At 34.6% G+C, this 72089-nt stretch overlaps 1 protein-coding gene across 1 annotated transcript; it reads right to left on the bottom strand.

Moving 5' to 3' along the window:
* Nucleotides 1–1836: 1836 nt before the first annotated feature.
* Nucleotides 1837–52566, bottom strand: LOC145678466 (beta-hexosaminidase subunit beta-like). The gene is made up of 8 exons (XM_081748632.1): nt 52383–52566; nt 47138–47345; nt 34431–34558; nt 25547–25752; nt 22408–22523; nt 15095–15299; nt 12257–12473; nt 1837–2294 (listed from the first exon to the last, which is right to left on the bottom strand). The coding sequence occupies exons 1-8, from the start codon at nt 52563–52565 to the stop codon at nt 1926–1928; spliced, it is 1632 nt and encodes a 543-aa protein (XP_081604758.1). The 5' UTR covers nt 52566; the 3' UTR covers nt 1837–1925.
* Between the last annotated feature and the right edge of the window lie 19523 nt (nt 52567–72089).

The raw sequence follows: 72089 nt of genomic DNA on the forward strand, positions 1-72089 counted from the left end.
AGGTAATATATTCCAAAATTAATTTCAATTGGCTCAGTTATTTTTCCATAATTTGATCTCGCAGTAGGCATATTTATTCTTTATATATATGATATGAAAATTTTTATGAATATTTTTATATATTATATATCGTTTTAGAACATTTATAAAAAGAACATTCTCAAGATTAAACTACGCCTTGTATATTATGTCAGGGAAAGTGACATACTCCATGTTATAGAGTTTAATGAAATGCTTATGTATGAAATAAGAACAAAATCACCTGTAAAATTTGGCCTCGGTATGTTAAACGGAATGGGACCTGGGCTAGTGTAGATATTTACATCAGGAAGAACGAACGGACGAACAGCTATCCAAAAGTCCCTATTTCGGCATGTAGGGTCCATGAACCACGTAAATTTCTTGAAAACTCGAATTCGATTTTTTTTTTTTTTTACGATCATCATACTTATTTTCTTTTACTACATTTTTTAAAAAATATATCATAGTTTGTTCTCGTCTCTTGAAAGTAAAAATACTGCTATGTTTACGTCACGATGTGTAGGAGTATAACATCCTGAAAGACGTATCTTCGAACTGGAGAATGTTATTGATCACACAGAATGGAGGAACCTGGAACATTCTTAAGAAAAGAAGTGGTAGCCAAAAATATACTAGGTATCAGAAACTGGTAGACATGTTACTAACAGCCAAAACACAGATTATCTCAACTTAATTTCTTGACTTCATATCAGTTCATTTCATGTTGTTTATTTATTGGTAAGTTTGTTTCTGCACTTGACGAAATATTGATTTTTCATCAGTTCATTACACAGTTTCTTCGTCTACGCAGGCAATTAAAAAAACTGGCGTGTTAAAATCTGGGTAAAGATGGTATTGGAAAGGATTTAACCCCTTTTGCACTGCTTTTCCGCATAATTGGGAAAAGCACGCATCAAACTACTTAACTTTTAATACATCTCCGAAGCTTCAAATCTCTTCATTTTGTCTAGTCTGTGTTCAGGTAGTTCATTTTTTTTCTATATACAGTTTCGAGAAGATTCTCATTACCTAAACCGTTTCTCAGCAGAAATAAAACTACAGATTTTCACGCTTGACCTCTTAAACTCGAGGTAAACATTTTTGGGATTCGTTTTCCGATTTTGAAACCAAAAATTGCTTCTTATTTTCAGGTCAAAGAAAACTATTCCTGCTAGAAGATTATCTTGATTAACAAATATAAAATTTGTATTTACTCAGAATGCGTTTCTTGATGTTAATTTTTTAAAGTAATGCTTTCATTTTCAGATCAACAAGATTTCGAGATGTTTGACTTTCGAGACCAATTCATTCAATTTTTGGCGGTAAAGTTTTAATGATCAAGCCACCAGTAAAAAGTGTCCATATGTGGATAAATTTTTAAATGTACTGTCGCATTAATTTGAGGATGCTGAATTCAATAAAGCTATTTTTAAACTTATTCGTGCATGAGATCACAAGAAAAATAACCTTAAAGTTAGAGTTTTTCAGATACTGCACTTAGCAATTTATCCACACATGGACACTTTTTACTAGTGGCAGGATTATCAGTTGTTTAAATTTAACTTCCATCAAGGGTCTATGCGACTCCACTACTACTCTTACTTACATATTTAATATTGTTTTTCAAGGAGACTATAAAATAGCTCTACTTTGGTTCTAGGTGAAGGAAACTGCGTTATATTTTGAAATAACTTTTCCTCTACTACTACTCTTACCTACGTATTTAATATTGTTTTTCAAGGAGGCAATAAAATAGCTCTACTTTGGTTCTAGGTGAAGGAAACTGTGTTATATTTTGAAATAACTTTTCCTCTGTTGTCATGATTCAAGATAGTTATTTATTAACATAGTTTCTATCGTTTCCATTACGTCATCAATTTGCAATTACATACAACATACTGACTTTAATAAAGTAATCCTGGACAGTATCCAGGTCCAGTTGGTGGCTGTGCAGGGATTCCTCGTCTCACCATTCTGCAACGATGTTCTTCGAGGCGAGTGGTAGCTTCATTGACATCGGTAACATCTTGAGCTGACCACAATCTTTCAGCAGCTGCACTAGCACGGGGCCAAACACGCTGGTGGATATTGGTGGCATCCACCACTTCCGCCCACATACAAGCCTCTCCTCCCATTACCAGTTTCTTCTGTTCGTCCGTACCATCGAAGTTATAAGGTTCACATTGATAATATTTGATCCAGTCACCACCTGACTGCAAATAATCTAAGTACCAACAGGAAGATAACAAAGTGCGAAAACCTGCTGCAGTGACCTGTAATATAAGTCAGAAGAACTATGAAATACTCAGAGAAATAAACAATTATATATATATATTAAATGGAAGGGGAGAGAAAGCAACCCTACGTGAATAATATTAGAAAGGTTTCTACTTTTTCTACTATATCAATTACTAATGTTATTATGTTAATTGCAGTATCATAATAATCGTTAAGAATTTCTAATCTAACTTTAAGATGGCAATACATAAACCGTACAAAATAACTTCTGGAGTAATATTTTTGACGAGTGTGAACTTAGCAGGACCACTTTTGAAAATTATCAATGTTTGCACACCATATGTTTGTACTGCGTTTGTACCGGTTTGTACCGTAAAAATTTTCGTTTGTACCGGTCTCAAATTCGAAAAAATCGAAAAATAAAGTGGTCCTGCTAAGTTCAGGTGAACTTAGCAGGACCACTGATAAATTTCTACAAATTTGATGATTTTTCTGTACGATTCGTTTGTACTACGTTTGTACCGGATTGTACTGTAAAAATTTTCGTTTGTACCGGTCTCAAATTCGAAAAAATCGAAAACTAAAGTGGTCCTGCTAAGTTCACGTGAACATAGCAGGACCAGAATACAAATTTCTGCAATTCTTAAGATTTCTCTGTTTGAATCGTTTGTTCTACGTTTGTACCGGATTGTACCGTAAAAATTTTCGTTTGTACCGGTCCCAAATTTGAAAAAATCGAAAAATAAAGTGGTCCTGCTAAGTTCACGTAAACTTAGCAGGACCACTGATAAATTTCTACAAATTTGATTATTTTTCTGTACGATTCGTTTGTACTGCGTTTGTACCGGATTGTACCGTAAAAATTTTCGTTTGTACCGGTCCCAAATTCGAAAAAATCGAAAAATAAAGTGGTCTTGCTAAGTTCACGTGAACTTAGCAGGACCACTAATAAATTTCTACAAATTTGATGATTTTTCTGTACGATTCGTTTGTACTGCGTTTGTACCGGATTGTACCGTCAAAATTTTCGTTTGCACCGGTCTCAAATTCGAAAAAATCGAAAAACAAAGTGGTCCTGCTAAGTTCACGTGAACATAGCAGGACCAGAATACAAACTTCTGTAAATCTTAAGATTTCTCTGTTTGAATCGTTTGTTCTACGTTTGTACCGGATTGTACCGTAAAAATTTTCGTTTGTACCGGTCCCAAATTCGAAAAAATCCAAAAATAAAGTGGTCTTCCTAAGTTCATGTGAAATTAGCAGGACCACTGCTAAATTTCTACAAATTTGATGATTTTTCTGTACGATTCGTTTGTACTGCGTTTGTACCGGATTGTACCGTAAAAATGTTCGTTTGTACCGGTCTCAAATTCGAAAAATTCGAAAAATAAAGTGGTCCTGCTAAGTTCACGTGAACATAGCAGGACCAGAATACAAATTTCTGCAATTCTTAAGATTTCTCTGTTTGAATCGTTTGTTCTACGTTTGTACCGGATTGTACCGTCAAAATTTTCGTTTGTACCGGTCCCAAATTCGAAAAAATCGAAAAATAAAGTGGTCCTGCTACGTTCACGTGAACATAGCAGGACCACTGATAAATTTCTACAAATTTGATTATTTTTCTGTACGATTCGTTTGTACTGAGCTTGTACCGGATTGTACCGTAAAAATTTTCATTTGTACCGGTCCCAAATTCGAAAAATCGAAAAATAAAGTAGTCTTGCTAAGTTCACGTGAACTTAGCAGGACCACTAATAAATTTCTACAAATTTGATGATCTTTCTGTACGATTCGTTTGTACTGCGTTTGTACCGGATTCTACCGTAAACATTTTCGTTTGTACCGGTCTCAAATTCGAAAAAATCGAAAAACAAAGTGGTCCTGCTAAGTTCACGTGAACTTAGCAGGACCAGAATACAAATTTCTGCAATTCTTAAGATTTCTCTGTTTGAATCGTTTGTTCTACGTTTGTACCGGATTGTACCTAAAAATTTTCGTTTGTACGGGTCCCAAATTCAAAAAAATCGAAAAATAAAGTGGTCCTGCTAAGTTCACGTGACCACGTGACCACTGATAAATTTCGACAAAGGACCCTGTGTAAGTTCTCGTCAAAAATAAAATTTCTATTTGCCTCGGTTTTTTGCTGTATTCCTATAGATATAAAGGCAACTCCTCAGGTAAAAAATATTTCGACGAAACTGATAACGATTTCAAGAAAGTAGGGCCAAAATACCGCAAATGTTTATAATGGAGTATATGGAAAACTACATGTTATATTCGGATTTTTGTAGGTACCGTCCACAACTCTGAGATCAATGATTTGCACATATGATGTGCATCAGAGTACGGGACAAATAATAGGTAGAAACGAAAGTGGTGTTATGTTTCCTTTGGCTGATACAGGGTGTTGAAATTGGGCACCATTTGGTAGTTTAATAGACTGTATGGGAGAGTATTTGATGGCTGGAAATTGTATTAAGTACCATCGGCGCCTCCGAAATGCAGATCAAGATGATGTGGTGTTTCTCCCGAAGGCAGGGCTGTGACCCGAAGGTCCCTGGGCAAGGTGAACCCACAATGGTGTGCCATTGCCTGCCATGAGATGATGACGTTCGAAGGATGAAACCTACAGTTGAACAAGGGATCCGGACTTCCTCTGTCCCCACCGGGAATCGAAACTGTAATCCCTTGATAACAAGGGGAACAGCTTATCCATTTAGGGACATATGCTGACAAATACAACCATTGTCATATGATGATGTACAGCAGGGTAAGGGACAAATAATAGTTGAAAACTTCAGTGGTATTATGTTCTGTTTGACCGATCCGGACGTTTAAGGTTGTGTGTATGCAAACATTCGCTTCAAATTCGCTATCTGTCTGTTGCGAGGCTGCCTCTATTCTACTAGGGAAGTACAGTAGAAGCGTCATTGTGGAGGTGTTGATTTCTGTAGTAGCTTACTCGCCTTTTCTGACTGCAAGTAGGTGGTGATTGATTCGTGTGTTGTGCCTACATCATTGTGCCTGCAAGAAGTTGCAATTCCTGCATGCTTTTGTCCAGTGACTTTTGTTGTTGTGTTTCTCGCGACATTTATGCGAACTTTGTTGTTGTGTACTATTTAGTGTTATTTTCTGGTAGGTTTCGCCAGTGTGGAAATCTATGATGGAAAAGCCATATTATTCATTTCAAAACAATTCGGTGACGTGTGTGACAAATAGCTTCCGGTGGAAGGACGGATAAACATCGGCAATGTTCCGTGTGAGAACTATGGTTTGGAGGGCAAAGAAAACGCCCGATGTGTGCAAGTAAATTCTTACAAGCGGTTAGTTACATGCGTTGGAGCAAAGGTAAGTCATTCCAGTGCTTCGGTTTGTCAACAGTACTATGTACGACATGCTACATAAAGGCAAGTTCTTATGTGAGAAGTGTGCAGAAACAACCAGAAATGGGTAGTCAGGGATCGGATCTCAACGTTGAAGATACGTCAACTGTGACTGTGCATATAAAGTAAACCTCGCAGAAATTCCTAAAGAACAGTTAGTAGTGTTCACGGAATTGGACAATGAACAGTTGACTGTGCTGTGCAGCTTCTGTGACACATAACAGTAGTATTACAAGCGTTGAAACCAGACTAGGCATGTTGTTAATGAAACTCGGGCATGATCTTTGTAATGACTTTCTGGGAGCAATATTTGGATATCCATGCCACTGAAGTGTGTCAAATGCATTGAAATCAGTCATACCGGCTTTGATGAGGCAGTTTGTACCGTCCGTATTGGGTTCAAAGCATTTATCTCGTTCGTTTCTTCTGAGCAAGGTTCCAGCTTGGGCCAGCAAACTTTATGGGGTAGGGGATATCAAGCTGGTTTTAGTCTTTGACGGAACATACATTTACACCGAAAATTCGACGAACTACACTCTGCAAAGGCATGTGCATAGTGTGCAAAAAGGACGTCCGTTAGTGAAACCCATGATGATCATTACACCCAGCGGGTACATTGTCGACATTGTTGGTCCATTTGTTGTTGTAAATAATGATTCTAGTATTACAAACTCTATGTTCGCCGACACAGCAAATGGTTTAAACCAGCTCTTACAACCAGGGGACTGCGTTTTGGTTGATAGGGGATTCCGAGATTCCATGACGGTGTTGGAGGAGACGGGGATCATTGCGAAAATGCCATGTCTTTTAGAAAAGGGAAAGAAGCAGCATGACTGCCTGGCTGCAAAATAAACCCCTATTGTCACAAAGGACAGGTGATGTGTAGAAGCGAAAAATCGCCATCACAAAATTAAGTACAAAATGTTTAGGGATAGGGTTCCAATTGCGGCTCTTCCCGACTTACGCGAGTATTTACTCATTCCAGGGTGCCTTAGAGAATCAGTTTGCGCTTCCATTGACCAACGATGCACCAGAAAAGTCTGACGAAAGTATTAAAATCTTATCACGTTCTCGTTTAATAAACGAACTACAAAAGAAACTACAGACATCCGGTGATATTCACAAACGCTCAGCAAAGATTTGGGAACAGTGTGACGGATCGTCAATTACTGATATCCCTCGATTGACAGAAGAAGACACATTCAAAATCACGCTTGGAATTTATCAAATCCAAAATGCTCACGCATATGCAGCAGAGCACATGAAATCTGATGGTAGTTTTTCACTGTTCCATTTGCATATCACTCCACACATCCTGAGGTTTAAAATTCAATCTCGACATGTACAGAGTTTTCAGTACACACTTTTCATTGAATATGATCCAGAAAAATCAGGAGCCGACGCTATTCTTGTATGGTACTGCAAATGCCCAAGTGGAGCTCGTGTTCTCGGATGTTGCTCCCATGTGGCTTCCGTTCTTTGGTATCTTAGTGTTGCTCGTTATGAAACTATTCATTTTCCAGCTTCGCACCTAAGTGGTATTTTTCTCGACACTAAGGACATACACGGTAATGAAGATCCAGGCATGACTTAACTTTGGTTATAAGGAGATCTGCTGCACATTTTGACCACTAATCGTGGTGTTGTCATTCACATCTACTGACAATATTGTCCATTCCCATAGAATCTAACACTTGGTTATCTTTATGTTTAAGATGCCTTATTTCTTTGTCTGTTTATGTGTGTGTAGGTGTGTGTGTGTATGCGTGTATGAAACAGACCTAAACACTTTCTTTTCTGCCTATTTCGTAATATTAAATATCATAATATGACAATGATCTTATTTGTAAGATTGTGTCCCCGGTGGATGAATGGATAAGCTCTTCGCCTTGTAATCAAGGGATTACAGTTTCGATTCCCGGTGGGAACAGAGGAAGTCCGGATCCCTTGTTCAACTGTAGGTTTCATCCTTCGGACGTCATCATCTCATGGCAGGCAATGGCACACCATTGTGGGTTCACCTTGCCCAGGGACCTTCGGGTCATAGCCCTGCCTTCGGGAGAAACACCACATCATCTTGATCTGCATTGCGGAGGCGCCGATGGTACTTAATACAATTTCCAGCCACCAAATACTCTCCCATACAGTCTATTGAACTACCAAATGGTGCCCAATTTCAACACCCTGTATCAGCCAAAGGAAACATAACACCACTTTCGTTTCTACCTATTATTTGTCCCGTACTCTGATGCACATCATATGTGCAAATCATTGATCTCAGAGTTGTGGACGATACCTACAAAAATCCGAATATAACATGTAGTTTTCCATATACTCCATTATAAACATTTGCGGTATTTTGGCCCTACTTTCTTGAAATCGTTATCAGTTTCGTCGAAATATTTTTTTAGTTGCCTTTATATCTATAGGAATACAGCAAAAAACCGAGGCAAATAGAAATTTTATTTTTGACGAGAACTTACACAGGGTCCTTTGATGATTTTTCTGTACGATTCGTTTGTACTGCGTTTGTACCGGATTCTACCGTCAACATTTTCGTTTGCACCGGTCTCAAATTCGAAAAAATCGAAAAACAAAGTGGTCCTGCTAAGTTCACGTGAACATAGCAGGACCAGAATACAAACTTCTGTAAATCTTAAGATTTCTCTGTTTGAATCGTTTGTTCTACGTTTGTACCGGATTGTACCGTAAAAATTTTCGTTTGTACCGGTCCCAAATTCGAAAAAATCGAAAAATAAAGTGGTCTTCCTAAGTTCATGTGAACTTAGCAGGACCACTGATAAATTTCTACAAATTTGATGATTTTTCTGTACGATTCGTTTGTACTGCGTTTGTACCGGATTGTACCGTAAAAATTTTCGTTTGTACCGGTCTCAAATTCGAAAAATTCGAAAAACAAAGTGGTCCTGCTAATTTCACGTGAACATAGCAGGACCAGAATACAAATTTCTTCAATTCTTAAGATTTCTCTGTTTGAATCGTTTGTTCTACGTTTGTACCGGATTGTACCGTCAAAATTTTCGTTTGTACCGGTCCCAAATTCGAAAAAATCGAAAAATAAAGTGGTCCTGCTACGTTGACGTGAACATAGCAGGACCACTGATAAATTTCTACAAATTTGATGATTTTTCTGTACGATTCGTTTGTACTGCTTTTGTACCGGATTGTACCGTCAAAATTTTCGTTTGTACCGGTCTCAAATTCGAAAAAATCGAAAAACAAAGTGGTCCTGCTAAGTTCACGTGAACATAGCAGGACCAGAATACACATTTCTGCAAATCTTAAGATTTGTCTGTTTGAATCGTTTGTTCTACGTTTTTACCGGATTGTACCGTATAAATTTTCGTTTGTACCGGTCTCAAATTCGAAAAAATCGAAAAATAAAGTGCTCCTGCTTAGTTCACGTGAACTTAGCAGGACCACTGATAAATTTCTACAAATTTGATGATTTTTCTGTACGATTCGTTTGTACTGCGTTTGTACCGGATTGTACCATAAAAATTTTCGTTTGTACCGGTCTCAAATTCGACAAAATCGAAAAATTAATGATCCTTCTAAATTCACGTGAACACTGATAAATTTCTACGAATTTGAAGATTTTCCTTAACAAATCGTTGGTACTGAGTTTGTACCGGATTGTACCTTAAAAATTTTCATTTGTTCCGGTCTGAAATTCGAAAAAATCGAAAAACAATGTGGTCCTGCTACGTTCACGTAAACGTATCAGGAAAAGAATACAAATTTCTAGAAATCTGAGGATTTTTTCTTAACAAATCGTTTGGAGTGCGTTTGTACCGAATTGTACCGTAAAAAGTTTCGTTTGTATCGGCGTGAAATTCAAAAACTCAGAAAGGAAAGTGTTCTGCTAAAACAAAATGAGACATTCGTGTAATAGTTTTTGAAACAATTTTTATTATATTCTATTGCATTATCTGTTGCTAAAACGCTAGGTATCAAACTATGGTACGAATTTAAAGATTAATTAATAATGTGTCGCTCGCGATTGAGCCGAATCTTTTGACTACTTTTTTGGATGAGTGAGTTTGTCGTCTCTGACTAGGAATGATCGACTGTACTTTATGAGTCGTGTTTCTTCGTGATTCGTGTATTTTCAGGAGTCGTAGTTTCTAAGGAGACGTGGTTCTTCTAGGGTTATGGTCTTTGGCAGTTAGGTTTCTTTAGGAGTACGGGTTTTGAGGAAGACACGGTAGTTTGGGATTGACAATATTTGTAGCATATAAATCTTGTACAGTCAGTAACAATATTAAGTATAGATTGGAGCTTTTTTTCTTTATACTGGTCCCTCCAAACTATACCTTAAATTTTTCTAACTGAATGTTGCTAATTCGCGAATCGCCTCTTGCTTCTCGATCTTCGTGGTCCAATCAGTTGCTTTTTTTTTTTTTTTTTGGAAAGGTGGTTTCAATGATTCGTGTACCTTCTCAGCAGTGTAGGCAGATTGGGCTACAAGAAGCGGATTGGGCAATTTTTGATCCAAAAGTTCCTACCAAAATTTCAAATTGGGCGACCCATTACGTTCTCGGCTACTTGCAATTATCTGCCAGTTTAACTCAAAAAAATACTCTACTTTCTTATTTTTATATTTGGAATCACAAATTTATATATACAATAAAAATTTTGTTTGTTTAGTATCCTATTCACAATGAACAATAGTTTTACTAAAACTGAAACGTTTGATACTAGCTCAATTCCTGTTTTAGTAGATTTTAACCTCAAGATCTTACAAGACCAGTGTTTTGTTGACTTTGGGCTGTAGAAGTATCACTGACCGTGTTTCTGTCTCAGTTAATGCTCAACCTAATCCCCAACCTCACGTGAACTTAGCAGGATCACTTTATTTTTCGATTTCTTCGAATTTGAGACCGGTACAAACGAAAATTTTTACGGTACAATCCGGTACAAAAGCAGTACAAACGAATCGTACAGAAAAATCATCAAATTTGTAAAAATTTATCAGTGGTCCTGCTAAGTTCACGTGAACTTAGCAAGACCACTTTATTTTTCGATTTTTTCGAATTTGGGACTGGTACAAACGAAACTTTTTACGGTACAATCCGCTACAAACATAGAACAAACGATTCAAACAGAGAAATCTTAAGAATTGCAGAAATTTGTATTCTGGTCCTGCTATGTTCACGTGAACTTAGCAGGAGCACTTTATTTTTCAATTCTTTCGAATTTGAGACCGGTACAAACGAAAATTTTTACGGTACAATCCGGTACAAACGCAGTACAAACGAATCGTACAGAAAAATCATCAAATTTGTAGAAATTTATCAGTGGTCCTGCTAAGTTCACGTGAACTTAGCAGGACCACTTTATTTTTCGATTTTTTCGAATTTGACACCGGTACAAACGAAAATTTTTACGGTATAATCCGGTACAAACGCAGTACAAACGAATCGTACAGAAAAATCATCAAATTTGTCGAAATTTATCAGTGGTCCTGCTAAGTTCACGTGAACTTAGCAGAACCACTTTATTTTTCGATTTTTTCGAATTTGGGACCGGTACAAACGAAAATTTTTACGGTACAATCCGGTACAAACGTAGAACAAACGATTCAAACAGAGAAATCTTAAGAATTGCAGAAATTTGTATTCTGGTCCTGCTCTGTTCACGTGAACTTAGCAGGACCACTTTATTTTTCAATTTTTTCGAATTTGAGACCGGTACAAACGAAAATTTTTACGGTACAATCCGGTACAAACGCAGTACAAACGAATCGTACAGAAAAATCATCAAATTTGTAGAAATTTATCAGTGGTCCTGCTAAGTTTACGTGAACTTAACAAGACCACTTTATTTTTCGATTTTTTCGAATTTGGGACCGGTACAAACGAAAATTTTTACGGTACAAACGCAGTACAAACGAATCGTACAGAAAAATCATCAAATTTGTAGAAATTTATCAGTGGTCCTGCTAAGTTCACGTGAACTTAACAAGACCACTTTATTTTTCGATTTTTTCGAATTTGGGACCGGTACAAACGAAAATTTTTACGGTACAAACCGGTACAAACGCAGTACAAACGTATGGTGTGCAAACATTTATAATTTTCAAAAGTGGTCCTGCTAAGTTCACACTCGTATATTTTTGGACGAACTATCGATTATGGAGCGTACGAGTATGTCTCCTTCAAAGGATAATTACTGAGATACATTTCAATTTATGTTGTTAAAACTAAAAATATATGAAGATTTTTAAAAATATCATCATGATTAATGATATTGAAGGTTTTGTAGTGATTTTAATATAGGCAGATCATCTATGTTTAAAGTCAATTAGCTACATAGCTACAGACCATAAACATAAAAGTAGAGAAACATGAAACATTTCCTTTCCATTTCTTTTTCTTAATGGCAACTTTTGCTAAGATTGCGAGATATAAAGGTCGAAATATCATTATAAAGTAAGAGAAAATATTTTAAACAAATTATAAACTTTCGGTTAAATTTGGCATAAAATAAATACTACAAATTTCAGTCGTACTGATTGTCATGTGAATACGAAAATAATATATTGACTTACTTTGGAGAAATCATTTTGCTTGATTTTAAAGCCAACTTACATTTGCCAATTCAGTGTCTTGTGGACCTTTCCATATATGGACTACAGTATCTTCTTGCAACACAACATTGTTGTCAAATACTTCTTGCCACACCACGTAACTAGAATTAAGTCCACTAACAATCTGCAATAAATTCTCGATGTAGTAATCTTCCAATTGTGCGAGATCTGTCATGTTCCTTTCTTCCATGAAAGCGTTGATATCAGGATTACTAGACCTGTAGAAGGAAAACATAAATTTGGTTTTCCATTACGAAGGTGGTTTTGATAAGCAGCTAAAAAATGACATAAATAATGCTGAGAAACTGCCAATGAAAAATGCAAACTCAGTTGCATCAACAAGGTGTTTTGCTTCAAAACTATCACACTAGATTATGGTCATAAATCTATTCGACGGTGCAATGCTGGTTAGTCCACGGCAAGTTTGGAATCACTAGAAAACATTAAAATTTCTGATAGTTTTCTTAGCTGAAAGAGACCAAAACACTTCAAAAATAAAAGTAGGATTTGACTAGAAATACGAGAAGAGAGCAACACAATAGAGATAGAGAGAAAAAGAAATATTTGACAAGTGTCTGAGTTCGAATGAAGTCCCTTGACAAATGAGACTGCATATCCTGTCGCGCCGCGCGATGCCGACGATCCCTGTAAAATAAGTCAACAGTAACAAACAGTTTGGTAGTTACAAATTTTCTTATAGCTGAAGAAAATATACTGCGCAATATACTATGGTAATAGTATAGTATATTGTATAGTGTAGTATACTCACTGACAGCCTGACCGTAATACTAAATTGTAGCCTGGCTAAGTGTTGAAGGCACTTGCCAACGTGTTGCTAGTAGAATAATGAATACAGTGTAAACTTTACGAGGGATAATTTAATCGTGGCTCTAAGAAATGAAAAACGTATTAATTATCATAATTCAAATCAACAAACCAATTCATAAAGCATTCCTAACATTATAAGGCAAATATTATATTATCCACAAATAAACAAAACGAATAACATGGATTATGTCAGTGTAGGATATATACACAGGGAAAAATACCCGGTTTTTACACCAACTTTCTTAAGAATAAAACATTAACGCAACTTTTAGAAAAAAGAAATAAGAAAAGAGTTTGATGGATCATCTACAATTTACTAATTTTGTATATCGATTTTTAAAAAATCAGGAAATATTAAGTAATACGCATAGGTATAACTAATGCAGAGAAAAAGGGTAAACAACTTGCGTTGATATTTGTTTATCCTCCTTACGGATATGGCATCAAATGATGCCACATATTTATCGGGAAAATACTCCGAACATTTTTTCACGAAGAAGAGTGCGAACTGAAAGTAAGTGAAAAGAAGAGCTTCAAAATATTATTTTTACTTACAGTACCTTTAATTTGCACTGTTCTTCGTTAAAAAATCGGATTATTTTCCCGATAAATATGTGGCATCATTTGATGCCATATCCGTGAAGAGGTTATAATGTATGACTGAACACACACTATGACAAATTAGGCAGAATTGTGCCTCCTTGCATTTGGCTTTCTATATACAGGTACATACATACTACAATAAGATTAAATGCAAGGAAAATACGGGTTCGAACTAACGATCCGAGGCTAGCTTCGTTTATACATATTATTCATGGCATCCAACCAAGTTCTCGGTATTAAATACAGGTACAATTATTAAGCAAATCGCAAATAACCACATACGCATCCACACTAAATTTCACACGCACAAGCATCGACTATCTACACAAACACTCGCACACAGGAAACAAGTTTTCAGGAATATTAAAGAAAAGATTTAATTATATTTCTTTACAAACCATCAACGTTTATAAAAGTTATGAAATTGAATCGAAGGTGGCAATGGATGGGAAAAGTGTAAGTCGTTATAAAATCATACATTAAACCGTACCAAAACTAATTCGTAAGAGCAATTTACTCCAAATCACCATGAAGGTATTACTTTGCTCATCTTTAGTCTGCGAGGCAGATTAGCAATTTGTGAAGAAAATTTCTATATGAGCAATAGTTTGACATTGTATTCTCCTGTGGGCAAGTACAATGGTGGGAAACCATAATGACTGCTGATGACGTTCATTATTAGAATTGAATGGAGATGTCAGCAGTAAGGCTATTTTTGTTCTACGTCACGATATACACGACAACTCACGCACTGCCTTCTTAAGTCGACATCAAAGTCCAACAGATTTGGAAAATTCTAGGTAAAGATTGTTCAAGGTAGAAAAGAGAGGATCTCTCGAAAGAAGAGGGGACAATGTCCCTCTGAATTCACGAAACAGATGCATTTTAATAAATTGTATACTAATATGTACTATAGTAATATACCAATATACTAAACAATTTGCTGATTGTAAATAGCGAAGGAACTGTTTTTATAAAACCTTACAATTAATAAAAATTGAAAGACAAATATTTTGCCTTATATTTATGATTTTTTTCAGGCATTTGAAATCAGTGGACTACTCCTTTCTGCCATGATATCTTGCATGTGGCGAAACAAGGTGGCCAGAATTTATTTCTATCAATCATCTACCAATCAATTATTGAAAAACGGACTTTTACTCCATGTTTCTAAGATACATATCACTACAAAAACATTTTAAATAGAACGAAAAAATGATAAGAGAACAAAATGTAAACGCATATCTGGCTAAGAATTATCATTCCTTACTTTCGTACTTATATTACCTTCTGACAATAAAATATAATTTCATCGAGATTTTTTTTTTCATAATTGCCTACTATCCTACTTAACGGAAATACAGCTTAGTTAAACATTCTTTCCAACGACATAGTGTGAAATACGTACCAGCAACCGAAACTGACTTCATCGCCTCCTAAATGAATGTATTGATCAGGAAACAGATCAACAGCTTCTTGGAAGAATGTTGTCAAAAATTCATAAGTGGAGTTCTTGGAGGGATCAATTGGCCCAAAAGTTCCAGTTGGTTCTCCTTGGTTGTAGCATGGAGTTAGCAGATTTTCAATGCCTTCTCCCCAAGATCTTGTGTGGCCTAAGAAGAATCCATTAAAATATTTAGTTTTAGGTTTAAAAGCAGTTACTCGCCACTCAGTCTGATCGCTTTAAGTATTAATCCCAAGTATGACAGTCAAACCGATAACGGTCTCTCTTTTGACGGAGATAAAATATATATTTTTCCATGAGTATAAATCAAATCCAAAATCCAGAATATGTTTGCCCTTTGTTTACCTTATTTGAAACAAACAGAATATTTTAATATAATAAAATATTTAAAAAAAAAACAGAAAATTAAATACAATAATACCAACAAAACAAGTTTGTAAATTATGACTTGATTCCTGTTTTCAAACCGTATTACGAAAACAATATTCCATAAATATATGAGCAGGTGCATTGTATGTGTTGTATCTAGTGTGCTTTCCAGATAAATGTTCATCCTGGTGTATATATATACTTCTATAAACTATTATCATATCACAATCACGATATTCTTTTTAATTGAATATATATAATAATAATTTCAAGTAAACATAATTTTCTCAACCCTCCTACACATGAAAAATGTCTCCTCCACAAATTTAACCGTTACTAATAGGTTTAGGCGAAAAACAGTGAATCAAGCGTGCTGTGTGTTTGTGTAGTAAGTCAAGACAAGAAGATAATCGCAATCACCATGACATAACAAGTACGTGGTTAATGTAGAAACAAGCATACTGCAGTAGAACACAAGAGCTTTCAATAAAGGCTTCATATGAGTGAAGAATATATACTTTAATTGCCTTCCTATTGAGAGAAAGGCGTATACACTTCCGAAAGAAAAACGAAGATGCTAGTTTTCGAGTATAGCTATAATTAAAAAGTAGCTGCGATAATATGAACAGCAATTCCTCGAATTTATTTTCTTCGGGTCTGTCTTCCAACAAATAAGGCATAGTAAGAAAGTAACATTGAATACTACCACATATCATACTAAAACTACTTAATTAATTTTTTAAAAAACAAATATATCTTTTTCAATCATCAATTTTGCATCCAAGACACCATAGATGACATCATAGATGACAGATCACAGATGACATTCTTGGTTCCTTGAAGGCAAATGTCTTGTTCTCTCATTAGTGGCAAGAATGAATTTTATAACTCAACTCTTCCATGTCTTGCAAATAGGGCTGTAGTCGAGGGTACACGGCAGTACACGCCGTATACCTTTTGCTTAATTTTAGTCACTAGAGTGTACCTTCTGCTTCAAAGCGTATATTACTACGCTTTTACTTTTGTTTCCTTTATATTATTTCTTTATTTAATCAGGCCATGACGAGTGTTATTTAATTATTAAGAATTTTCATGTGATAAGTGTGGAGCAGTGTTTCTTCCAGGCATGTTTTTGGGGGGCACTGCTTCCCCCCCCCCCGGAGATCCGAGAGTGTCCCCCGGAGGAGACCAAAATAATACGTCTATAATATAATAGTAAATAGAATAGTACCGGCAGTGCCCTCCGGAATACTGAGTGTGTCCCCAAGGAACATTTTTTCTGAAAGAACGACTGGTGTGGAGTATGTTCGAGTTAAGAGATGTGAATAGCTCCAGTAGAAGAATTTATTATTCTGGAGAAAGTTAATAGTAGGTGTTCAATATTTCAATGTTTCGTGTTGTTGTTAATGATTTTTACGGTATTTCTTTAAAAAATTGTTCTAGTGACAAGTGTGAAAACAATTAAAAATTGCACTTTCGAGTTTTATTGATTAAACGGCACAAATAGTTTCCGGAGAAGACTTTATCAGGGTTAGTTTTACGTCTTATATTTTATCGAAGGTGTGCATTGTTACTGTCTTACTAGCTACTGTTATTTGGATGTTATTATGCAGGAAAGAGCCAAACAGAAAATTGGTAGTTTTAGGATGAGGGAATAGATTGGTGCAAAATGGCGCATTTTTGTTCTAAGAGGATATCCAAGCATTTTGAAGGTCAATGGCTGTGATATTCTTACTTCTGCCGCGATATTTTCTGTTCCTTCTCGGAGTGAGTTGGTTCCTTCTCCATACTTACATCCATTTATGTTGTTAATGGTGTGGGTTAAATAAGGAGTGGCTTCAAGAAAATTGTATGAAATTCTTGTAGACGATAAAACAGTAATGTACACGTTATATTTTAGTTGAATTAATTAACATACATTGTACATTGTTCATTAAAAACTACCTTCTATGTCTTTTATGACAATCATAGATGATCACAAAACAGCGTATACCCTATGAAAATTTTAGGACTACAGCACTGCTTGCAAATTATACTATTTTAATGTCACTTGATGTGAGTATAATATACTGAAATGCTTTCTTAAAATGTGCTCATTCTTACGATATTCGTAAAATTATGCGTAACGTAAATTTAGCTTCCAAAACATACATCAGAGATACTGTAGCCGCAGGATCTCCAAAATGCAAACAATGAATAATCAGGTGCAAGAAAATAATACATCAGATGTTACATTTGCCGACAAATATCAGTAAACTGCTTCTAATAATAAATCACATTGGTTGTTGTTGACATTATTAAAACACTAATACGTACCTTCTTGTGTCATGTACAGAATCCATTAAAGCTTTAATTCAAATATGTCAAGAAGAAGAAAATCTGCTCAATTGGTATAAAGAGTGCAGTTTAAGGGGAAGCACATTGAAGTAAAGAAATTGAATATCATTTCGGAGATTTGTTGAAGGAATGAAACGGAATGAGTTCACTTTGCAACAGTGATAGAAGAAATATCAAGGGAAAGACGTTCATACATAAAGAACTGGCTCTAGACAGCCAAAAGGATCAATTGCTGCTGAATGCTAAGGAGGATATATAACTCCACCCATTTCAACTCTGAATACAGAAAGAACTACTACGTTAATAATTAATACTTTTCTGACTAGAGTATATATTTATTTATTTCAATTAAAATAAGGCGTAACATTAAAATAACTTAATGTTACCTTTATCAGACATTACTTGGAAGAAATAACTACATAACATTAAATTATTATTGTTTCATCTCAAAAAGAGGATAAATAAATGTAAGAACATGAAAAGAAAAGAGATATCAAACGAGCAGCAGATAGTATTTTTAAAGCAGTATCTAGATGAGAACACAACACCCAAAGATTAATGGTGAAAAAGAAAGAAGTGAAATGTGAAACGTTGAAATATACAAAGTCGATTAGAAAACTAGAAAAAAAGTAGTGTGCGATGTGATAAGAAAAAGGTCTGGGGAGATTGAAACGAGTAGAAAACTCACAAAAAGAATATTTTCTGAAATTGTAGACAGAATGTTAGTGTTCTTCAGATATAAGTGAAGATAGAGAAATGGGAAAATACTTTTATAGAAAAGGAGATATTAAGATTAAAGAAGAAAGGAGAAAGATTGGAATGGGAGAAAGGAAATAAAACTGAAGGAGGGTAGAAAAGAGTGGTAGTGATAGGAAAAGTGGAGCTGACAGAAGAAGAAAAAAGTTTCTGGGCTTAGGACAAAAATTTAAAATGAAAGAAGATAAAGTAGATATTAAAGAATTAGTTTATTCAATAGAAGCAATTTTGGATATGAAAGATGAAGAGGAGAGAGAGAGAGAATAAGAAGGTGAGCGGTGGCAATAGTTAAAGAAACTGCTTATGGAAGAAAGGGAAACTTTAAGAAACAAGAAAAAGGCTTAAAGAGACTGAAGAAAAGAAAAGATATTGTTATCGAACAAACGAACAAAGAATGGGCAGTGGTAGTAATGAAGAAAAAGTGGTACGAAAGAAAATTAGATGATAAATGTGACGAGACTTATGAAGTTATAGGAGAAAAGAAGATGAAAGATGAGGTACTACAGAAAGTGATGAAAGGAAATAGACAAGGATTTAAGAAGTGGGTGAAACAAGAAAGCAAGATTCCTAGAATGAAAGGTTTTCCAAAGATAAATAAAGAGAAGATTAAGTTAAGGTCAGCATTGGATTGCAGGGGCAACTGCCTAGAGCCACTGAAAGAAGAATTAAGAAAAATAGAAGAAGAGACACAGATGGGACAAGGAAGTCAGAGAGTGAAGAATACAGAAAATATGAAACAGATATTAGAATGAATAGGGAATGAAAGAGGGAGAAAACAATTATATTTAGTATAGATATTAAAGCAATGTTTCCCAGCATTAAGAGAAATTATGTAGTAAATGTCTTAGAAGAAGAAGTGAAAGAAAGGAAGATAAGAAAATGAAAGAAAGAATATTAAAGCCTTAAAAATGTCGTGAGATAATAGTTTTTGTACAATAGGAAACAATATGATAAAAATAAAAGGAGGATTAAGTATAGGTTCAAGATTAAGTCCAGTGCTATCTGGACAGTAATGAATAGATGAAAACAGAAGGTGAGAAAAACCTAATAATGTATTGCACATATGTGGATGACTGTTCAGGAATATGGAAATGAACAAGGAGACAACTAGAAAAGTTTGTAAGAAGCGTTGAAGATGAAGAGAAAGGGATAAGCCGGAAAGAGAATTGGAAAAGAACATTATGATAAATTATTTGGACATTACAATAGATTGATTACAAGATGGTCTAACAAAGAATGTGTGGCAGGGATTTACTGTCATAAAACAAGTAATGTGGATTATAGCCCAAAAAGAAACTTCATAAGAAATGTAGAGAAGAGTATAGAAGAAATAGATAGTGAAGAAGAAAGAAAGAAAGAAGACAGAAGTTTCATAGTCTACGAGAGAAGAGTGGGTACAATAAAAAGGAGATAAAGAAAAGCAGAATAGATGAGAAAAGATTTAATTTGATTTCATTTTGAGTTCAAAATCCCTTTCAGCAACGAGGCTATGTGAGACGGGACCTACTGATTAACGTGGAATCCGAACCATGAGCTCCCGCAGATGAAAAAGGAGGATGGGAAGGAGAAAAGACAAAAAGGAAGAGGAGGAGAGAAAGTGGCACTTGATAACGAGCATTGGAGAAAAGGCAGAGATACTAAAGAACTTATTAAGAAGGAGCGGTGTGAAGACATACAGAAAAGGAAAACGGAGAGTTCTGGAGGTGGTTAAGGAAATGAGAAATAAGAGGGAAGACTTAAATGAAGAAGAAGAAGAAGGAAAAGTATATGAAGTGGAGTGTGAAAATTGTAATATGATATACATTGGAAAAAAGGTAGTAAGCTTAAGGAAAGAGTAAAACACATAGGAGACGATGTGAGGCTTAAAACAGAGAAAATAACGTTATATACTAAAAATGTTAAAGAAACGGAGCATGATATAGACTGGGAAGGGGTACAAGGTCTAGAAAAAGATAACAGAACAATAATAAGAAAATGGAAAGAAACACAGAGGATTTAGAAAGAAAGAAATGAAAGATTAATGAACTAGACAAATGAACTTCTAATACAAGAATTATGGAATAGATTGTTAGAACGAATTGAAATAAAATATTTCAGTTTTACGGCCCACGAATATGCTGGCTAGGCTAAAGAAGACGATGATGACGAGAAATGAATGAAATGGTGGAATGAATAAAGGAGAGGAAATGGGAGAACCCGAGAAAACCCACGAACCGGTATTTGTCCATCACAAAGAAAGCTTGGTGCGATCTGGGATCGAACCAGGTACCCAACGCACCAGAGGTGAAGAAAATGAAATGAAGGATAAAAGTTAGGGATATGACAAACTATTAAGAGAAGCAATAGGAATAAAATTATATGATAAAACATCGAATAGAAAAAAAATTAAAATTAACTGATGTTTGGAATAATTTATCAAAATAATAATAAAAGGAAAAGTGGAAATAATAGTGATTCAGAAAAGAGTTATATTAAAAATTTAAAATGGAATAGTGCTTTATAACAATGCCTGATTTTCTCATATTAAAAAATATTCTAACACGTAATAATTAGAATTATAAAACAATAATAATTTAATGTTATGAAGATATCTCTTTCAAGTAACGTCTGATGAAGATAAGTAAAACAATATCAATAGCAAAGCACATTAGAACAAATGCCGTACCAGAAACATAGTCTTGGAATCAGGATTCGTTGACGTGTCCATTTGTCATGATTGACATTAATCCTTCGTCATCATCAGAACCAGCTACGATTGTAATAAAAATACTGTACATAGTATTAATACTGTTAATGATATGAATACATACAAATTACATTGCACACAAATACATACAATGGATAATAAGTGCAGACATAAATGTAAAATCGAGAATAGTCGAAGAAAGAATTGGAAGAAAACAAAATCTCTTGAGCAGTAATACAGTATATATACTGGTTGGCTGAATCATAGACTGTAGAAAAACAAAAGACTTCGAAAAAGAAGGAAAACCTTCGCTATATGGTGCTACAGAAGAATGTTTAAAATCAGTTGGGTAAATGAGGATCGAATGAGAGAATGTTAGAAACAGAAGGAGAGAAAAAGAAAATACTAAAAACTATTTGAAAGAAAATAGATGAGACATATGGATGTATTATGTTATCAGGTATGGAAAAATGTCCGAAGGAAAATACCTAAAATAAGGCCACGATTGAAATACATGGACCAAAGAATAGAAGATATGGGAAATAAAAATTCAAGGAAACGCAAAATTTGCCTCAATATGCGAGAAAATGGGAAGCTGTCGGGATTGCTTGCTGACCTAAGAAGTAGACAGTTTACATGTAGGTGAAACTACATTTTCTGTTTAATTCATACATTTACTATGAAACGTAAGTGCAAGTAACTTCTAGAACATTGATATCTAAGAATCTAGTATATATTCTTTTAACCATTATGATGCGGTTATAGTTTTATAAAAATAACAAGTATACCTAACTTAATGTATTTAACAATTTATAATGATTAAAATTTAATTACGAAACATTAAAATTATTTTCTGATAATCAACACCTGAAGAACTGGGTAATTTCTTGATAAGAATCATTCTGCAGAACACGAATAGAATTACTTTATTCTGTATAATAGCCCTGTAACTAGTGCGCTTGCTTGTGATGTGTGTGTTCTTCATATCCTGGTTAACAATATAGGACCTCGGTCGGAAATCCAAATAGTAGCTCGGATCCCGTTGTAGTTATAGGTTTTGTTCTTTAGACCTCCGTGTTATATGGAATGTAGAGAAAATGTTACGTACCTGGAGTATCGAATTCAACAATCACACGAATTCCTCTTTGACGTGCGTATTCAATTACTTCTCGGATATTGTCTCGAGTATACACGTAGAATGGATATTCATACGAGCCCTTCTTGCTGAAAAACAAATACTGTTTTTTACATATTTTTATAATAAATTAGCTTCTGTTTGAAACGTATAAGTCATTTCTAATCTTTATTTAAAAGTAAAATATATTGTTGTCGCACTAACAGAAGTCACAAAATTCAAAATATTAGTGTTTAGACATAGTTGTTCCAAAGTTAAAAAACCGTTGCTAGAATCGGTTTAGCAATATTAATTAGTGCCATTATACTTCACAAAAGAAATAAAAATCTCTGAACAAAGCAACTTTTAATTAAAAATAATAATTGTGTAACAGTTTTGCTAACTAACTAAATATCTTGGCTTCATCGTGTAGTGTGTGATGAAACCAAAACGTTTAGTTAGTTGACAAAACTGTTACACAATTATTATTTTTAATTAAAACGCTTAGTTCAGAGATTTTTATTTCTTTTGTGAAATTACTAAAGTAAAACAAAGCTAACATGAACCAAATAGTTATTCCTAATATACGTTTTACGTTCTGTTTACTCTTGTTATGTTCTTACTCTTGCACACAATTTCATTGTTCTTCGCTGTTCAGTTTTCTGTATAAACTTAAAGAAAATCAGATTAAGGGAATGAGTGACTTCTACTAGAACGACGACAATATAATTGTTTCGTTTATCAATCAAGTAACTCGATGATAATGTATTAATACAAAATTGGGGGTTCATATATTCAAGGATTATTCGACATGAATAATGTTCAAGGACTATCATGTAGTAGGTAGTTAAAGTAATTTGGCGATCATAAAGTAGTTAATGACATATGAACTATTTTATTGAAGTTCAATATCATTATGTAATTGCTACAATAAACTTCATTACTATGTAATCTACAATAAACTTCATTGTACTCTTCATTTCTCTCAGCGACAAATTTGTGCTGAGTCTGGTATGGATATCAGTTACTACAATTTGGATTTTGTGTTATTTTATTTTTTATTGCATATTGAACACCTGATTTGTTTGCCTGCTATTTATTTATTGTATATCGAACATAACAGGATGCACCTATTGGAGGACATCGTACGAACAGCTCTTTTGGAATTTCTTAGGCAATTATTTTTTCCTTCCAGTGAAGAGTCATATATATATATATATATATATATATATATATATACCATGAAACATGAAAGTGACAAGAAAATACTCAAGTATATTTAAGATGCATATCCACTGTTTCTGCACTTGGATGATTTTAATGAAGTATTTATTAGCATCAATTACCCGTTTCGCTGGATTTGAATAAGAAAAAATAGTAATATGTTCCGTTAGTCAGTCACTTTTTAGTATTACTGAAGCGCTCTCTGATAGACGATGTTTTTTTTTTTTTTTTTTTTGTCTTAAAAATTAAATATTACTACTGTGGGCTGAATTTGGATTTAAACGGCATTGAAACTGCCACCGTTAAACTCAGCAATCCCAAAAACTATGGATTCGATAGTAATATCAGTGATTTTCGATCATTGTTAATATCTCCCCCTTCCCTTCCCCTAAGTTGCACCGTCAAAGTGAAGTGACAAAAACCATCCCAGGCCTGAACCTCATCTATGTTGAAAATTTGATCGAGATTGATCTGGTGGTTCAAGAGGTATGAAGTCACAAGCATAGTCACTTTCATTTTTATACATGTATGCATAGATTTCTTTTCAAGAATTTATTTTTAACACATTAGTGTTCTTGAATTCACTTCCAAGTCTTATTGCGACTAATCAAATTTTATTGTTCTGTATAGACATTGAAAAATCTAATTCAGTGTTTGAACATGCTTTGGATATCTTTTTGTTGCTACTGTTGGTCATTGTTTAACATGTCCAAAAGTGTATCACCTCTAACAGTGGTTAGTAGGAATTGTACTATGAGTGTTCAAAAGGCACTATAACTTCTGATGTGTTCAATGAGTATAGGGCAGGAATTTTAAACATAGTTAGCACACTACACATTATCGACATTCTTTGAACAACCTTGGATGATACATATCAACTTTTTAAAAAGATACTTTTGGGCATGGACACCACAGTTTTTGTTCTGAGGAGGTACATCTTTTTAGAAAAGAAAGGAAATTGACGTTATTTTTTTTTCAAATTTTATTCGTTATATATATATATATATATATATATATATATATGGATGGATGGATGAACCTCTTTAATCAGTCCTGCTCAATTCTCACCTTCTCCTTTTCATAGATGATATATATGTATATATGTATCTTCTATGAAAAGGAAAAGATGAAGGAGAAGGTGGATTGAGTAGGACTAATTAAAGAGCTGATAAAATAGCAAAATAATATGTACTTATAAGCGGTACTCGAATAAAGAGATTCACACATTCGATAACTCACTCGCCTATATCAGAAGCACAGATCTCATATGACAAAAGCTAATCACTGTGTGTTCCAGCAATGTTTAGAGTGTATCCAGAAAAGTAATTTAATAGTGTTTGCAAAGCTTTTTTTTAACAGTTCTCGATGTAAACGAGTGCTTTAACTATGATCTTGCCACCATACATTTTCAAGATAAGGCACGTTTTTGACATAGGCAACAAAATTATATCAATTTTCGCTACATAAACCGTCTAAAGAATGTCAAACAGTGTTTTCTATTTTGTAGTAGAACAGAACAAAAATATAGTTTTGGCTCTACTCCATAACGGTAGCCAGCAATGGTATGATTTACAAATTGAGTAATAACTTTAGCACCTACACCTTGTCATACTTGTACAGTACAACTTTATAATTAAATGTTTAACTCACTGATAGCTAGAGGCTTAAGATGTTATTCGAAAAACAATTATAGTTTCGTTTTCTTTTATTTTGCATGGGATTTACGCAGAGAATATTTTATGTTTTGTTTTCAAACATTCTAACCATTATAAACATCTTTGTTCTCTAGCCTACGGTAAAATATGAATTTTTGTGGAAGGTGAAATTTTAAATTTATTAAATCTTATATTATGATTTGGTTCTGCCTGTAAAACTTTGATGAATAATACATTAAATCATCTAGACCCACCTCATATCGGGAAACTTTGCACTTTCATATGGAAAGCTTTGATCATCGACAATATGCCAGTGCAATACGTTCAATTTATTCATCTCCATGGCATCCAAAGTCTCCAAAATGGTGCGGACTGGGAGGAAATGACGTGATGTATCAATCATTAAACCTCGATGAGAAAATCTTGGGAAATCTTTTATGGAAGTGCTGGTCACCTGCAGCTAGAAAAAAGTCAATATATAACAAAGACACACTCGAAAATGTTTAACAGTTTACTTATCTTTTAACGTTATTTTAAACACAAATTCGGAGGAGAAACAGCGAATAAAAAATGTAATTTGGAATTTGGCATTTGAAGATGGAAAATTGCATGATAGAATTAGCTAATTCCATAAATAAATAATATTATGTTTGATTTATCACGTACTCATTCCTTGTATCCCTTGCTTTTCATCGTCTAATATTATTTCCCAAATTAGCTTTAAAATCGTTCTTTCTTCTCTCAGTTTCTACTATATTTTGAAATATTAAGACCGTGTACATACTTGTTTAATTTACCTAGTCTATATGAAATATAGTATGCGAGTTTAGGTGAATCTTTCTTAGTTACTACTAATTTCCAAAATTTTCTGTTCTTTTTAAAATAATTTATGTAGGTTTGAATAATCCTGGAAAAACTAAAGTAAACAGTTTGCCCTATCATCTAAAGTTATTTTAAAACATAAATTCGGAGGAGAAAGAGTTAATGCGAGTATTGCATTTTGGGAAATGGTGTCTGAAGATAGAAAAAGCCAATACATTACAAAATAGAAATGATACCATTATTTTCATTTTATGGTGTAAAGATGCTTCGTACTACATTTGCTGTTTCAACTTCGAATGCCACTTCCTGTAATGGTATTTTTCAGATTAGCTGTTTTTCCTCTAGCTCGTATTAGATAGTAGACGCATTTCAAAACTTGAGAATCATATTTAAACCATTCTTTTTTCCTGTACTTCAAAGAGGATTCAACAACCTTTAGCTAAAAATGGGAGATAGTAACAGAAGTACATCATTTGAAGAGAGAAACTAATTTTAAATAATGTCGTTTTGAAATGCTACATTGAGATAAGGAATTTTACTAGCAATACGAGCGAAATATCCCAAATAAATTTCACTAATGCTAAATCAACCGGAAGGGTTACTGGCAGACATTCAATCCTTTATATCCCGGAATACAAAGTAACCGTTAATTTAATAATTAATAGGCCTTCGATGTAGACGTACAAATCCATTTAAAGATATTTAACACCTTTTGAACTATTTACATTACAATCAGATGGAAAATGAATTTGGGCTCTTGACCCGTGGATATACCCTTTTTTAATATTTTCGAATTGTTCCTTAAACACTTATTATCATGTAAATACTGTATTATTCATTTTCTCCGAAACTAAAAATAATCACAAAAAGGATGTGTGACGATACCGAGTAGAAGAATTTATTAAGAATATGTTCATATCTTATGAGAAGTGATAATTCAGGAAATTCATAATTCAGTCGCAAGATGGCACAAGCGATTTACTGTAATCAGAGTTTTCTTGTGACAAAATGATGAACTAAATGACACAGAACAGTTTTTCAAAACTTACCCCTCAAATAGTGGTCAATTTTTAAGGCAACATTACAAGTCAGTATGAATTATTATGAGTTTTATGCTCCTATTTCCTGTAAATGGTTATAATTTTCAATTTTGATCTTAGTTATAATCTGTATTGGGCCTAAGTGTTAGTACAGCTTTAAACATGTCCCCATCATGATGGGACATAATAAAACAAAATAAAATATTCAGCATGATCGGTGTTCCGGATTGAACCAAAATCTTTACGGCCGGAAAACGACCATGAAAAAGCAAGCAATACAACGATTATGCTATTTAGACTTAGTATGTGAGCATTAACGGTGAAATAGGATTCTCATTAGATTTAAATATTTGCTAAGTTCTGAGGCATGGAATAATAAATCAAGAAAAAAACATTATATAGTATATTGTGGTTTATCTCATTTTCCTTTTCACGAGTAATATCAAGACTGGGCGGGGAGATTTGCTGTGGGGAAAATAACCTCTGGTTTTTAGTAAAACACTAGGTATTTGCCCCCGAGGTATTTTTGCGAAAACCCGGGGTTTTTTTAGTGAAGAGATTTGCTTATTATCAACCGTGGGGTGAAATACCCAGGGTTTTTCTGGAAATCCACCGACTTGCTGTGCATGTGACTGAAAAGTATTATTTTCCCTGTCTGTCTAATCGAATAGAACCCAGCAAACGTTTCTTGCTTTCCTGTGAGCATGGTTATATCTTTTTTCTGCAGCGTTTTTAGGATTTGGAATAAGTGTTAACATGTAGCTTGTACTAGCATAATCACCGTCAGCTATTAATAATCCAGGAAGGTTTCTTTCTTCTTCTATGACTCTCAGGGAACAATTCCTCCAAACTGTTAAATCATGGGTGGAGCCAGGCCAACGTGCAACGATATTTCATATTTTCATATTAGAATCACATATTAGCTGTGTATTGATACTATGTACCCCTTTCCTGTTTCTGTACAACTCTGCAGTTGGACCAAAGGGTGACAGAATTGGAATATGCGTTCAATCAATTGCTCCAAATGCACCAGGGAATTGTGAGTTCTCATAGAATTTCAGTTTCACTGCAGGCACTTCTGTTCCAGCAGGTATTGTTATGAACTAGGGTCTTCTTCTAGCTATAATTCCAACTGCACTGTGAAATTGCAGTTGTGCGATGCAGATTTACCAAATCATCACTAACTCGTTGAAAAGTGCCTGTGCGGAGAATGCGTAATGTAATCAATACCTGTAAATCTGCGGAGCAGTCATGCTTACGCACTGGTTTGTGTAGATCTTCTTTAATCAAATGCATTAATGGTCGGAAAGTTTCTTTGGTATAGCCAAAACGATCTCCAAATTCTTCATTACTGTAGACTGCCAAAGGATCTACTCTGCCACATATTGTATAATTTCTTTTATGTGGATGGTTCTCAATAACATCACCAACGTAATTGATATGGTCTATTTCGTCTATGTTTATTCCAGGAAATTATTCCGTCTGAAAAAACACTCCTACCAGTAGGATAAATTTCCTCCAGTAAAGTGCTAGGTATATAAACCTTGGGTTTTTTCATTGTAGATCAAATATCTTCATTTTTAAAAACCCAGAGTTATTTAACTCTCCAGACGAAAAACCACTGGTGTTTTGCTGGTGTTTTTTACCAAAACCAAGGAGGCAAAAACCTCGGGTTTTCTTGACACACACAAGCCAAATCTCTCCAACTTTAAAAACCTAAATGAGAAAACCCAGGGGATTTGAAAACCACTAGGCAAATCTCCTCGCCCTGAGGACGGGGAGATTTGCTGTGGGGAAAATAACCTCTGGTTTTTAGTAAAACACTAGGTATTTGCCCCCGAGGTATTTTTGCGAAAACCCGGGGTTTTTCAGTGAGGAGATTTGCTCATTATCAACCGTGGGGTGAAATACTCAGGGTTTTTCTTGAAATCCACCGACTTGCTGTACATGTGACTGAAAAGTATTATTTTCCCTGTCTGTCTAATCGAATAGAACCCAGCGAACGTTTCTTGCTTTCCTGTGAGCACGGTTATATCTTTCTTCTGCAGCGTTTTGAGGATTTGGAATAGGCGTTAACATGTAGCTTGTACAAGCATAACCACCGTCAGCTATTAATAATCCGGGAAGGTTTCTTTCTTCAGCTATGACTCTCAGGGAACAGTTCCTCCAAACTGTTGAATCATGGGTGGCGCCAGACCAACGTGCAATGATATTTAATATTTCATATTAGAATCACAAATTAGCTGTGTATTGATACTATGTACCCCTTCCCTGTTTCTGTACAACTCTGCAGTTGGACCAGAGGGTGACAGAATTGGAATATGCGTTCAATCAATTGCTCCAAATGCACCAGGGAATTGTGAGTTCTCATAGAACTTCAGTTTCACTGCAGGCACTTCTGTTCCAGCAGGCATTTTTATGAACTAGAGTCTTCTAGCTATAATTCCAACTACACTGTGAAATTGCAGTTCTGCGATGCACATTTACCAAATCACCACCAACTCGTTGAAAAGTGCCTGTGCGGAGAATGCGTAATGTAATCAATATCTGTAAATCTGGTTTGTGTCAGTCATGCTTACGTACTGGTTTGTGTAGATCTTCTTCAATCAAATGCATTAATGGTCGGAAAGTTTCTTTGGTGTAGCCAAAACGATCTCCAAATTCTTCATTACTGTAGACTGCCAAAGGATCTACTCTGCCACATATTGTATAATTTCTTTTATGTGGATGGTTCTCAATGACATCACCAACGTAATTGATATGGTCTATTTCGTCTATGTTTATTACAGGAAATTATTCCGTCTGAAAAACACTCCTACCAGTAGAATAAATTTCCTCCAGTAAAGTGCTAAGTATATAAACCTTGGGTTTTTTCACTGTAGACCAAATATCTTCATTTTTAAAAACCCAGAGATATTTAACTCTCTAGACGAAAAACCACTGGTGTTTTTTACCAAAACCAAGGGGGCAAAAACCTCGGTTTTTCTTAACACACACAAGCCAAATCTCTCCAACTTTAAAAACCTAAGGTTGAAGAGATTTGCTGTGGGGAAAATAACCTCTGGTTTTTAGTAAAACATTAGGGGCGGGGAGATTTGCTTAGTGGTTTTCAAATCCCCTGGGTTTTCTCATTTAGGTTTTTAAAGTTGGAGAGATTTGACTTGTGTATGTCAAGAAAACCCGAGGGTTTTGCCCCCTTGGTTTTGGTAAAAAAAAAAAAAAAAAAAAAAAACACCACCAACTCATTGAAAAGTGCCTGTGCGGAGAATGCGTAATGTAATCAATACCTGTAAATCTGCGGAGCAGTCATGCTTACGTACTGGTTTGTGTAGATCTTCTTCAATCAAATGCATTAATGCTCGGAAAGTTTCTTTGGTATAGCCAAAACGATCTCCAAATCCCCTGGGTTTTCTCATTTAGGGCGGGGAGATTTGCTTAGTGGTTTTCAAATCCCCTGGGTTTTCTCATTTAGGTTTTTAAAGTTGGAGAGATTTGACTTGTGTATGTCAAGAAAACCCGAGGGTTTTGCCCCCTTGGTTTTGGTAAAAAAAAAAAAAAAAAAAAAAAAACACCAGTGGTTTTTCGTATGGAGAGTTAAATGTCTCTGCGTTTTTAAAAATGGAGATATTTGGTCTACCGTGAAATAACCCAAGGTTTAAATACCTAGCACTTTACTGGGGGAAATTTATCCTATTGGTAGCAGTGTTTTTTCAGACGGAATAATTTCCTGTAATCAACCTGGACGAAATAGACCACATCGATTACGTGGGTGATGTTATTGAGAACCAGCCACACCAAAGAAATTATACAATACGTAGCAGAGTAGATCCTTTGGCAGTCTAAAGTAATGAAGAATTTGGAGATCGTTTTGGCTATACCAAAGAAACTTTCCGAGCATTAATGCATTTGATTGAAGAAGATCTACACAAACCAGTACGTAAGCATGACTGCTCCGCAGATTTACAGGTATTGATTACATTACGCATTCTCCGCACAGGCACTTTTCAATGAGTTGGTGGTGATTTGGTAAATGTGCATCGCACAACTGCAGGAAAAATATTTCACAGTGTAGTTGGAATTATAGCTAGAAGAAGGCCCCAGTTCATAAAAATGCCTGCAGGAACAGAAGTGCCTACAGTGAAACTGAAGTTCTATGAGAACTTACAATTCCCTGTTGCAATTGGAGCAATTGATTACACGCATATTCCAGTTCTGTCACCCTCTGGTCCAACTGCAGAGTTGTACAGAAACAGAGAAGGGGTACATACTATCAATACACAGCTAATTTGTGATTCTAATATGAAAATATGAAATATCGTTGCACATTGGCCTGGCTCCACCCATGATTCAAGTGTTTGAAGGAACTGTTCCCTGAGAGTCATAGCCGAAGAAAGAAACCTTCCCGGATTATTAATAGCTGACGGTGGTTATGCTTGTACAAGCTACATATTAACGTCTATTCCAAATCCTAAAAACGCTGCAGAAGAAAGATATAACCATGCTTGCTGGGTTCTATTCGATTAGACAGACAGGGAAAATAATACTTTTCAGTCACATGTACAGCAAGTCGGTGGATTTCCAGAAAAACCCTGGGTATTTCACCCCACGGTTGATAATGAGCAAATCTCTTCACTGAAAAACCGCGGGTTTTCGCAAAAATACCTCGGGGGCAAATACCTGGTGTTTCACTAAAAACCAGAGGTTATTTTCCCCACAGCAAATCTCCTCGCCCTAGGTATTTGCCCCCGAGGTATTTTTGCGAAAACCAGGGGTTTTTGAGTGGAGATTTGCTCATTATCAACCGTGGGGTGAAATATCCAGGGTTTTTCTTGAAATCCACCGACTTGCTGTACATGTGACTGAAAAGTATTATTTTCCCTGTCTGTCTAATCGAATAGAACCCAGCAAGCATGGTTATATCTTTCTTCTGCAGCGTTTTTAGGATTTGGAATAGACGTTAATATGTAGCTTGTACAAGCATAACCACCGTCAGCTATTAATAATCCGGGAAAGTTTCTTTCTTCGGCTATGACTCTCAGGGAACAGTTCCTTCAAACACTTGAATCATGGGTGGAGCCAGGCCAATGTGCAACGATATTTCATATTTTCATATTAGAATCACAAATTAACTGTGTATTGAAACTATGTACCCCTTTCCTGTTTCTGTACAACTCTGCTGTTGGACCAGAGGGTGACAGAACTGGAATATGCGTGCAATCAATTGCTCCAATTGCACCAGGGAATTGTGATTCCTCATAGAACTTCAGTTTCACTGCAGGCACTTCTGTTCCTGCAGGCATTTTTATGAACTGGGGCCTTCTTCTAGCTATAATTCCAACTACACTGTGAAATATTTTTCCTGCAGTTGTGCGATGCACATTTACCAAATCACCACCAACTCATTGAAAAGTGCCTGTGCGGAGAATGCGTAATGTAATCAATACCTGTAAATCTGCGGAGCAGTCATGCTTACGTACTGGTTTGTGTAGATCTTCTTCAATCAAATGCATTAATGCTCGGAAAGTTTCTTTGGTATAGCCAAAACGATCTCCAAATTCTTCATTACTGTAGACTGCCAAAGGATCTACTCTGCCACGTATTGTATAATTTCTTTTGTGTGGCTGGTTCTCAATAACATCACCCACGTAATCGATGTGGTCTATTTCGTCCAGGTTGATTACAGGAAATTATTCCGTCTGAAAAAACACTGCTACCAATAGGATAAATTTCCCCCAGTAAAGTGCTAGGTATTTAAACCTTGGGTTTTTTCACTGTAGACCAAATATCTCCATTTTTAAAAACGCAGAGACATTTAACTCTCCATACGAAAAACCACTGGTGTTTTTTTTTTTTTTTTACCAAAACCAAGGGGGCAAAACCCTCGGGTTTTCTTGACATACACAAGTCAAATCTCTCCAACTTTAAAAACCTAAATGAGAAAACCCAGGGGATTTGAAAACCACTAAGCAAATCTCCCCGCCCTAAATGAGAAAACCCAGGGGATTTGAAAACCACTAAGCAAATCTCCCCGCCCTGAGTGTAAGAAAAATAGTGACTTTATGAACATGTTTTACTACATTTTTTGTAAAATTGAAAAGGTTCTTAAAATAACAAGCAGCTAATTGTTAAACAAAGCAGCAAGAATTATCAGAGAATTTCAATACTCAAAAGCAATTATTTGATCAGTTTCTCCAAGTTTTATCAGGCAGATATCGGGATACCATCTTGTTCAAGGTCAAGCTTATTATTTTAATATTCTTAAACTTGCCTAGTAAGTAGATATAGCCTCAAGGTTGGAGACGTTTTTCTTTATATTTTTTACTGGGGGCGGAAGAAGAATCAAAATATAAGGGAGCTGCATTGGGATACAATTTGTTAAAGGAGTGTCCTGCACAAGAGTGTTGCTAGGTGCTGATTTATTCATGTCTGGCTGGAGAAAAGCCAAGCCCTCGGAAGTATGCTTGGAAGAAACACTGGTGCTGGTCGCTGTAACCCTAACTTACTTATGTCTCCTGACAAGCAATACATAGAGTCACACTAATTATAGATCGTTTCCAATTTGGAGGGAATGGGTCACATGGTATTTAAAGTTTAAAAAAACTGTTTAATGTCCAAATATTTAGTTTAATCTTATATTCCTAGTCGAAAGGCATTATGTTCGATTGGATTGGGTACGAGTGTAGATTCCCTTTCATGAGATGTGAACCTCAGTTTAACGTGAGCTCCCCTGAAAATCTAACCTGAATTTTCTACGTAGAAGACGCATAGGCTAACGTTATAACGAGGAAGGTGCTCTCATCATGTTCGAATTCTGATTAGGAAGTATTGGATTTCAATATTATTTTTTTCTTTATGAAATGGAAATAAATAATGCATTCTAATTAGAATATAATGCTTCGTTTTGTATCATAGAAAACATCGATTCAGTCGAGGTCATGTATTGTATAGAAACACTGAAAGGAGATTGGAAAGATGTTTCCTGGTGATATCACCATCTGTTGGTTGAAAAACTCTTTCATCTGGGCCCGTTTTATGCCCGGGTTCTCGCCAAAAGTTAAAAAACAAATTTTTCCATTGTACAAAAATTCAACGCATAAAATCACGAGTCCTACTCAGTAATGTATTGACAGATGCTAACAAGGCTTCTTAACTGTTAGTTGGGGTCGGCTTTCCGGATTGCTATCCTCCACCTGTTTTATCTTGTGTCATATTCAATGAATTTGAACGAAAATTCTAACTACTACACAACCAATGAAAAGCATTAATTATGCCATACCGAAACACCATCGTCCGTTACAACTAAAAGTTGGATAAGAGTTTCCAATCCTCGTAACACTCCCCACACTGACTGGCTGACTAAAGCTCCTTGTCCTGGAAGATCTGGAGTATCCACATATAGTTCATCTGAAGGAGAAAGTTAGAAAATATTTTGGTAAAACCTACAAAAAAGTTATATGTGATCCTTTCAGCTTTATTCCGTATACAACGTCAATATCTGAAATAGGAAACAATGTAATACGTTTGTAATGATTTACTGGTATTAGTTTAGAGAAATAGTTTATTTATATATTTGTATTTGTGTTTATAAATTTGTTCTGAAAAAAAAGAAAAAGCAATGTATGGCTAAATTCTAACCCTATGTTTGATATTAATTATGAGTGAATATGTGTCTCTTTTTTATATTCCAAATTATGTTTATAATTTTGTTTCAGATACAAATATGGTTAGTCTGCATCCGATATTTAGTCCTTCAATAATTTTTTCATAATACTGTAAACACTAAAACTTCTTAATTGAAAATTTTCCATCCACACCTATTTCCTTTTGCTGCTAAACAAGTGGAAATAAAATAGATCGATAAAACTTAGTTCAATAAGAAAAGGAAGATAAAATTATATGTGATATTGAAAAAAATGTCATGAAGAAGATACAGAACAGTATAAACTTAATTTCCAATCTTCTATTTGATCACCCGATTAGAATTATATTGACCAGGAATAAGATTTTCAGTCTGGAGAGTACTGATCTAGGTACAGCTGTACGGCCTGATTTTTAAAAATATGTTAATTTACTGACAATAATAGTAGTTCTCCTACTAATGGCATATCAATTGTTTCAAGCTCAGAAAATTCATGCGCTAGTTCTTTTGAATACAGTGAAAATAAGAATTTATAGATATATTTATAAATACAGACTACCACAGTAACAATTAGAAGCTCAATAACATGTTCAAGCTCCCTATAGATAACGAAAATTGAAGTTATAATATGAAACTTAGGCAAACCTTTAATTTTGATGTATAAATTGTCCTCTTTAATATTTTTACAACAGCAGCAGCAATCTTTTCAACAGCAATCTTTTAAAACAATTTCTATTTTCGTTTTATAAGGACAGAAGGAAATCTACAAGTATACTCATCTAAAAGTAATCATTTAGATCTTTTGGTAGTGGTTCATTCTTATTTGAAACTACGTGAAGCGATGAAACTCTTGTTTTGTTTCATTTCCATTATTCTTAATCACCCAAATTTGAAATATTTATTAAAGATATCTATCAGCTGATTTTCGAGCCTCTAACAAATATTATCCGAAGAGAATTTTTCTTGATCTGAAATATTCTAACCACCTTTCAATCGAAAGCGCACAATAATTCTTATGAATACAATAAAAATAAATATTTATAGATATATTTACAAGTATAGACTACCAAAGTAACGACTAGGAACTCAATAGCATATGTTCATACTCCCTATAGATGAAAATGGAGGTTAATATATAAAATCAGGGAGCAAAATTTCAAAGGGAGATGCATTCTCTAATCCACAAATGATGGTGACCAGTATCTCTCACGAACAAATTATAAGAGCCTCCCCCCTCCCCAAAGGCATTTGGTTTGACAATGAAAGAGATTACATCAGGACATAAAATTTCAAAATCAGACAATTAGATAGAGGGTAATCAATTTTGAACTATACAATTCATATACATGTTATAAAATATCTTACTCTAAGACTTTAGGTTTGTGTAACGCTCTCTCTCTCTCTCTCTCTCTCTCTCTCTCTCTCTCTCTCTGCACTAGAATACCAATTGTCGATTGCAATTTTTGGCTGAAAGTCCTTAAGTGAAGGGTCAATGATGAAAATTGTTAACAAATCATCCAGTGTGTCAGTCTTTAGTGAAGTCCTGTAGTCAGTCTTAACTCTGTTGAGACTGCTGAAGCCTCTCTCACATGAAGCAGTACTCAGAGGTAAAACTGCACAAAATGTGACAATTGGAAGCAAATTTGGGAATCTCGCAATGAAGTTTTCACTGTAAATCTTTTTCAGTGTCTCATTCAACGTCAAAGAAGAAGAAAAAAGTTTTGAAGACTTTATATTCGGTGTTTTCTCTCACTCAGTGGTAATTATTTTCCTGTGAAACAGAAACTGCGCAGCCCTGTGAATTTAGGCAGAAACCATTCTCATTAAATACTGGTCGCCAGCTCTCATAGTCCAGTGCAGTTAGACAAAAAAAATGGTCCAAACCCGGAATTTTATAACAATCTGAAAATTGGTAATGTTCACATTGTTGTTCTGAACAAACACATTCAAAGTCCCAAACAATCCAACTTGGGGAAACCAAGATATAAAGTCATCAAGATGGCCGACGACAGAATTTATCCCTTAAATTTTAAAACCGTGTCTTCTCAAAATTTCAAGGTAGAAACTTCGTTCTTGCTTCATTTCACTCAGAATAGATTCAAAAATTTGCTTATATCGACTTTTTGTCATACACTATCGTCGTCTTTAATAATGGCGTCTTCAAGTGAAAGGAATGTGTATTTTCAATTTATATTTCAATCTTTAATTGTGAATAACTTTGAAACGAAATTATATACGGGAAAACGTTTTGAAGTAATAGTTATTCGCTGTTTCAAAATCTTTCCAACGAGCCCAAAGTCATTGTTTTACCTCTAAAAATAACAGAGCTAGCCAATTTAATGTAGAACTCGCAGTAACCGACTATCTTCAAAAATTAGCGCATCAAAATCTCTTATGAAGTTGTGAACGGAAGTAAACGAAATTTGTATTGCAAATAATAGTTGTAATATTCTGGATGACTTCTAATATATTTCTACCATAAATAAGTGTGAAACATATGTTCTTAAGAAGCAGATGTCCGTTATAATTTTTCTGAACCTTAATTTTTCAATACTGAAAAATATTTCTCTATTTAATGATTCAACTAATTGTTTTCTTTTGAAACAACTCATTTTTAAAATAAATATTCAAAGAATAGATTATATTTTCGGTTCAATTCTTTCTGGAGATGTTTTATGCAAAATACTAGCAGAACTGCTACGATGTCTTCTGATGTATAGGTTATATCTTAATAAAACAAGATATATATATATATATATATATATATATATATATATATATATATATATATATATATATATCAAGACAAGACAAGACCTATATATGATTGTCTTGTGAAACAAGATGTTTATGATTATAAAATGACGCAAATTAATCTTCAGCCATGAAAATTATCACATAACAAACAATAATTGTTAGACAGAAGAATACTTAATGAGCGTGGAACTGCTCATGTCACTGCTTAAAGTTCAAGCTCTTCCGTATCATCGTCCTCATCTATAATGTGTGAACGGTTTTCACAGCCTTAACCAACACAATAACCACATATTGTCGGACAATTTAAGCCACTTCTTCGACATTCGCAATTTCGTTCGCAACCAGGCTAACAGTACGAGATATTATGTGCAAGATATTTTCAAATGCAAGAGCATTTCGCTTGGAATAGGTTTGTAACGACCATCTATTAACATCTATCTCCAATCCGTTGGTGATAAATTCATGCCATTCCACTGTTGAACCTGGTGATAAAGTCGGTAGAAATGTTGCTTTGCTGCAGCTGATGTTGGTGGAAGTGCAGATACTTAAAATGCTGACTTAACAGACTGTATTGCCACAGTTCTCATGTATTGCCACAGTACCTTGATTTGTCCAGGTTACCATTTATATCAAAGCCTATAAATCTAGAAGAAAGGATTCGCCAGCATTCGCAATTTCTTCGTGAGTCGCGTCTGATTTGTTACATATACTTACACGTTTTTTTAAAAGAGAGTTTTCTCGAATTATCCTAAAAGCTCTCTTTTTTCTTCTCCTAAACGGCGTAGAAGTTGTATCACACCCAGTTGCGACATGGAGGAAAAGAATATTAGAAAGAACTTCTCCGAGGCCAGATTGAAGTTTACTATTGCTGTAAACTTTGTGAGGATTGTCTCTTCTTCCTGGTATTAGCATCCAAACTTTGAAATCTACCTCAGCATCTGCAGCCAAAAGAACTAACAAATCAGTGTCTTCTAATACAAGAACTGAAGATACTCCTGTTCTTGCTAAGGTAACTGATGTTGAAACCGCCAAGAAGTCTGCGTCGGCAGAAGCTTGAAGTACCTTAATACCTGCTGATTGAAGATGCTCTGTAAAAAGTTCTATAAATCTTCTTTTGTTGGAGAGGTTGCCAAAAATATTTCTTGGAATGCAATCGATGGTTTGAAATCGTCGATTATTGTCTCCGTTGCTGATTCTTTACATCTTCGGCTCTCGTGCTCTTCATCTTTCGTGCTTGGACCTGAGTAACCATCAAAAACGACATTAACTCTGCCTCCATAGTGTTCCTGTTCCTGAATATATTTAACATACTGGAGACATATATGACGGAAGTTGGTCTCGTGCATCCACGGCACACGATGCAATAGAAAATCTCCGTCGGTTGTGTATACGGGATCTGATGGTAATATGTTCTCGGAAGGAGCAAGTTCTTCCAAAACAGCGATCAATGCTAATTTCTTGCTTTGCCATGAACGTGTCACACATAAAAACACTTCTTGTATGAAAAAACACTGCTAAGTTCCATTAAATACTTAAACAGAGCATACCAAACAAACATGCGACATACAAGATAATCCAAGTGAAAATATTTAGTAAACGTCATATTTTCTTTTCTTTAAGTATACAAACGGAAACTCTCTACTTCGGAAAGTAATTAAATCTCCCTTCAGATTTCCTGGCCTAATAGCGTTTGTAATCTTGTTACAGATTTTATTTTTTTCCTAATTTGTTATCTTTTTCTATTCGTAAATAATATAACCTCTATTAATTAGATTGTATGTCACCAAATGTTGATAATAATTTGAGCTGTAGCGCTCACTACTGATCAACTAATATAGCGTATTAGTAAATTGTGGTATGCGATCACTGTAGCTCAACATAAAACTGATCAGTTGCGTTAATTTTAGAAATAGAACAATGGTTTTAGGCTCGTTGAAAAGATCTTGAAACAGCGAATAACGATTACTTCAAAACATTTTCCCGTATATAATTCCGTTTCAAAGTTATTCACAGTTAAAGATTGAAATACAAATTGAAAATACAGATTCCTTTTATTTTAAGGCGCCATATTTAAAGACAACAATAGTTGTTGACAAGAAATCGTTATAAATAATGATTTCGAATCTATTCTGAGTGGAATGAAGCAAGAACGAAGTTTCTACCTTGAAATATCGAGAAGATACGACCTTTTAAAATTTAAGGGATAAATTATGTCGTCGGCCATCTTGATGACGTCATATCTTGGTTTTCCCAAGTGAGTTTTTGGGACTTTAAGTGTGTTGTTCAGAATAACAATCTGAACATTTCTACCAATTTTCAGCTTGTTATTATAAAATTTCGGGTCAAAATCCAACTGCACTGAACTATAAATTTCTAGCCGCCAATGGGGACTGGAAATATTGCGCCCTGATAAAACTCGTAGTACCGAGAGGGCCAACCATTAAACTAAATTTCAATTTAAAATAGCAATTAATGTTGCGAAACAGATTCTGTGGTTCCTTCTCAATTTAAAATTCTATTCATCGTTTGGATTATAGGTCTACTTGCAGTTGCAGACTAGCAGTCAATGTTGGTGTCGTCACGAGGAGGATGTTGGTCTCTTTACGTTCAGTACGTCATATGTCACACGATTCGCCATTGCTGTTACCTTGCATTCTTTACAAAGTAAATGTACCGTAATCAAGCTTTTCACTAATTACTGTAATAGGAAATACTTTATTGTAAACTGAAAAGCAATAAATCACATGTTAGCAGGTGTCTCCCTGTCACATAAAGTTCTCCTCTCCTTTTCTTTGCAAGTTGTCCTCTTTCGTCCTTGATTGTGACTAGTTTAATCAGCATCCTCTGAAGTTATCTATCGATCTGAAAGTCTTTCATTTCGACATTAACTGTCACATTATCGGATAGGTGCTGACTGCCACGGGTGCTGACTGCCACAGCCAATTATTGGTGCTGACTGCCACGACTGTCGCTGATTGCAAATATGAAGGTGCTGACTGCCACGACGGCGTGCTGACTGCCACGAGCCTGGGAGAAACTGTATTTGGAGAGGAATTAATCCCTCATACTAAATTTATGATTATTAATTAATTTAGTAGTTATCACAGCAAATCTATATGGCATCCTATAAGTTACAAAGTTGCTCACTAAGTGGAACGACATACACTTGGATGTTTATAAAGGGATTATCTTTTCTGTTTATGTGCAATTTGCACATTTCATAGTTTATATTAATTATTTTATTGTATTATTTAATGGATATGATGGTCTGAAGCTAGCTGACAAGGGAAGTTTGGGAGAAGCACTCGCCTGCAGAGAAATAAGCATGTCATTTGAAGGACCAATTCATGCTGATTACAACAGGTAATAATACTTCTGTACGTTGAGAACTGTTCGAGATATTCAGCTTGAAAATTTATATGAGAAAATGAGTGGATGCACGTTTCAATGCGTTAAGTATTCTCACTCATGGCGAAGCCTGATGGATTGAACTTGCTATTGCTTGATCACTGGGGTCCATTCACAGACAATTTGTCCATTACAAGTTGCATGACGGATGGCAAAGACCTAATGGTTGAGAAGATACCAAAGAATTCCACACGATTTGTGCAACCATTTGATGTGTTTTGATTCCGATCAATCAAAGATTATGGCAGGAGATTTGTACATAGTATGAATCTTCTTCATCTGGACGTTATAATATACCAACGAAACAATCAAATAAAGTTCGTGTCCATACGAATCACTTCCGATCACCGCGATACATTGGATTGTTTCAGTTTGCGTTCTGCAAGGCAGGTTACGAACAAATTATAGGCCTATAACTTTTGAATCATTGTCGAATTTGCTTTTTGCTTTGGTTCTGTGAACTGTTCTCTTGACGGATGCAACACAATTGCACAAATAAAATGTTCATGGTGCAAGGGAGTATTTTGCCTGCGTCATTTTTTCATAAAACAGAAGAACAACAGTGATCAATTTTCATCTCTAACCTATGATTATTGTGAACAATGTAATAACTAATTGTATCTAACAAACCCGTTAGTTATTGAGAAACACTTTTTTTCTGTTACTTCCGATAGCTTTCAATTCATATGTCAATATTCGTTACTAGTTATGTTGTACTTAACGCGTATAAATGCGTATATCCTCATTATCTCATATAAACTTCCAAGTTGAATATCTCGAACCGTTCTCAACCGTACATGAATTTTATTAGCTTGTTATAATCAGTATGAATTGGGACTTCAAATGGCATGCTTAGTTTCTCTGCAGGCGAGTGCTTTCTCCTGAACTTCCCTTGTGAGGTACAGCCAGCAGTGCTTTTTTGATGGAACTTTCAAGAGCTGCTCGAAACAATTTGCACAGCTGTACACAGTTCATGCTGACATAGGGAGTGGGGTTCAAGTGAGAATACATAAATCGTACCAATTTTGTACGCACCGCTCTCTGACAAAACTGAAAGTACACTCATATCCAAAATTATTGTCGCATATCTATACCTGTCTTCTTGTAAGAATATAATTTGATAATTTTGCAGAGTACTTTTAATATTCATATTATGTGTATAATCAGGAAATTTATATTTATGATAAATTTCATATGAAAAGAATTATAAATACGAAAATCATAATGAGTAAAATAAAATGTAACTAAATGACACGAAAATTTTATTTTCGTTTTATTGTTCTTATTTACTGCTCTTTTGACATGAAATTTACCACATACTTGTCTTTGCCGATTATACACATACTAACATTATAAGAAATACCGGGCGAATTCGTTATCAAATTATATTACTAGAACAACATATTTATAATCATGTGACAATAATTTTGGACATGAGTGTACATACAGAGACCTGTTTAAATTTGTTAGGTGTTGGTCTGAACAACACGATCCTAAGGATCATCTAGTTTCTTTCATGCTTCTTGGCGTCCGGTAATGTTACGTCTAGCAACTTTCTCTCAGGCTCGTGGCAGTCAGCACGCCATCGTGGCAGTCAGCACCTTGATATTGGCAATCAGCTCAAGTCGTGGCAATCAGCACCATTAATTGGCTGTGGCAGTCAGCACCCGTGGCAGTCAGCACCCCACCACATTATCTGCTTGAGCTATGACAAAATCACCTAGCAAGGATATTTGCCTTCAATGATTTTGTATTTATTGGTCATCAGCATGACAATACGTCATCTTCCAGAGAATGTGCCAGAAGCTAATCGTTTGGAAATTGTCGACACCTGAATTCCTTTATTGGTTTTAGTATGTGACAGTTTCTGTCATACATGATTATAAGAAAATTACCTAACACAATAATAATAATAATAATAATAATAATAATAATAATAATAATAATAATAATAATAATAATAATAATAATAATAATAATAATAATAATAATAGACGACCTTGAGTGAGTTTCAATTCAAAGTGTGAAACTACGGTAAACTTGAAAAGTGTCAAAATCGAATAATCAAAATAAGTTCAAAGAAGGAACCTGTTCCTTCGACGCTCCATCATATGAAAAACCCAATACTCACTATCTCTTACTGTTTTTGTACTATAGAGATTAATAATGAAACGCTAAATGCTATTTTCAGACTTTCATTTCCGGTTGCAATAGATTAATCAAATCAGAATTAAACATATTCTTGTGGACTGAATCCATATCAAAAACTGCTTATCGATGTCTATTTTCGTTTTATTCATTAGGCGATCAGTGTTGCAACCGAAAAATTGTAGATTTTTCACCACTTCCGATTTAAACAGATGCGTAAACGTCAAAGTAAAACTCATTCTTGGGACGCTGAATCTGTGTCATAAAACTGCTTCTCGATATCTCTGGTCGTTTTTGCTCTATAGAAATAAGTATTGAAACGGGAAGTACAAATACATGTCAACTACATTCAATTTCGATAGAGTGTAATGGGTGGTGATGATAGTTCTCATGAGACACTGAATCAATTACTAAAAACCACTTGTCGTTAATTATTAACGTTTTTGTTCTATGGCGATCAACGTTGTAACGGAATGGTAGAATTCTACCACTCCCGGTTTCAATAGAGGCTAGTGATGTGAGGTGGAAAATTTTCCGCTATCTCGTTTCGGAAAATTTTCCGTTCTAAAAAAATATCATTGATCAACTAACAATTCCTCAGTAATCATAAAATTGATTGAATTCATGTATAGAAATGTTAAAAAGTGAAAGATTGTTTAAAAAATCTGAAAATTTTCATGGCTCAGACAATCTTCAGTACTATGTAGGAACAAGTGAAACAATTTTTCAAGAATCAAGAAATTGTCTGTCTTCTATGGAAAAAATTCAAGAACTTTTTATGAGTTGGAAAATTTTCATCATTTTCAAACAAAAAGTGAAACAACTTTTGTGAATCGAAAAGCTTTATTGCTCTGTAGAAACAAGGGAAGGGAATTTTCATGGATCGGAAAATTTTGATTGCGATGTAGAAACAAGTAGAAAAAACTTTTCACAAGCCGGACAGTTTTGGATATTATGTATAGTGACGTTAGGTGGAAAATTTTCCACTATATTTAACTACACATTGAGCTACAAAATTAAATTTCTGCAGAGGAAAGTTAGTTAGCAACAAATTATAATTTTCCAATTAGCTTTCGGGAATCAGAAAATTTTCTAATATTTCAAGTTGGGAAGTTAAAATTTACATAGTGTTTTTCTCTCTCTCTCTTTCTCTCTGCGAGCTCCTTCGTTGCTAAGCGGTTAGCATACGCGCCTTTGTCATGGGAGACCTGGCTTCGATTCCCAGAGGGAGCTCATGTACTTTGGATTCGACATTAATTAGTTGGTCCCGCCTCGTGTAGCCTTGCTGCTGAAAGGGACGTTAAATTCAAAATCAACTCAATTCAACTCTCTCTCTTTACAAGTGTGTGTGTGTGTGTAAAGTGCAGAGAACATACATCGAGTTTGTAGAGTACAAATATCCCATTCTATTATTTAAAATTTAAATTTATTAAAAGTGATTAATATTTTCCGATTCACAGAAACATACTCCGCTTATTCCTACATCATTGTTTAGTCGTAAAATTTATTGGTAATAAATATTGTCTTGAAAAGTTTCATGAAATGAAAATCTAACGATTCTTCATTTCTTCAAAAATATTTCAAAAACTTCAGTGTGTTCTTCCCTCAGAATCCACCTTTGATCTCACAAAATTATATTTCGTTAGTTTAATACGCGTAAGACGAAGTTTTCTCATAGCTTTACTACTTTTCTAGATTTACATACTGCAACATTTATAAATAAGTAGAGATAATATAAAGTACCTACTGTAAAGTTTTGACTACACAAAATTCGAATTTAAGTAGCTCATGAAAACAAATACTGACCATTTTCTAGAAATAAACATTTATTTATTCATATATTCATTCAGAAGAGAAAGTGAAATATAACTAATAAGGAAGCTGATTTGTGTAGTTGTTCTTTCAATAAAATGATAAAAGCAACGTAAACAGCTGCACTATTATCGCTGCGTTCTAAAAGCAACAAGTGATTTCATTTTAATTTACAAAATAAGAAACATATTTCTTTTATATGTATATATATGTACTTGTTCTATCGAATCGTTATTATTTCTAATACATTTTTATACATAATAATGGTAGTTTTACAATACAAATATCTGTTATAAGTATTTGATTATACAAAATTCCAGTATTGAAATTAATATTTACGAGTGTTAAACAGAATAAAATCATTTCTTTCTTATTTTCTGTTACAAAAATAATCTTCATAAGGAACTTTTATGTAGTTATTTCATTACATAGGCACGCCTATATGTGAAGAAATAGTGGAATTTTCTGTTTTTGAAATAATTGACAAATTTACAAAGGTTTCTTTTCGATTTCTTGTTACATTTCAAATATTCGAATGAGAAATTTGTTCTCTACGAACTCGATGTATGTTCCTGCACTTTACACACACACACAGATACATACACTTTACACAGATATATACATATAATATATATATATATATATATATATATATATATATATATATATATAGAGAGAGAGAGAGAGAGAGAGAGAGAGAGAGAGAGAGAGAGATTATGTAAATTTTTACTTCCCAACTTGAAATGTTAGAAAATTTTCCGGTTCCCGAAAGCTAACTGGAAAATTATAATTTGTTGCTGTCTAAGTTTCCTCTACAGGAACTGAATTTTATAGCTCAATGTGCAGTTATATATACTGGAAAATTTTCCACCTAACATCACTGTACATAATACCCAGAACTGTCCGGCTTATGAAAAGTTTTTCCACTTGTTTCTACATCGCAATGAAAATTTTCCGATTCACAAAAAGTTGTTTTACTTTTAGCTTCAAAATGATGAAAGTTTTCCGACTAATAAAAAGTTTTTCAATTTTTACATACAGAACAGACAATTTTTCGATTCATGAAAAATTGTTTCACTTGTTCCTACATAGTATTGAAAATTGTCTGAACCATGAAAATTTTCAGATTCTTTAAACGATCTTTCACTTTTTAACATTTCTATACCTGAATTCAATCAATTTTTTGATTACAGAGGAATTATTACTTAATCACTGATATTTGTTTAGAACGGAAAATTTTCCGGGAAAATATAGATGAAACTTTTCCACCTCACATCAAGGATAAACAATGATGTAGGAATAAGCGGAGGATGTTTTTATGAATCGGAAAATTTTCCGGAAAATTTTCTGGAAAATTTTCAACACTGATAGAGGGTTAACGGGGGAGATAAAATGTATTCTTGAAGAAATGCGTAAAACCGCTTCTTGATATCTCTTACCGTTATTGCTCTATGGAAATTAATATTGAAACCGGAAGTACTAGTAAATTTCTAGTACTTCCGGTTTCCGTAAAATGCTGCGAATAGTGATGCTGTTTTGTTGAGACGATAGGATTGAATGGAAATAATCAATCATGTCATGTATTACTGTCTTTGTTTTATGGTGATAAACACTGAAACAGAAAATGGCACACTTTTACCTCTTCCAGTTTAAGTAGAGGATTAACAGAGGAGATAGAACCTATTCTTGAGAAACTGAATCAATTACAAGAAAACATTTCCGATTTTTTAATCCGTTTCTGCTCCATGGAAATCAATTTTCAAACCAGAAGTCCTAGTAAATTTAACAAATTCTGGTTTCAGATGGTGATGAGGGGAGAATCTATTGAAAAAAGAAATGCGAGTGGCTATCTGTTACTGTTTTTATTCTATGGCATTAAGCACTGAAACCTGAAATTAAGTTCTGCAAATTTCGGATGAATAGAAGATTAACAGAAAAGATGGAACTTATTCCCGGGACGCTAAATCGATTGAAACAATCTTTTTTCGATATCTTTTTCTGTTTTTGCTCTGATACCTCTGGTTAAACAGACAGGCAGACAGACAGAGGGACAGACAGTCGTTCTATAAGACTTCCGACACTTATGCTTAACAACGTTTGGAAGTATAATAATAATAATAATAATAATAATAATAATAATAATAATAATAATAATAATAATAATAATAATAATAATAATAATAATAGTAGTAGTAGATATAGGAAATTAATGTACTCACAACTTTCATCCATATCAGGTGATGGAAGGTCTTCACACGGTGACGTGAGTTGAATATCCAAAGAATCCAAATAGCCATTGAATGCTTTATCATTTTCCCATGATTTATATGCATTTTTATTGATTGGATAATTTTTAGTGGCTTCACCTATCAGTAGTGTATAACGTCTCACTGCTGAATCCAGTAGATCACACGTATTTTCTGATACCTAGGCAATAAATTTCAAGAAATATAATTATTTGATCACAAATTGACCTGATTTTCATGTGTCACCTGTATTACTATTATTATATTTAATGTACAGTATTTCAACAACTTTCGCATTTTTATAATTCTTCACAGCTCCTCCCCTACAAAATCTTTCTATTCTAACAATAAAATTGTTTAACCTTTTAAACCAGAATAACTATAAGAGACGTACTTAATAATCTATAACAAAAAATTAAGAAAAGTAATATTTATTTTTCTCATGGTGTCTTTTTTGCACTTATGTAATTTGACTCATATTAAAATTTCCTTAAGTTCATTCATAATTTATCAAAGTATGGGTGATTATGTATCTGCCGATGCAATATACCATAATATCTTGTATGTAGACTGATTTTAACCCTTCTCTTGACAATGTGTCCTTTAGGGTACATAATGTTTTTGAATATTTTGGTTACTTTGTAACTACATATTCTTTGCAATGTATCATATGAGATACATTACGTCACACTCTTATCTAAATAAAACATGTAACCAAAATTTGAGATTGTCTTATTTTACAACTATTTGACACGGAAAGTGCATGCAGTATTTTTTCTGAGCAACACAAGTCTTCTTGCCAAGAAAAGAGTGAAGTACTTTATATAAAGTACCTCAGTCAGGACATATCTGATTATCAAGCTACGAGTATTTACGCAATACTACTTTGACCTCCTGTGCGTTGAAAGTCCCCCGGGGGGAAATTTTCTGAAATTATTTCTGCACAGAAAAGCTATTGCTATGTCTTGATCACAACTAGGACCGGATTTAAGTTTAGCCGCACTTAGGTCGAAAAATGTTAGCCGCCCCACACCTGATGTACAAAATTTTAACAGCAATTTAAAGAAAAAAAACTTATTTAATATATACCTTTGTTTCGACATTTCTGTATAAATTATAATGAATTTTGATATAGTAATGGGATGTTGCTAGGTGCACACACAGAAGTAGCACTACAACGTTACGCGCTCACCCACATCTACGCAACTGTTTACTGCAAGTACAACGTTTAAGTTCTATTCAACTTCAACTACCAATGATAATAATAATAATAATTTATTTATTTGTACTTTACACCCAAAGGCAATTACAAAGTACAAAGTTTATACATCATTATCGAAGGATATGCAACCCAACTCCAAATATGAAACTAACATTGGTAACACGAAATAGTACTATAAATCTTTTTTTCTCTTTTCATATGTTGTACAAAAATATTTTACAATTTATCATTTAGTAACTGAAAACACTTTCGCTTAAAGGTCTTAAATTCATACTGAAATAAATCCAATCCCATAAATCCATCCCAATTTTGTTACCTGCATCACATAATTTACACAGTGGTGAATTCCTGTTTACATTTATTCTGTTTTCAGGCATATAAAAAACCTGTCTACCTCTCAGATTTTGCCGAGGACAATAAAAAGGTAATCTGTTTAATAAGAATGCATTATCTTCCTTGTTATCGATTAATTTTTTAAGATATAGTACTCGCTGTACAAATCTCCTATTTTCAAGTGATAATAATTTGATTTTTTTTAAAAGTTCATCATAAGGAATATAACGAGTTTGAATACCATATATTTTATACGCAGTATATCTCAATAACTTATTTTGAACTTTTTCTATTTGCTGTTTCCTACACTGATAAAATGGATCCCAAACAATATATGCATATTCTAGTTTCGATCGAACATACAACGATAAAATAGTCCCCTGATTTTTAAAATAACGACTTGACCTCTTAATAAAACCCAGCATTTTAAAAGCTTGGTTAGTTATTATATTTATATGATGTTTAAATTTCAAATTAATATCAAACCAAACACCTAAATCTCTTATAATTTCCTTTCTTTCTAACGTCTGATTTCCAATAGTATATTCAAATATTGTGCGTGCTTTATTAAGAGTAAAAGTCATTACATAACATTTTGAAATATTCAACTGAAATTTATTTCTGCTACACCACTCATTAAGCCTATTAACATCTGTTTGTAATTTAATACAATCACTTTCCGTGCGGATTTCTCTGTAAAATTTGGTATCATCTGCAAATATCAAGCATGAACTATATTGAAACATTTTGGGTAGATCATTTATCATAATAAGGAAGAGTAAAGGACCCAAATTTGATCCTTAATGGACTCAAAATGATGGAAGCAAACGAACCCGTTAAACGAATTATCACTTAGAGGGCATTTATTCTTACTTTAATCACGTTTTTACTATTATTATTTAAGTTTTCCTTTATTTGTTTCCTTACTAAGTTTTCGCCCAACGACCACTCCTAAGAGCGCTGAGCCCCTAGCCCTGGGCCTAGTCATAAATTCGAATCTGATCAGAAGATTATTATATTATAATCTATACGCACATATTATGATGGTAATAAGGAAGCTCCAATACTTGTAACTACTTCCAAAATATATTCCACAATCTGGACTAGACAAACTGTACAAAATCTTTAACATTCTCAAAATTCGTACTGCAATATAACAGATGCTATAGAATACCCTATTTAGAACTTAATACAAGTACTTCAAAAAGGAAATTGACCAGTCAACTCTAGATTAAAAGGTCTACTAAATATGTATCTGACAATGATTCCTGCTTTTGCTTCTATAGTTCTTATATTGTGATCTCAAAATTTAATGTATTATTCTTAAAATTATGAATCTTTATAGTACAAAATTACTCTAATTATCTACAGATATCAAGGATATGCGCTTTAAAGCTTAACTCACTATTAAATTTACAAAATCAAGGGAAAATGTAATCAAACTGTCGACCCATTAGTAGGAAAAGTATTATCGGCAGGGATTCATGTGGTTAGGATACTACGTTAAAGTGAAGATTCACGTTCCATGTAGCTTCACTGCTAAACGAGACGCTAAACTCAAATCAAATCCAAATTAGCAGGAAAAATAGTTAGTCCTGGTGTATGTATAGTATTTGACCACCTCACTTTTCAAACTTTATTTGTTTGCTTGGTGTGATAAGCCGTTCAGGATAAGATTGTACTTTCTAAGATGAACGAGTTATTTGAAAGACGTTGAAGAATTTGATCAACGTTATTAATACTTGACTCAGATGGGTAAAACAAAATTTAATGGAACAATTAAAATATCTTACACATTAGTTCAATACTGATTAAAAGTAAAGAAATAATCATGGATGTTATTCTATAGATATTCAAGTGGATAGAAGTAACGATTTTAAAGTGCGCAAGTTTTCAAAATATTGAAATATATCCCCAGTAGTAAACCTGAATTCAGTTTATCTTTAGGATTCTTTGTTAATGAGATTTATTCACATCACTTTAACATGGTTCCAACAAGCAGAAGTATTTCTATTATAACAAATAGTGTGGCAACATTAGAAACAAGTGTAAATATTAGTCAGATAGATTTTATCTTCAATATCTGAAGATAGCTTTATTTACTTCTTGTAGTTTGAAAACACACATAAAGTACCATAAACAACAAATAAAAAAATCAGTAACATTTTATACACAGAAAAGTGACCTTTCTGATCAAGCAGCTGACTCGCGTGCCTTCTGTACCACATGTGTCCTGGGTTCTATCCCCAGTAGTGGTACAAATTTTGAGATAAAAGCCCAAGGAGCATTTTAAAAAGTAGTTTCGTCTCATATAGCCTCGGCTCTTAAAAGGAAAGTTGAACTTTAATCGATCACACTGAGAAAAACTTGTATGTGGCGTATGTAAAATAGTATGTTACATTTGTAAATCCTGTAGTTTTTGGACTTAACATAGCGCAAACGTATAACTGAAAAAGCATGTTTTATAATACTTTCTGTATAAATGTTCCATCTGTATGTACTTTCCGTATGAAATAATATAGGCGGTCAGGATCTCACATACAAATGGATATATATAACGTATAGCTGACGAAGGTAACATACATATATGTATGTTAGATATCAGACATCCTGCAACGACATGATGTAACATCTAAGGGCAGTGTCTACGTAGCATACGAATAACGTATGCTCCGTACTGATTTCTGCATTAAGCAAGAGGATTCCGCATATTTGTATATACAATATGCCGCTTTCCGGAGAACGGATTTTAAAACACTGCAAAACTTAGATGAGTACGTATATTTATAGGCACTGATTGTGGTGCATTGCTAAAGAAGGGAACACTAGTTACATATATAAATGATTTAGTAAACTTAATGCATTGACTAACACTTCAATAATATGTATTAAGTACTTTGTTGTATAAACTTGCAAATTGTTCTTTGATACTCAAGTACAGTATATTCAAATAATTGATAATAAACAAATATATAAATAGTTTACTTTTAAAGAAGGCTTAAATTCTATTATTTATTTATTTATTTTGTTTTATTAGCGATGTCGTACACACTTGAAAAACATGTATCGTATCTTTCTCTAAGCCACTTTTCAATTGAGCGGTGCTGACAGATTCCCGTAAGCTGACAAATGACATACAAACATGGCGCTTGTTTTAAGCGCACAAGTAACAGACCGAAATTCAATTGCAAATTTCAACTACAATAGAACCCCTCTAATCCATCACCTTTGGGATTGAGGGTATGATCGGAGCGCAAGAAAGGTCGGATTATCAGAAAATACAAAAGAATACGGATTTTCAGCACTAAACCAAGGAAGAGTAAGGGCTAAAACTGCAAAGTATTGTACAGAAAACACGCACAACGAAAGAAACGATACAAGAGATGAAGGAGCACTAAAGCGTACAAGCGGTAACAGTAAATAAATAAAAATATATCTATGGCAGTAAATTACAATGGGCCTTGTGAGTCACCGACGAGATGGAAGAAGTTCGGTTCAAGCAGGATCAACCGGTGTGGCAGACCAGCCGAGGACGGAAGAGAGTGGTTCTACTATAGTTAGAATAAGTTTATAAGCGAAATGAAGTATTTTCCGCTATCAGCCAGCTCTAAAACATTTTATAGCGCAATGAAAACTTAGTGGAAATGTCCATTACATACATACCGTAAATTGAAAAGTTGAAGGTCTAACTATGAGGTATCCATCGTATGTTTCCCTTTGCTGTGGTTTCGGCCATGGTTCACCGTTTGTTAAAGCAACTGCAGCTCCGAATCTCTGGCCAAAACTGCAGCTGAGAAACAACGCTAGACAGCAAGCGGTGAGCACAGTATGTGGAACGAAAGCCATTGTTGTCCGGACTGAAGAAGGACAATGCTATTTTGCAGGGACTAAATGGCAGAATGATATCAGTAACCTTTGTTCTTCTATTCAATTTTTAATGATAAAAAGATATCAAGTATAATTTCTATTGTGCACGAATGATATGTGAAAATATTATTATTATTATTATTTTAAGGAGATTGGTCAAATTGTTTATATTTGTTAACGAAATGGTGTACCTAAACCACTGATGATAAACTTGACATTGAATTTTTTCAGTGTTGTTGCTACGTGATAGTTCGTAACAGACTTTTATCTTGAATAACATGTGTTAAGGCTCTTGGATAAACAACAAAATTGTACTGAAGCTTAAAGTTCTTGAGTGCAGTTGAAATTATTCAGTATTTATAAATACTTTTCATAACAGATAATTTAATCTGTTTAAAATAGATTCATTTTTGCATAGCACTTGCGAATGTCACTCTTTCATTTATGTGCAAGGATAGCAATAAAATAAATTACTTTTCCTTGTATTGACCAACACGAAAATAGAAATTAAAACGAAAGCGGTCTATTATAAATTCTAAGTTTCTCAAGTCAAATTTGCATTTCACTTCCTGAAGAAAAAAAGCTATTAAAAAAATAAAAAAATAATAATTAAGTTAGTTACAAGGAAGCTTTGTCGAAAATATATCTATATTTTTGTGAATATTTTTTTTCTTTCATTTTCGTTCTGTGTACATAAGCTTCTCCAAGTATTCCGAATGTGCTTTACATTCCATCAACGGGATGATATTTCGTCAGCAAAAAGAGTGTGAAAGCTGCGCGAGAAGTGTTTGAACAAACCCCCTGCAAGTTTATTTTCGCGCGAACGGTCCATAGTCCACAAAATTATAAGCAAGTGCTTTTTCCCCTTGTATGAGTATGAAATCCTCTTACTGCCATCTTTGTCTCAGGTAATCTTGCTCGTCATTCTAACTTTGCCGGGAATCTAATTTTGCGACAATGAGTATCTGTAGCATGTTGTTTTCAGGTAAGGGTATTTTCTAAATCTCCAGGAAACTGAATAGACGCAACGGGTTCAGAAATTTATCGTGTTGTCATGGAACGGAAGAGAGAGAGCTCAAAAGTGAATACATGGTGCAGATTGATGCATAACTAGATAATGGACCCTACCGATCGTACGAGAAAACGAGCGTTTACCTAGTAATGCTGGAAAAATTCGTAGCTTCTCAATGAAATGATTTGTAATCGATGGTGATTTTCCAGTAATACGACATTTGTGTAAGGGTTAATGGTTAAACACAGCAGAAATTAGTTTGTTTGTGCTATTTTGTGTGTGAAACATGAGTTTCTAACATGCTGGTAGAGACAAAGCGAATACAATGGACCCCGCACAATCTGTATGGAAATAGGATTTCGGTGCAATTGCTTGAAACTGTGATATGTTGTAGATATTGTGATCCTGAGAAAAAAAGTCTTACTGGGAACAACCACCAATTTCAAGGGCGCCGATTTCTGTAAATTTGGGGGGGGGGGGCATTCAGATGCAGAAGGTATATATATGAGGATTTTAAGACAAATTGCACTCAAATTATGCCAAATATTGTATACTCATAAATATAATAGGGGGCCCACATGAGCTTTGTGGGAGGGGGGCTGGCCTGTCACAGACATGTGGAAGTGCATAATTGAAATAGGAAAAGGAATTTATTGACTAATTGTTTGTGCTGAAAGTGTATGATGTGATTATGAACAGTATCACTGTGTTTCATAACGTATTTGATAAAATATTGTGAAAGGGAGGGAAATATATCTTTCCCTTTCATAATAAGTTCTGTAACAGCAATCCTGAAACAAAGGAATGAAAATAACATGTATCAATGTAGCCAATATAAATTTAGAAACATCCATACTGACTAACAACAATACTGGCCTGTATTGAGCACTGTTCGGAAACGTAATACCTCTCTAAATAACTTGAAAGATGGATAATTGTGTAAATTCAAACGAATAAATTACACCAAGAAACAAATGAAATTGAATATAAATTCTGTTGATGCTGCAGGTAAATAGTTACAGACAAATGGTTATCAATTTCAACCCAGATATTTGCATGGTCAATATCGTGCAATGCTTGGTTTATGTTGAATTTTGAAGCCTATCCCATTGAATGCCCAAAATGAAACTTTGTGGTGTTTTAGTACACATACGAGATTACGATCTGAACAATTTTTTAACAAATTCAGAGGGACATTCATAACTCAAATTTTAATTTGAATTTTTGAAGTGTTATTTTTTATTTTACAGGTTTGCTTTTAATATAATACAACTTGTAGAGTAATATTTATGCTTTCCAATGGTATTTGTTTCATGTCTCTACTGCACATATTAACCATTTTATGACAATTTTTAATAATCACTGTAACTGAAAAAAATGCCCTTTTTGACATTTTTGAACACCCTGTATGGGGACCCTTTCGGGACAAGAGAAGTAATATTTGGGATTTTTTCATCTCCCATTGTAATAAAGATGTGCACCATTTTTTTCAAAAATCTAAGATCGTCAGGTCAGATTTTGTCATTTCGTTGGTTCATTTCACATGGAATGTCCCTGTACCCATTGAGACCTTTTCTCACCATCACAACATCTACAATATATCACTATCTTTTCCACCGAAATTCAGAATATTATTATCTTCGGCTCTTTAAAAAAAAAAAGTGGCCCTGTTGTGGTCAAACGGTCACTGATTGGTGGGTGTGCCCATTTAAACTATTTCTCAGAATCACAACATCTTCAAAATATCACGGTTTTAGTCCTTTCCTCCGAAATCCAGCATACGTATCGTTATCTTCGGTTTTTTTTTTTAAGTGACTAAGTAGTTGCCAAATGGTCAGTGATTGGTGGATGTGCTCATTGAGACATTTTCTCAGGATAAGATCTAGAGCATATCATACTTTCAAGCAATTCCACCGAAATCCAATTTCCACAAGTATTGTGGGGGATCGTTTTACCACAGATACTTTCACACAACATGGAAATACTTTTGAAAACATATGATATTTAAATTATTCTACCACTGACTAGAATGCTTTATGAATGGTTATCTTTCCTCCTACCAATGAATATTGAACTCTTGTGGATTAAGTGAAATTTTTCTACCGAGTCATAATAACATGCCAGCTATTAAGATGGTTTTCTAAAAGTAGTGGAGAGCTTCAAGGAGTGACTTTGGGTTTCATTCTAAACGAAGGGAAAATCCCAACCAACAGTTCCTCGCAGGAGAAATAGGACAACCTCTTAGGCGGCCACAATAACTGGAGACCGACTGACTCCTGGGATAAGGAGTCAACCACTACGAGCTGCCAACGTCCTCTTCAGAAGGCGGATAAGCGGATAGAGTTCAGGGCATTTTCTTGTCCTTAGGAGGGGAAACTGCCCTAAAAAGCAGATGAACCACAAGACAGTCAACGGAATGGAGATGCGGATAGGAAATGGGAATATTACCACAGTATTTTCTTCCTGAAAGGTCGAAGGAGGAGAATAAATACAATGATGGTTTTTCCAAGAGTAAAATAGTTTCTTGTTCGGATTTCTGGGTGGAAACTAGCTGGGGAAGAATCATCAACTAGAAAATAATAATAAAATTAACTTTATTTTCAGTATACGAACTTGGAACGTACGAACTTTATTACGTTCGGATAAACTTGAAAATTTACACGTGGAAATGGATAAATGCAAATTGAACATAATGGTTTGAGTGAAGTGTGATGGCCAGAAAAGGATGAGATAGTGTCGGGAAGTTATACAATATTCTATTCGAGTGACGTTAAGGCAGAGAATGATGTAGAAATAGCAATGAGGAACAAAACAGCAAAACGCATAACCAAAGTGTAATGCTGCAGTAATTGCTTGATGTTTCTAAAACTAAGGGTATATGCAAACAAATGCCTATGATGACAATGGACTAGAAGTAATATGTGATTAGATTAGTGACATACTGCACCAGGATAGAAGAAGAAAAGTTACCGCCATAGTATTTGAAGACTTCAATAGAGTAGGGAAGAATAAGCTGAAAACAAGACGGTAGGACCATTTGGACTAGGTAGAAGAAACGCACGGGTCAAATGCTGGTGGATTCCTGTAGGCAACATTATATGATAGTGTGAATACGTGGTTTAAGAAAAGAATAACCAAGTCCTGGTACACGTGGAAAAGTCCAGAAGATAAGAAGCGCTCCCAAATCGATTACATTCTTGTCAAACAACGTTTCAGGAATAGTGTACGAAATGTGAAGACACTACCGAGAGCGGACAAAGATTCCAATCATAATATCCTAGCGGCAGAAGGGTGCAAACCTTGTTAAAATCAATCAAGAAAACCTGGAGAAGAAATCGAAAATGGAAATCAGAGTGACTATAAAGTATGGACAATGATGTGAAAAAAGAGATTGAAGAAACGATCTCTACAATTGGCGATATCGTAGGCAGTGTAGAAAATAATTAGGGGGAAAGTTAAATAGATTCTACAACATACGCTCCTCAAAAGCATCGGCAGAATGGAAATAACACCGAGAAAATCATGGGTAACTGAAGCGATACTTAACAAGACGGAGAAACGTAGAAACGGTGAAAACCACGGCCATCAAATAATACAGAAGGTTCAATAATGAATTCAGAGGAGATATAGATAAACCTAAATAGAACTACATGAAACAGATACGTGAAGAGATAATCGAACTTCAACAACGGTGAATATATGATCTGATGTACACTCCGCATCAAAAGAATTGCGACACCTAACGCCCGGGAGCTAGGCCACCCAATATACATCTTCTTATCCCATAATCGTGTCTGATAAAGAGACCCTCTCTCTCCTCCTTTCTTCTCTCCCATACTAACATTAGCTAACAACATAAACGCAATTCTCAATTCAAACTACAAATGCATTAGTATGATTAAATGAAATAACAAAACCAAGACGAAACACGATTCATAAGTTGATTTAGGGAGAAACTGGAACACACACAATGAGAAATTGAAACCATTGGATGTATATTACACAGAGGTTCAGAAATGAGGCAGAGAGAGAGAGAGAGAGAGAGAGAGAAAGAGAAGGCGAGAGGAGAAGAAAAAGAAAAGGGAGAACAGATAAAAATGTGGAATTTTAAACTTAGTAAGAGAAGAACCTAACATTATAAAGTTACCAGAAATCCAACAGTAATATAGAAATAACGTTTGTTTTTATATATTTTTCAGAACTATTCGAATATGTAGAGGTTGCTTGAAACACACATTAAGTCTTTTTCATAAAGGATAGCATGCTCAATTTCCAGTAGAGCTGTCGATCTCACAGACACATCTAAGATAATATCAACACTTTAACACACACGCTTTGTTTCGGCTGTAAATTCGGTAGTGTTCATTGGACGTACTGAAGCAACAAAATGAACAAAAAAGAAAAAACTAAAAAAGAAAGGAAGAAAGAAAGAAAAATAAAATTGAATGAGCGCTATTTTACTGGTATTTTTTTTTTCGGAAATATTCTATATTAAAAGTCGAAACCGTATTATAATGAAAAGTTACAAATGTCCAAATGGAAAATTGGATGTTCCTTATAGATGTACCAGACCTTGCATGTTTCAACTTTCAAAGGAAATAAATCATATTGAATTATAGGATGGAAACAAATTTGTGTCGAACTAGTATAAATAAAATTTTGTTCTCAAATAACCAAAGAGGTTGCCATTTTCTAGTCTTTTCCGAAGATTTATCTGTTCCGAACATCCAGCATCACTTTCATCTCTTGGGGATATAACGTTGTAATTTGCACAGATAAAATGAACACGCTAGAGCTCAAAGGGATCATGGTGTCAGTCGAATGATGTCGGTTAGCTTATGGAACACCACTTGGTCGAGGATTCAAAGCCGTACTGACTCGGTAATTCGACTGAGACTCGGTAACCCAGATGATAAAAAAATATTTTGCTTATTCCTTTGCGTTTAAACAGTATTTTTTTAGAGATGACCAGGACTGGAGATGTTATCTGAAGAGCACAAAAACTCGACACTAAAGTTGCCATTTAATTACATTTTACATACCATGTCTATCGATCTCTTGCTCCGTTTTAACTTTGAAACGTGCACACGCACATGAAGTGCTTGTGTGTGAGAGAGAGGGGGGAGAAGTGAAAGATGCAAAGACAGGATAGGGAAATGTCAAGAAAGAAAGAAAGATAGAAAGAAAGAGAGAGACGAATATAAATATGAAACATACTTATCATTACAGTATATGATGAAGAGCACACACACTGTTTATTCGAATTCTCGCCAGTGATGCTTTGTAAGTTCTCCAACAGAAGATAAATCTCTGTTTGCAGCCATTATTTTATGTGAAAAAGTTATCCTACCTGACGGGGAATCGAACATAGATTTTCCTCTTGAAAGTCTGATACTTTACCGCTACACCACCGATTGCTTTACCCAAATTTTGTCCAACAAATGCTGTAATATTTCTTTCTGAAAACGATAACACGAAAAGTGTTTACTGCAGATCAATGAAGTGTTTCGAATAGTCTCTATCATGATAAAGGTGTTTGCTTGCACATTCTTAAGCCTAGAAAATCGAAACGTCACGTGTAAATGTATTTTTATATCAAATAAAAAGTGCAGTCTTCTTCAGCAGTGTTTTTATTTTTCTAATAACGGAGCATATTATTTTTTTCTCAATTTAGCCTAGCAAAGCGGCCAATTAGTGATAATAATAATATTATATTATTATTATTATTATTATTATTATTATTATTATTATTATTATTATTATTATTATTATTATTATTATTCGTGTACTTTTGAACTTGCAGGGCGAAATTAATTCATAATATGTTTTTATTTCTGTAATTTTTCCTGGATTATATGTTGTTTCCTTTGCTAGTTGGCACTAATTTCTCTCTAGGTCATCGAATAAATTAATTTCGTTGTGCACTTAGGTGCAAATAACCTTACAGGAAGAAGTTTGATCGTTTCAAAGGTCAAGGTTAAAGTAAGTAATATTTCGGTTTTGGTTTCAGGTGGCATTATAGCGTAGCGGTAACGTAATGGAGTTACAATTAATAAGACAGGCATAGGTTCAAATCCTGTTCACGTCAAAGTTGCATTTTTTACAAAGTGATAGTGAAAAATCGATTTCTCATATTAAACGTGCAATGCTTAAGAATGTGGAAGCAAACACCTTTAATATGATAGACTCGATTTACGAATGTTCTTTGAGAAAGGGCAAGGGATTTGCCAGGATATTCGAAACACTTCATTGATCTGCAGTAAACACTTTTCGTGTTATCGTTCTCAGAAAGAAATATTACAACATTTGTTGGACAAAGCTTGAGTAAAGCTTGATCACTTGGTGGTATAGTGGTAAAGTACCAGACCTCCGAGCGGAAAATCTTGGTTAGATTCCCCGTCAGGTAAGATAACTTTTCCGCATAAAATAATTGCTGCAAACAGAGATTTATCTTCTGTTGAAGAACTTACAAAGCATCACTAGCGAGAGTTCGAATAAACAGTGTGTGTGCTCTTCATCATACACTGTAATGTTAAGTAGGATTCTTATTTATATTCATCTCTCTCTGTCTCTCTCTCTCTCTCTCACGCTCTCTCTCTTTCCCATTCTTTCTTGACGTCTTCCTATCCTGTCTTTTCATCTTTCACTTCTCTCCCCTCTCTCTTATGTGTTCCAAAGTTAAAACGGAGCAAGAGACCAATAGACATGGTCTGGAGAATGTAATTAATTGGCAACTACAGCGTCGAGTTTTTGTACTCTGGAGACAACGTCTCCAGTCCTGGTCATCTCTGAAAAAAATACTGTTTAAACGCAAAGGAATAACCAAATTCCTTTTTTATCATCTGGTTTACCGAGACTCAGTCGAATTACCGGGTCAGTACGGCTTTGAATCCTCGACCAAGTGGTGGTCTATAAGCTAACCAATATCATCCGACTGACACTATGATCCTTTCCAGCTCTAGCGTGTTCATTCTATCTGTGCAAATTACAACGTTATATCCTCAAGAGATGAAAGTGATGCTGGATGTTCGGAACAGATAAATCTTCGGAAAAGACTAGAAAATGGCAACCTCTTTGGTTATTTGAGAACAAAATTTTATTTATTCTGGTTCGACACAAATTTGTTTCCATCCTATAATTCAATATGATTTATTCACGTTGAAATTTGAAACATACAAGGTCTGCTACATCTATAAGGAACATCCAATTTTCCATTTGAACATTTGTAACTTTTCATTATGATACGGTTTTGACTTTTAATATAGAATATTTCCAAAAAAAATTACCAGTAAAATAGCACTCATTCAATTTTATCTTTCTTTCTTTCTTCCTTTTTCTTTTCGTTTTTTTTCTTTTTTGTTCACTTTGTCTTAGTAGTCTGGAATGGAAGATATGATCTACGCTACCTACTGGGTTTATTAGAATGTGGTTTGCTTCAGTACGTCCAATGAACACTACCGAATTTACAGCCGAAACAAAGCGTGTGTGTTAAAGTGTTGATATTATCTTAGATGTGTCTGTGAGATCGACAGCTCTACTGGAAATTGAGCATGCTATCCTTTATGAAAAAGACTTAATGTGTGTTTCAAGCAACCTCTATATATTCGAATAGTTCTGAAAAATATATAAAAACAAACGTTATTTCTATATTACTGTTGGATTTCTGGTAACTTTATAATGTTAGGTTCTTTTCTTACTAAGTTTAAAATTCCACATTTTTATCTGTTCTCCCTTTTCTTTTTCTTCTCCTATCGCCTTCTCTCTCTCTCTCTCTCTCTCTCTCTCTCTCTGCCTCATTTCTGAACCTCTGTGTAATATTCATCCATTGGTTTCAATTTCTCATTGTGTGTGTTCCAGTTTCTCCCTAAATCAACTTATGAATCGTGTTTCGTCTCGGTTTTGTTATTTCATTTAATCGATACTAGTGCATTTGTAGTTTGAAATTAAAATTGCGTTCATGTTGTTAGCTAATTTTAGTATGGGAGAGAAGAAAGGAGGAGAGAGAGGGGGTCTCTTTACCAAACACGATTATGGGATAAGAAGATGTATATTGGATGGTCTAGCTGCACGGCGTTAGGTGTCGCAATTTTTTTGATGCGGAGTATACAAGAATGAACCAGAATTTCGAGGAAAAGCTAACAAAAGTATACACACGTTTGGAATCGAAGATCAACAAAGTCATATTGTCACTAATCATTAAAGAATCATTAGAATCTGCGAAGAGTACATAAAGAATCCGTATCACCAGAAGAACCGCCGTAAATATATTGCGATCTAAACAGAGAAAGTAATGAATGATGAAGAAAAAATACCCAGTACATTGAAACGTGAAGTAGTGCAAGCCATCAAAGACATGCAAAAGAAGAAAGTCACTGGAGACGACGACGTACCACCAGATTTGATCAAGTAATTAACTTAGGAGGCAATACAATGAAAGTACTTACTTCACGTATTAACAAGATCTACTGGAGTGGAAAATGGCCAGAGGGTTTTCTTTATCTTACTAACTAACTAACTAACTAACTCTATGGCCTATGGAACCCGGAGGTTCAGTGCCGCGTTCACAAAAGCTCTCCACTGACTTCTATCCTTAGCTAATTGGATTGGATTCTTTATCTTACAGGGGTTGCATTACCAAGAAAAAGCCAGCAAAGAAGTGCAATGATCACACGCTTAGTCTTATTTCCCACGCTAGAAAGAGTATTGCACTCATACTGAACAGGCAGCTGGAAAATAAGATACAAGAGAAGTTGGAAGAAGATCAATTTTGATTCTGAAAAGAAAAAAGCACCAGAGATGCAATCCGGTCGATCAGAATTATATCAGAATGGGTTCTTGACGTAAAGGAAGAGTTGTGTTTGTGTTTCATCAGTTAACAAAAAGCTCTCGATCGGGTCAATTCGACCATATTTCTGAAAATAATTCTAAAAATTGGAGAATCAGTCGGTCAACTACAGAGACCAACGACTCTTTCGCATACTGTACAGCCACCACTAAAAGTATCTGCAACCTAAGTGTTCTAATTATATTACTTGGAATCCAGGTCATTTGCAGTTATGAGAACGCCTGGACAGATGCAACTCAACTTACATGAAATTTTCTCGGCACTGACAGCAGTTCATAACCCTGACCCAGGTATTTATGCAGGTAAAATTGTAAAGTAGGTGACTAACGAAACAGTCTTCATTCTGAGATGAATCTCTACTGTTCGGATCGTGTTGTCCAATGAACACCATATATTAATCTCAATGTGGCTGTGAATGTAGTGTATTATTTCATTATATACTGTATGTTCAGAGAAATAAAAATAGTGACCACGCATGAATAAGAAATTCTTGAAACTAGATGAAAATGAAGTAGAAATAAAATCTAGAACAACTGCTGGAAATAAGTTTGTAAATGATTCCCTACATTGACAGACCTTCTACAATTCTCTTCATTCCAACATCTTTTTTTTCTGGAGAGCAGATCTTGCTTGTCAGAATGAGTATGCATTGAAATTGAGATTGAAACATTTGGAAAAGTTTCAACCTGGCCGAGATTTGAACTCGAGTCCCCAGAATGCAAGTTCAATACGCTAACCACTTAACTACCGCGTCAGTTCAAATTCCACCCAAATTATAAGCTTGTTAAAATCGTTGCATGCGGGACTATACACAAGATACTAATACTCGCATAAGAAGAGGTTGCTTATGAGAGTGTCACAATGACTTACTCGAGCTTTCCTTCCTTAACTCAAAAATAAGTTATATAGACCATCGTCAATGAGGAAAATATCACGAAAGGTTCTTCAAGTTAAGGCTACCTCATAATTTTTATCGATGGTCCCGATTTACAATATTATTCTTCCTCACTTTAACTTGTAATTTAGAAAGAACAAAAGACAGTAGACATTATTTTCTCATTCTTTGATTTGTATCAACAGGTGTAGAAATAGAAAGTTCTATTTCATCTTCCATAAATACTAGTTTACTTTCTTTGTATGAGAACTTTGTAATAGAGTTGTAAAGTATGGAACTCGTATGGCAGAGACCAGGGTTCGAATCCTGTCGTGGCAATTATGTTTCTATATTGGAAAGTATTGTTTACGTAATTGGTGATTGTGGTTTTGTTATTCCTGTATTAATATTACTTTATTATTATTATTATTATTATTATTATTATTATTATTATTATTATTATTATTATTATTATTATTATTATTATTATTATTATTATTATTATTATTATTTGAAAGTTTAGACTTGGCTACATATTTTTTACTTTATAAAGTTTTTGATTGGATTTCATATCTTTATGTTGGTATGGGACGCATTCGCAACGCATCTGAAATGGTAAATTGCGTGAAACGTTAATATTTATAACAGTAGTAGAAGAAGTAGTAGAAACTTATAGGCAATTGCTGGGTTCGTGTTTTATCAGTCGTATTTTTAACCCTTACTAACGATGTGCTTTACGTATTCATAAATTCCTAAACACGTTACGTTCCCAGACAGTAGGAATGAAGGTTGATACAGTTGACGTCATCTTGTAGTTGTTTCGCCGTTCACTTTCTATTGCGAGTGCACTGAAGAAAGTCATCTCAACACTATGACGAACAGAAACTGAATATTTCCATGTTATCTTACATTAGAAGCACCAATATTACAAATGATAAAAATGTCTTTAATTACCGAACGGGAATCGAACCCAGAATTACTGGGATGGGAAATAGTGATTATTCCACTACTCAAACCCATCGCTGTTAATAAAGGAATGTAAACCTTAGTGCTAAGTATCTTCAGCAAAGTGAAAACTTTTACAATTCCAATGTTAAAAACTCTTATTTCGGTCATAATAAAATAAAAAAGTGTTATGTAGAAACAATAACCAAGAAAATTCAAATCTAAATTGTCAAAATAAATTGTTGAAAGCGAGTAATAGAAGTAGTGTTATTGGATGTTGTTGGAGCATTTAAATATGAGTAAGTTTAACTCCCTGCTTGAGCATCGAGACTAAATGTTACGTGAAAATACAGCCTATATATATCTCTTCGGAAATGAAATGAAATGAAATGAAATTTTTAAGTTATACTTCTCAGGGTTATGTCGGTTAGGCTAAACAAGACGGTTAAATATAGCTCTTCGGATACTTCTTTATAATGAAATTCTTTCACAAGCCAGTAATATACATTGCAGATTGTCGAGCTCAACATTCTACCCAGACTACTCGATATTGGGAAAATCTGAATCTCTAATCGTTGGTCTGCGATGACGTGATATGTGGCCCGCGCACTCAAACGTATTTTTTTATTCATATTTTCTGTTTATTACGTTATTTTGAATGGATGTTTTATTCTTGTGAAATGTAGAAAAAGAAAATTTATAATGTAATCAACCTGAAACTGAAGCTACCCCATGCCGAAAGCGTTCGTGAACCAGTGATGGGCAACTAGCGGCCTCTTGGCAAAAATGGGATGCCCTGCAGCGACGATCCGCTGTTGCTCGACTTCTGTTTTGAAAATTATACCACCAGCGGCAGAAGCGCGACCAAACGCCAATGAACCAAAATTATTCACCCGAGTATGTGAAATCTCCTACATGCGTGATGCGTTTACATTAAAGTGAATCTTAAAAACACTAAAAAAAAGTACACCGTAGTGGGCACGAACTAACAATCTTGGGATCACTAGGTGGGTGGTCTTCCGACTTCGCCACGGAGGCGATGATTGAGACGTCACATTAGAGGGATAAAATATTGAGGTCTTTTCAATTTGGTCAATCAGAGTGCTCCTTAATGTAAACAGCCTGAAACTCAAGCTATTGGCTTTTGCAATCCAAGGAAACCTAAAAGATTGAAAGCGTATTAAACTTCTATTTCGCCAACCCGGGTTCAAATACGGCCAGATTGAAACTTTTCCAAATGTTTCAATATCAATTTCAATTCATACTCAGTGTGACAAGCAAGATCTTCTCTCCAGAAGGAAAAAGATGTTGGGATGAGGAGAATTGGAGAAACTCTAAATGGAAACAATGGTTTACCAACTGACTTCCAGCAGTTGTTCTAGATTTGATATTTTCACCTACTTTGAGGAATTTTCTGATTCATGCGTAGTCAGCGTTTTTATTTCTTTGGACATAGGTATATAATGAAATAATACCTTACATGCACATCAATATCAATATATGGTGTTAATTGGAAAATACCATCTGAACCATAGAGATTCATCTCAGAAGGAGAAATGTATCGTGCGTCATCTATTTACAATTTTAGGTACATAAACATATGAGTCAGGGCTACCAACTGCTGTCACTGTCAAGAAAAATTCCTGTAAGTTGGGTTGCATCTGCTCAGGCGTTTTACAAACTGCAAATTATCTAGACCCCAAGTAATGCAACTAGAGTACTTCGGGGAGAGATACTTTTGCTGATGGCTGTACATCATTGAAAAAATCTTATCGTTAACCCTAGAAACACCATGCTCACATGTGCAACGTGATTTTTTTACAAAAGCAATGCAGTATATTCCAGTTGTAAAAAACGAAGATGAACCTTTCATCAAAAGAAATAATAACAAAAAGAGCAGAGAATTCTGAATACATATTAATCCGTATAAACTACATAAAAAAGAACGTGCGGGCAAAATTTACTTCCCTTGGTCTTTCTAGGGTTAAGGGGGTTATTTTTTATTATTATTGCTCAGACGCGCCTCTTCGATTTCGGCACCTGCAGGTTTGAACCGAAACGGGCTATCATCATTGCAATATCATTCTTCAACCTTTATTTCATCATTCATATTTATTTCAGGAACGGGGACAAGGACAAGGACGAGGACAAGGTTGGATTTGACAAATCACAACGTTGAACAAGAAAACAAATAAACCAAAACAAACAATAATATTTGAAAAAGAAAACAAGATCCTAACTACTAGTTATTATCTAATAATGATTAGTCTTCCTTTATATAATCTAGCTAATCTACTTTGATTCTGACTCGAGTTGAACTTGACGTCAGTCTTATCATTTTCATCATTCATTGCTTCTGATCTATACTTAGCCTTTCCCGTACTATTTCCTCTTCTTCTTTTTTTCCGTTTTGTTCAAGTTTTTCGCTGTATGATTTGTTTTGGTTTCACCTGTATGTGTAATTTGACTCTCCTGTGCGAGAATTTACCACATTCTCCACTTATAACACTAATCACACACATAGCTTAACACTATTTAGCACTATCCACACTGAATTTTTGTAGTTTGAACACTAGCACACTATCTCACTCCTGTGTGAGAAACACAACTTGACACTACTTCACTACACTCATTACACTCACTACATTCCCCTGTCGTGTATTCTTCTCTAATCCCTTGCTTATCTCATGTTTGATGATTTTGTTTCTAATTTATGTTCCTCGGTTGTTTTGTACGTCCTTGATTCCTAGAGCAACGGCTTGGGGCCCAGGACCCACTCAGAGCACTTAGTGTAGGCCCTGGTCAGTTATGCCCCACCGCCGTCGCACCGGAAACGGGAATGGCGGCTACGCAGCTGAGGGTCACGTTATCTTTCGTATTGATTCGTATCGTTATTTAGTTCCATGAGATCTTATATATTTGTTTATTGAAGAAAGGCGACGTCCCGCCACCGAAACTCAAAATTTACTCCGGCCCGACGCATCCGGAGTTCCATTCCGGTTTGTACCGGGGATGTGTCGAGCCCACATTCACTCACGCGTTTCCTTCCGGGGCATGTGGAATACCAGCGTTCCAGGAGTTGTCCTCCGGTCCGAAAAGAAAGACACAAACACACAATTCACACACTCCATTTCTTTCTCTTACATATCTGTTGATTCCTTATTGGTTCCTATTTGCTAAATTCCTTTCCTCATGTTGTTTTTTACTCCGTTCGGAAAAATCAGTAGTTATTTTATTTACCACTTTGAAGTCTCTTTCATCGGAGATAAAATCTTCCATTCTTCTTGTTCTTATGATGTTCCTGTCGTTTATTCGATCCTCAAGTAGAGGGCACCACATTATGTAATGTTCCGGTGTGCCAAATTCGCCACAATTACAGTTTCCGTCTTCTTTTAGTCCAAAACTTTGAAGGTATTGGCCATAAAGGCCATGTCCCGTGAGAAAGTGGACAAGGCCAGCAGATGGATCGAAGTGTTGCCATTTAAGTCTTTCCCTTATGTTTGGGATTAAGCTATGTGTTCTTCTTGCCTTTTCTGAATTATTCCAATCTCTTTGCCACTTGTCTAATATTCCTTTTTCTATATCTTGTATGTTATCCACTTCTGTCTCCTTTACTTTATTTTTACCCCCTTGTTTTGAGCCAGTATGTTGCCGCCCGTTGGATTATTAATAAATGCATCGGCTTTAACCCCATCAGTACAGCTAGCGCATTGTGGGGAGTAGTACCAAAAGCCCCGCTTAATCTGATCATTATATTTCTTTCAGGTCTTTCTACTTTCTGTTTTAACGTGTTATTTTCTAACAATCTGTGGGCTCACACGCAGCATAGTTCATGGTTGCCCCTAGAATTGAGTCATGATAAGTTTTTATTACTTTTCGTGGGAGCTTGTATTTGTTACTTGCAATATTTATAAGTTTGTTAGTAACCTTATGACCTTTATCAATAATATAGTTTATGTGTTGTCCAAAATTTAATTTATCATCAATTTGAATGTCAAGGTATTTGAATTCATTAACTTTTTATATTTTTTCTTTTCCAATTTTGATAATTGGATCCCTTACCAATTTTGTTCCGAACATCATAAACTTGTTTTTTTTTTTCTTTGATAATTTTAGTTTACACCGTAAACTCTAATCTTGCAATATCCTTATTATTTCTTTCGAGTTCTCTTCTATTTCTCTTCTTGTGTTTGCTGAGGTTATTACTGCAAGATCATCTGCGAAGGCATTTATCTTTATTTAATATTTCTAAACATGGCTGAAATTCAATATCCCACATTAATGGGCCTAAAATAGATCCCTGTGCATCCTTTTTGAATATTAATGATTATATCTCAGTTCTCTTCTTTTATTATTATATTTCTATTTTGAAATTAATCTTTTATTGTATTCACTAAATATTCTGATATTTTTTAGATCTTTTAGTCTTCTTACTAGCGACGGAATCCACAGATTGTCGAAAGCCCCTTCTATATCTACGAACAATGCTAATACATATTTTTTTTGCGCTCCTGCACTCTATAATTTTCTCCACGAAAGCGTTGAGAGCGTCCCCAGTTGATTTCCCACTTCTGAAGCCGTATTGCAGATTATCTTCTTCAATGTTTCTATATTTGTTTAATCTGGAAGCAATTGTTTTTTCATAAATTTTTGAAATGTTCCGGAGGAGGCATATCGGTCTATAGGAGCTCACATCTGTTGAGTCTCTATCCTTACCCTTCCTTAGAATTATTAACTTTGATTCCTTCCAAGAGAGCGGAAACTTCCATTTCCTTAGTAGAGTATTACATAGTTTAACTAAGTAAGGTATCCATATTTCTTTTTTCTTCTTGTAAATTTCATTTTTTATTCCGTCCAAACCTGGGGCCTTTCCTAATTTTAGTTTCTTAATTATGTGTTCCATCTCTTCATTTGTTACTAAGTCTATATGTTATTCATTTTCCTTTTGGAATAATTTGATTATAATCTTCCCTTAATTTCTGTTGTTGATCTGTTTCTTCATTTATATTATCTCTTGGGAAGAATTTACTTGACAGTTTTTGTATAGTTTCCTCCTTGTCTTTGTGAATGAATTATCTTCATTCTTTAGTGTTGTCAGCGTTATATTGTTAATTTTCTGCATCATTAATTTGTAAGGAAGCCCCCATGGATCCAATTCTAATTATTTTTAAGAAAAGTTTCCCAGCTGTTCTTTTTGGCGATTAATAGTTCTTCTGTGTATTTTTGTTTTGCTAGCCTATAGCTCTCTAATCTTATTTCCTTAAGTATGGGAATTAATGTGGATTGGTAACTCTTTCTTTTTGCTTTTGTTATTTTCTTTAATCTTTCTAGTTTTGGAGACCAAAAGTCGTTATATTTTTTCTTTGATCTGCCTTCTAGAATTGATTTCTCTAGGGATATCTTAGTTTTATTTTATATATCTATTACTAATTTTCCTACATCATCGTAGTCGTCAATTTGTGGTAGACGTAAATTTTTTCAAAGAGTTTCCAGTCTATTTTTTGTATATTATAATTTTCTCTTTTTGTTTCCAGAATAGAATCTTCTATGTTAAAAGTTATGACTTCATGATCACTTGTGGTTACACTGTCCTGGACTGCCCAATTTACTATTTGTTTTTCTATTTCAGTGGAACTTATAGTTACATCAATGAAGGATTTCCCTCTCGTCCTACAAATGTCGGTCTATTACCTTTGTTTAGAACTATTAAACCATTTTGTAGAAGGCAATCTTCTAGGATTTCGCCTTTGTCTGTTATCGGTGAGCCTCACATGCTTGATTTTGCATTTACATCTATTGTAATAATAAAATAATTCCTCGGGTTTTCCCAAATTATTGTCTGTAGTTTCTGTATGAAATCTTGTATGTCTAAGCTATATTGGAAGTATGAATTTATCAACCAAAAGAATTTATTACCAAACGTTACTTCTAAGCAAACGGTCCATTCATCACAGTATTGCGCTATTTTCAGAACTTCAATATTTTTATTCATGATTATAGCTATGGCTTTCGGGTCATTTCCTTCTTTTATTATTCTTGCTGTAGGTGGGAATGTTATTAATTTGCTCTTAACAGTATATGGTTCCTGGATGTTTACTATGTCTGTTTGATTTATTTCGGCAAATCTCCTTAATTCCATTGTGGCAACTTTAGATCTTTGAGCATTGTTTTGCACTAATTTTAATTTTGTGATTTTGTTATGCATATTTGGTATGGACCAATGCCTCCTTGCCGGATTTACTAAAGTTGAAATATATTCGCCCGTGAGCATTGACTAGTTGTTTATATACGTGTTCTAAGTTCCAGTAAATTCCGCGTCCTTCAAATGCTTCGTCAACTAAGTCTACTAGTTCCCAACCATTCGCTGGCAAATCATATGTATGTAACTACATTCTATCTACTTCTTCAAGAACAGGATATGTTATAGATCTTCCCTTCTCGTGGAGGTCCCTGGTTATTTGCCTAAACGCAACCGTTAATATCTGCTTATCTTCCAGCTTGGCTAATTCATATTGTCTCTCCATTTTCTCATAAAGTGGTCTTGGTTCTTTAAATATTGGTGACTTATCTGAAATATCTGTAGATGTCGATGAAATTGTTTGATCTTGAATTTTCTTTTCGTTGGGTGGGAATAAGTATTTTTTCTTTACCGTTTATGAATGAATTTTCCAATTTAGGTATTTCCAATTTTTCCTCCAATTGATGTTTATTCTTTCTGTTTTTCTTTCTATTTTCCAATAAAGATGTGAATTCACTCTGAATTGACTTCGCTTCCTCTGATTCTTCTGTTTAAATATATTTGTTCTGTGTTGTTACGTTTCCTCTCCTCTTTCTTTTTAGAAAGGCTTCCAGTCTTATTTTCTCTCTTCTAATTTTGCTTGGGGGTTTGTTTTTTCTAGCTTTACCTTTATGCGTGGTGTCTTTATCCATAATTAATCTTATTAATTATTCTTTCACGAGCTACTCTATAGGATACGCATTCCTCTGTATTTAGAGTTTGGCATATCTTGTGTCTTAGTTTGCAAGGGACTCATATGTGTTTGTCCTTTTCATCACAGTCTTCACTTTTGTGCCTCAGTGCACCACAGTGTCTACGCCTTATTTTATCTTTATTATCAGCATATTTTGCGATGTGCCCAAACCCCTGACAGATGTAGCACTTTGGCATCATGTGATTCGTAGTCGATGTAGACTTTATCCTTATTTATCAAGTAGTTCCTGATATTGGGGGAGACTTCAATTACTAAGTGGCATTTCTTTTGATTCTTTTTCCCTACACGAAATCTGGTCTTAATTTGCTGTGCTATTTCCGAAAGATTATCTTCAAAATTTTGTTCAATCATTGTTTCCAAGATTTCCTCATCTTTCAAGTCGGACGGAACACCAAAAATGATCATGAGTGGGTTTCTTTCTCTATTTTCCTCAAAGTCGAAGTTCCTTTTAATTTCCTCTTTCGATTTGATTCTGTTTATGTCTTCTTTGGTGGCCGCCTACCGTACTACTATGTCCTTTGTACTTCTCATACCCGTTATCTTTAGCTTTTCTTTCCTTGGGTTTATAACTTCGACTAATCTTTGAACTGTTTGTTTCGTGGTTTCTCCTTCTTTTGGCCTAAAGATTTGGCCGGTTTCGTCTTTGCAGATACCTCCAAGATTTTTTCTCCTTTTTGCTGATCTTCCTTCCTTGTCTTACCATCTCTGACCATGTTTGAGATGTACACGCTTCTTCTGTCTTAATTTTATCTGATTTTAGATTGTCAATTTTTTTGGCGATCTCCTTTAGTTCTTAGTTAATGGTTGTGTTTCCCATTTTTTCTTTTAAGATGGA

This window comes from Thermobia domestica, chromosome 2 (genome assembly GCF_964235325.1).
Source record: "Thermobia domestica chromosome 2, izTheDome1.hap1.1, whole genome shotgun sequence".
NCBI lineage: Eukaryota > Metazoa > Arthropoda > Insecta > Zygentoma > Lepismatidae > Thermobia > Thermobia domestica.

Coding starts and splice junctions, on each gene's coding strand:
- LOC145678466 (XM_081748632.1), bottom strand. CDS start 52,565: ATGGCTTTCGTTCCACATACTGTGCTCACCGCTTGCTGTCTAGCGTTG. Junction 15,300..22,407: donor TGTTGAATTCGATACTCCAG/GTACGTAACATT, acceptor GATTCTTCTTAG/GCCACACAAGATCTTGGGGA. Junction 2,295..12,256: donor AAGACACTGAATTGGCAAAT/GTAAGTTGGCTT, acceptor CTTATATTACAG/GTCACTGCAGCAGGTTTTCG.